Source organism: Rosa chinensis, chromosome 5 (assembly GCF_002994745.2).
Source record: "Rosa chinensis cultivar Old Blush chromosome 5, RchiOBHm-V2, whole genome shotgun sequence".
NCBI lineage: Eukaryota > Viridiplantae > Streptophyta > Magnoliopsida > Rosales > Rosaceae > Rosa > Rosa chinensis.
The window spans coordinates 83,383,637-83,455,725 of NC_037092.1; the positions used below are offsets into that span (position 1 = coordinate 83,383,637).

General features: G+C 39.0%; 6 protein-coding genes across 7 annotated transcripts; all 6 read right to left on the reverse strand.

Annotated features, from left to right (window-relative positions):
- Nucleotides 1-11,133: 11,133 nt before the first annotated feature.
- Nucleotides 11,134-16,401, reverse strand: LOC112166815 (pentatricopeptide repeat-containing protein At1g63330). Of its 2 annotated transcripts, XM_040506477.1 has the most exons (3): nt 15,878-16,401; nt 14,450-15,769; nt 11,134-11,726 (listed from the first exon to the last, which is right to left on the reverse strand). In XM_040506477.1, the coding sequence occupies exons 1-2, from the start codon at nt 16,319-16,321 to the stop codon at nt 14,555-14,557; spliced, it is 1,659 nt and encodes a 552-aa protein (XP_040362411.1). In that variant the 5' UTR covers nt 16,322-16,401; the 3' UTR covers nt 11,134-11,726; nt 14,450-14,554. The 2 variants fall into 2 exon arrangements, with proteins under 2 accessions (XP_040362411.1, XP_024159488.1); XM_024303720.2 differs by having other exon boundaries at nt 11,135-11,726; nt 14,450-16,401.
- A 3,738-nt stretch (nt 16,402-20,139) lies between these two features.
- Nucleotides 20,140-21,303, reverse strand: LOC112164292 (pentatricopeptide repeat-containing protein At1g63130, mitochondrial). The gene has a single exon (XM_024300510.1). It carries the CDS (start codon nt 21,301-21,303, stop codon nt 20,140-20,142), a length of 1,164 nt encoding a protein of 387 aa, XP_024156278.1.
- A 9,848-nt stretch (nt 21,304-31,151) lies between these two features.
- On the reverse strand, nt 31,152-32,951 carry LOC112164293 (pentatricopeptide repeat-containing protein At1g63330). Its single transcript, XM_024300511.1, has one exon. The coding sequence runs from the start codon at nt 32,949-32,951 to the stop codon at nt 31,152-31,154; it is 1,800 nt and encodes a 599-aa protein (XP_024156279.1).
- Nucleotides 32,952-38,516: 5,565 nt separating this feature from the next.
- On the reverse strand, nt 38,517-39,020 carry LOC121049388 (G2/mitotic-specific cyclin S13-7-like). The gene is made up of 2 exons (XM_040506478.1): nt 38,847-39,020; nt 38,517-38,683 (listed from the first exon to the last, which is right to left on the reverse strand). The coding sequence occupies exons 1-2, from the start codon at nt 38,951-38,953 to the stop codon at nt 38,554-38,556; spliced, it is 237 nt and encodes a 78-aa protein (XP_040362412.1). The 5' UTR covers nt 38,954-39,020; the 3' UTR covers nt 38,517-38,553.
- Nucleotides 39,021-40,808: 1,788 nt separating this feature from the next.
- Nucleotides 40,809-42,652, reverse strand: LOC112164294 (putative pentatricopeptide repeat-containing protein At1g12700, mitochondrial). The gene has a single exon (XM_024300513.2). It carries the CDS (start codon nt 42,650-42,652, stop codon nt 41,333-41,335), a length of 1,320 nt encoding a protein of 439 aa, XP_024156281.1. The 3' UTR covers nt 40,809-41,332.
- Nucleotides 42,653-44,063: 1,411 nt separating this feature from the next.
- On the reverse strand, nt 44,064-46,904 carry LOC112166816 (G2/mitotic-specific cyclin S13-7). The gene is made up of 8 exons (XM_024303722.2): nt 46,727-46,904; nt 45,934-46,100; nt 45,616-45,828; nt 45,390-45,518; nt 45,050-45,298; nt 44,803-44,964; nt 44,516-44,697; nt 44,064-44,378 (listed from the first exon to the last, which is right to left on the reverse strand). Exons 1-8 carry the CDS (start codon nt 46,761-46,763, stop codon nt 44,249-44,251), a joined length of 1,269 nt encoding a protein of 422 aa, XP_024159490.1. The 5' UTR covers nt 46,764-46,904; the 3' UTR covers nt 44,064-44,248.
- Nucleotides 46,905-72,089: the final 25,185 nt, after the last annotated feature.

Here is a 72,089-nt window from a genome sequence, read left to right on the forward strand (position 1 = left end):
CACATTTGCAGCTGGTATATATGATCTCGTCACTTTTGCGATATCAGTAAACGTATCAGGCATCGAATCTGCTACGTTCTGAAGATCGACTATTCTTTTCACTTCACTTTCACTTTGTGAAGTGCGGGGATCAAAATGAAACAGAGTGGGGACAAACCACGACAATTCCTGTCGTTCCCTTGGAAAATCCTTTTTCCTATCTCCCCCTAACGACGGGAAGACTGTCTCATCAAAGTGACAATCCGCAAATCTAGCGGTAGAGAGATCGCCTGTCAAGGGTTCCAAATAGCAGATAATTGTTGGGTGTTCGTATCCAATGTAAATACTTAATTGTCTCTGAGGACCCAGTGTAGTGAGCTGTGGGGGCGCAATAGGCACATATACTGTGCAACCAGATATGCGTAAGTGTGAAATGTCAGGCTCATATCCAGTTACCAACTAGTACGCAGAAAATGGTTGGCTAACAGTGGGTCTGAAACGAATAAGTAAAGCTGCGTGCAATATTGCATAACCCTATGCAGATATAGGCAGGTTGGTGCGCATAACCAATGCCCTAGCCACCATCTGTAACCTTTTGATGGTGGCTTCTGTGAGACCATTTTGTGTATGCACATGGGGTACGGGATGCTCTACATCGATCCAAATAGATATGCAATAATCATCAAATGCTTTTGATGTAAACTCTCCAGCATTATCAAGCCTTATAGACTTGATAAGGTGATCAGGGTGGTGAGCCCTTAAACATATAATCTGTGCTAGGAGTATTGCAGCATTTCTTGTGGACTATAAAATGACATGTGACCATATTGTCGAAGCATCCACCAGAACCATAAAGTTCTTGAATGGTCCGCATTCTGGATGGATAAGTCCACAGAAATCTCTTTGTATCCTTTGTAAGAATGGAATGTTTTGTTTTGTATCTTTAGCATTGGAAGGTCTCGATCCTGTTTTTGCTAAAGAGCAGGCTTTGCAAAAAGAGTGATGTGCCTTTGAAATAGTCAATGAGGCATAATGGGAGGGAGGTAGTGCTTCTGGTACTTCAGAAAGCAATGACTGCATTTGAGCAATCCTAGAACCGACACCTTGCAGTGTGATGGATTTTTCTCCCATTTTTCACTCGAAAGAAGGGATGTCCGTGTGAGTTCTTGAAAAATACGGATCATCATGTCACGACCTCAGTGCCATAGGCGGTCATGCAAAAGCCTGTATGAGTCAGTGTCCCACATTTCATTGTTGGTGACAGTATAAGATTTAATGATCCGAATCGTAGTGAGGTACAATCCACTAAATTGACTCATAAGTTTCTCTAAGATGTGTTTCCTTCCACAGTCATTAGATGTAATATCAAGGTATTCAGTTCCATTCTCACGGTGTGTTTTTACATGATAACTATTGGCACAAATTGCTTTGAAACATTAACAAGGTTCGATTAGCTCTTGGTGCATACAGAGCGTTTTTGACTTTAAATATATCTCAGATTCTTTAGAGTAATTTTATTTAAGTAGAATGATAATCTTTTCATTCTAATAATAATTTTTTCTCTAGATGTATTGCTTTACATCTTTATATTGCAATTTCGAACCATGTAAATATGTGTATAGAAAATAAATTTGAATAAATTCAGTGCTTCAGAATAAAATTCAAAATTTATTAATAAGCCAACGATAAGCAAATCAAGGTCTTTGTTCAGAAATCTAATTCATCAAACCATTCTTTAAGACTAAATAATAGTCTAATTAAAAATGAGGCATTATGCCTTCACAACTATCTTTGGAAAATAAAATGAATAAAGCAGATCAGTCAAGATTGAGAGCATCCATTGACTTAGCAAGTTCCTCTTTGCCATTGAAGTCTGCAATTGTAAGGTTGACGTTTAGGTCATGACCTTCTTCTTCCATGTAGTGAGCCTCTTGTTCTTTAGACTCTCTATACCTCTTGTAATTGGCTGCTACTCTGTTGTTTGCTTGGCAGTTCTTATACTAATGCCCAATGAATCCACACCTATAGCATGGTTCATTATCAACTCTTTCCTTTTGCATCTTGTTTCCATGATCCCCATGTCCCTTTCCACGTGGTGCATGGTTGCCACGTGGGTAGGGATCAGCATGTCTAAACCCCTTACATTGGAGTTATTTCCACCTTTTATTTTTCCATAATTAGCCTCGGGAATTTTCTTTGTCCCAGTGGGCCTGGCATTGTTATTCAAGAGAATCTTATTTTGTCTCTCAGCCACTTGCAGTAGGCTTATCAACTTATTGAAGGTTGTGATTCTTTTGTTGTCATAATCCAACTGATACTGGTTCGCTAGTATAAAAGCTGAATTAGGAAAGGTGGTAAGAGTCTTGTAGATCATATCATCTTCTGTGATTTCCCTTCCACAAAAATTGAGACGTGCTTTTAAGCGCAACATGTCCTTGTTGAAGTCATTGACCTTTTTATAGTCAAGCAAACGGATTCCATTCCACTGAATAGCTAGTTCTGGGAGTAAAGTGTCATGAATGTTCCCAAAACGTCCTTTAAGGGCATCCCACAATTCTTTGGGTGTCTTCAACTGAAGGTACTCCCAGCACAGGCTAGGATCAATATGTCGGCTCAGAAACATTAAGGCATCTGCTTTCACCTTATTAGATAGTTCATCATCTTTGGGGTCAGTAATGGTGGCAGTGTAGTCTTTTGCCACAAAGACAGTTTCCATATCGGAAACCCAACGATGGCACTCAAGTCCTTCTGAGTCCAAAATGTCAAACTCAGGTCGAGTTAGATCAGCCATCTACATAAAACAAGAGGGAAGATATAAATTACGCAGTCATAAAGACATCCACGTGAATTATTTTCCAAAAATATGAATTATATTTCAAGACCAAGATTCGTAATGGTCACATTTTTTTCGATGCATGTGAAAATACTTTATCACAGTAAGTGTGTGTGTATAATGCGCATGAATTTTCATTATCATGGTAAAGCGCAATTTTTGTCTATTGCATTCTAAAAATAAGCATAGCACATTTAATCATAGCATATATAAGAAATAAAGTACATGGCATGCTCAAATTTCATAAATATACAACAAATTATATACTACACATAATCATAGCAAATTATATAATAATAGCAAGAATATATCATGCATAAAATAAAATGTAAACAATAGCATAATACAAAGCAGGCGTAGACATAATTTATATAAGTGTAAATAAAATAAAAACATGCTCAAAATTTCAGAATAAATCATAAACAATAAAATATAAAGCATGCTTAAACATAATTATAAATCATGCTTAAATATAATCATATAAAACATAAATGACAAAGCATGCTTAAAATGATTAATATAATCTAACTAAACATGCTCGAAAAATTTATAATAAAAGCATAAACAATAAAATATATAACATGCTCAAGAAAATAAATAATGAGAATCTACCATAGTATGAAATTAAAAAAATTAAAGAGAACATACTTGGTTTCGAGAAAAAAATAAAACAATCCTAGCGCACGCGCGTGTTGATGCAGGCGTGTGTAGCGATGTTTTTGGGCTTATGAAACTAGGCCGCTTCCTCTCCCTTTTCAGCAGTGGGCTTTGATTTTTTTTTTTCTGGGCCTGGACTTTTCTTTGGGCCTTCTCTTTTTTCTTTTCTTTTTCTGTTTTTTTTTCGTTTCTGGGCCTGCTGCTTTTTTTTTATTTGGGCCAGGTGTAAACTTGGGCCCTTCTCTTTCTTTTTTTTTTTCGGCCTGGGATTCCCCCCCCCCCCCTTTTTTTTTTTTTTGACCGGACCTTTTCTTTGGGCCGGTTGACTTTTTCTTTCTCTTTGTTTTTTTTTTTCTTTTTCTTTCCTTTCTTCTTTTTCTTTCTCTTTGTTTTTTTTGTTTTTTCTTTTTCTTTCCTCTCTTCTTTTTCTTTCTCTTCTCCCTCCTTCGCGTCTTCTTCTAGTTTGTAGATGGGTAGTTTGCAGAGGAGGCGTGCTGGGCAGCAGTAGGTGAGGAGGCGCGCTGGGTGCAGCAGCAGGTGAGCAGTGATCGGTGGGCTGCTGGGATAAGTGATCAGTGGCTGCTGGGATCGGTGATGGTGGGAGCAGATCGGGAGTGCTGTTGATCGACGCCGAGAAACGAGGCCGGTCTGGTAGATCATGCGCGCTGTTTGTGGGCAGGGAGGAAGGACATGCGTGCGGGCTGGATCTGCAGGCGCGAGGGAGGAAGGCAGGTGCTAGGCCAGGCGAGGAGGGTTGCTGCAAGGCGTGTGTGCTGGCAGCGTGTTGTAGGTGGCTTGGTTGCAGGGGCCGGTTTGATGCACGCAGAGGCGCGTGGTGGGGCAGAGTTGGGGGGCGACTAAGCACGTGTGGGCTAGCGCTGGGCTGCAGATCTGCTGGTGATCTGTTGCGACTGGGCGGGGTGAGGCCTGACATTGCAGGCAGCAAGGCGAAGGCCGGGACGAAATTTTTTTTTTTTTTTTAAGGTGGCGGCAGAAAAAGAAGAAAATATTTTTTCCTTTTAGGGTTTTTATTTTTTTTTCAATAGAAAGAAACTAGAAAATTATGATTTTTTTCTTGGCTATTGGCTCTGAGCGTGCTGATAACGTGTAAAAGTAAAAAAATGGATTGGAATTGGTTTACTCATTTCATTCATAACCCCTTTATATAGGGATAGGATTACAACGGAAATATCAATTACATTGATGATACTAAATGCTGATTGAGCTGTGATTTGTAATTGCTTGATTCCCTCTTCGTCTGTTTCTTTGACGAAGGCACATAATGTGCTTTTCCTTTAACAGACCCTATGTTTTTTATATATGTGGTTTTCATTTTAAATTAAAATAGAGGATTAGACAGTATTAGCTCATCGTTGGTAGTTTTAACGAGAAGCATCTACCTTGGTTTGCTTAAATGAGCACATAGGCCTTGGAGGAACTTTATCTCATCATTCTCATCCACTCTTGAGCATTGAAGGTTCATCATCAAATGATAAGTAATTTGTATGGGGTGTGATTTTTAGTGGTAGTTAGGGTCATATCCACAGGAAGATTAGAGGTCCTTTATTTGTCACACCATTAGTCTGTGGTCCAATTGAACATTGTATAGGATTTACGGGTGTTGTCTTAGGGATATGCTTCATTTAGGGTATCCTGAGATTGGAGAAACACTCCATACTTCCATTTGTTTTTTTTGAAACGGGGTTTGGAACCCAGTCATGCTGGGAGGCTCAACCCCACGCTCATATTATTATATAAGTTAGTTTGCTGCATCGGGAGGGACGTAATACCTGAACCCCGAGCAAGCATAGTTGCATTACAAACCCTCCATAACTACTGAATATGGCATGAATGTATGGGCACGAGGAAGCCATGGGTCATACCAAATTGAAATAGAAGAACCCATACCAACTTGATAACGAACTCCCTTGCCCAGGAGTTCCTTTCCCTTCATCAGACTTCTCCAAGTGTAAGAGTCATCGGTTTGTACATAGGTATTCAAGAAATCGCTATTGGGGTAGTATATTTTGCCTTCAAGGTCCTACTAATAAGAGAGTTCGGATGCCTCATCAATCTCTAACCTTGTTTGGCCAGGAGGGCCCGATTAAAAAGCTCCATGTTAGGAAAACCCAGGCCACCCTCTTCTTTCGGAGAGCACATTTTATCCCATGCTAGCCAATGTATTTTCCTGCCCTTGTCTGAGTCACCCCACCAAAACTCCACCATGTAACAATGCATTTCGTGACAAATACGTTTCAGTAACTCAAAGCAGCTCATCACAAATGTTGGCGCAAGAACTGTCTTTTCTGTATACTTTCCCCGGTTCCGTTGCTACCGCAGGCTTTACGCAATTGGACCACAGCTTTGATCATGACCTCTTTCCCTGTCACATTAAGAGTCTTTTCTTCCCAATTCTTCATCTTGTTTTGGGTCTTCTCCATGATGTATTGAAAAGCCTCAGTTTTGGAGTAACTGACCTCAGTAGGAAGGCCAAGATATTTGTCATGCTTGTCAACTCTATTGACGCCGAACACTGAAGCCAATTCCTCCTGAAAATTGTTAAACCTAAATTTACATAGACATGCATTCCTCTAAATATTGAATTTAACTTGTTTTGAGTCTATTTTAACTTTTAGTGAATCATTTTCTTATTTATCCAGAAATATTGCAAGAGTGAAGAAACATCAATTTTGGGCTTTGAAGTGGAGAATTGAAGCTAGGAAGAATGACGGTCAAATGTGGAGCAAAATGTTAAATTCCAAATTCCGGTGAACCATCACAAATGGCGCACACCACCACTCACGGTGGTGCCGTATATTTTCCGGCCATATTCATGGAGGAGCAAAGAGGATGAGTATCATAGCATCTATTCCATTACATCCATTCACCATCATTCTATCTTAACCAAATTCCAAACATTTTGGTTCCAATTCAACCGAACACTCCCTATTACCAAAAGTCCACCATCATCATCACTTTAATATCTATCTATCTATCATGTTTGAGGCTTAATCACTATCCCTCACTCATCATTTTCTACTCTAATATACACCATCACTCCTATACTTTTTTCTCTTGTTTTGGGATCTATTACCACGTACTCTCATACTCCACCTCTTTGCTTAATTCAAAAACTTAGCAGCTATCTTAACTTCTCAACACCATTTTCACATCCCTCCATCGATTTAAGCACCCATTCTTCACAAGAAAGAGACATCACCCACGCCACCCCATTACATCTTCTCTATCTCAATCTCCTACACAATCCTCCATCTCCACCTCCCAAAATCCAATAACTCATAATATCCATACTCAGCCTCCATCACCACCACCATTACTCCATCACAACCACTCAAAGTTGGCCAAAGGAGCATCATATCTTCATCACCATTTAATTCATCATCACCATCAAGAAGCTTATCATCCATCCATTCCACCATCAAGGAGCATTGAAGGAGAAGCTACCCATTGATTTGTCAAGCTTCAACTAGTTCATTCTTTCCTCAACTCTTTAATTTACCTTGATGAACTTTATAGATTTGATGTTCATTTGTATGATTATGAGTGATTACTTTGTTGGGGCTAGGGTTGAAAGCTCTAGCCAAACTTGTATGAATTGATGTTTTAATTGACATTTGATGTTATTTGTGATTTTCATCTTCATATGCTAATTCAAGAAGTGAATGCATTCATTCAAACTTAACTACTTTGAATGTGTTGTTTGTCATCTCATGAAAAAATGTTAAGGGAGTAGTTAACCTTGAGCATTGATAGCATGATATCATCCTCTATGTGCATATGAAGGTTGTGAGTTAAAATCACCTAGATCTAGGATTGGTTTGCTTGCATGATTAACTAAACTCAAAGCTTTATGCATTTAGGAACAATGAATTGAGACTTAACCGGTAATATGATTTGTTCTCAGGTAGTTAATTCTAAACTTATCCAGTTGGAATTGATAACACTAAAGGAGTTTAAGCCTTTGTAGTCTTATCCGGATGCAAAGAAGGTGATTGGGAAATTAGAATAGCATAACTTGTATTTGAACTTCAATACTTGCAAGGGAGGTTAGTGTTAGACAATCCAACCTCTAACTTCATCCATTATATTAATAGTTTAGTATAGAGTAGTTTATGTTACATTTGAGCATTTATTTTAATTTGGTTCACCTCTCTATCCAACAAACAATCTCACTACCACCACAATGCACATACTCACCATGAGCCTAGATTTCTTGTGAATTTAGGTTTGTGATTGTACATTTGCACATTCTAGCTCTCCTTATGTTAACACCCTAGCTAGTGAAAGGAATCCAATCCTCATGGGTTCGACAACCTTTCCTAAATCCCTATATTATTACATGTACCCCTTATACTTGAGGTTGGATATTTGGCTAACAAAAATCTAGGTCAACATTCTTAGAGAAAGAAATACAACTTGTTTGGAAATTTACCTGTTGACCCAAAGCTTCTTCATAAGACCTTAAAATTTCTGTCAATCTACGACATTCTTCCATTTCTACCTACATAAAAATGAAAGAATAGTCCGCAAAAAACAAGTGATTGATTGATGGAGCCCCTGCAGCAATAGAAATCCCATGCACCTGTTGGTCTGCTTTCGCAGGTGCTAACATTCTCGACAACCCTTCCGCACATAGCAAGTCAAGATAGGGTGAAATTGAATCTTCTTGTCGCAAACCCCTTGAAGGAACAATGCGACCCCTTGGTTCACCATTCAGTAAGAAAGAGTAAGTTACTGTTTTCACACACCCCATCACCTACTTGATCCAAGTCTGATGGAAACCCATACTGCTCATGATAGATTCAATAAACTCCCACTTCACTTTGTCGTAAGTCTTGCTCATGTCCAGCTTCAAAGCACCAAAACCTTGGGATCCTCCATACTGCCTCTTCATAAAATGTGATATCTCAAATGCAAGCAAAGAATTATCTGAAATATGTCTTCCAGGAACAAACGCTCATTGATTGGGTGCAATGATATTTTGTAGGATAGGCTTTCACCTGTTTGCTAGGACCTTGGAACCCAATTTGTAGATGACGTTGCAGAGGCTTATTGGCAGGAGTTGTTGCATATGTTCAAGCTCCTTTACTTTTGGAATTAAAGTGACGTTGGTGCCATGTACATGTCGAAGCAAATCTTAAGAGTGTCTATTTTGAGGCTTTAATATTACAAAGCGTCGTATACTACTGTCACTACAAAGCTACTGCTATCAAAATGATATGCCAAACTTTTTTCTACCTATCAACTTAATGTATGCCCCAACATCTTCCTTTCATACATTTATCAGTTTTGATAATTTATGTGTTGTGATTCAAGCAATGCTAGAAACAATTAAAGATGTATGTTTTTCCAATGTCGTGGGAACCAGCCCCAATTTTTCTTAAACTAAAAAAAAAAATGTCCGAGACCATGATGGTCTGCTCAAAATTATGGATTATAGCATACAATTTTTTGGCCAAAATTGTATATTATTATTTCATCAATAAAATATTATCATTGGTAAATCATGATTTTTAAGCAATTTTAGAATTGACGGAATTCAAAAATCTCAATCTGATTTTTTAAAATAATTTTTCAAAGTCAAAATACCAGAAAATTGTGTAAAAAAAAAAAAAAAAAAAAAAAAAAGAAAAGAAAAAAAGAAGAAGAAGAAGAAGAAAGGGTCTAGATTGTTGACATCCTTTGAATGGAGCACATTATAAAAATTATAATTCATTGATGGTGAGATAATGTCATTGGAAAATTTCAAGAAATAGGGCCTAGATAGGTTTGACATTATGGAGATGTCACGACCAAGGTTTTAAATATCGGTATTTTCATATCTATCGGTACTTTGAAAAAGGGAGATATCGGATATATCGGGGATACAGTGTACGAAAATATCGTTTTTGAAAAAAGTCAATTTATTAGAAATTTAGAACTACATATAAATACATATGAATGTAAACTTCATCTACATCTAAAAAGAGACTCTAGGCGGTTGAAAAGCCGCTCGCTGGTCTACAAAAATGCAATAATCAGACCAAGACATATGACCCATATAGTGCGAATTGTAGTGATGAACATGATAGTTATAGATCTCTTTAGAGCTGCCGACTGTTTTCCCTATAAGGGGATAATAAAGATGAACCCAACTAGATGACTGATCATATACTTCTCCATATTGATTATATCCATAAGCATCATAACCAAATTGATTGTTGCCTTCATGAGATTCATTTGAGATCCCACTGCGCTCTGTGCCTAAACTGATAGAGTCAAAACTTAAGGCAATTGAAGAAACATCAGATGGGGTACTTTGATCATCAGTTGCACCTCTAGTCCTCCTCCCATATCGGGTCTTCTCTTGAGCACCATGACCAGCTGTTCTCACTCCGTGGTCTTTATCTTGGGTGGCATGATCAAAATTATCTTCACAGGTAAATTGGAATCCTTCATCCACAGAAAATTGTCCATATTCATATCTTTCACCTCCACCACCTGTTCCGCTTCCACCCTCTCCACCATCATCAGAACTATCTGGAGTTGCTGTACCACCCCACGCATCATCACTATCTGAATTATCTTCTGGGTTTTTAACAACTTCTTCAGATAAGACTCTCTCTACGTTGATTCCAGCATTAGTTGCAGTTTCTACAACTTGTGGAAGAGGTCTTCCAGCTTCATCATCGAGGTGTGCAGGCATAATCCAATCATGAAGTGGATCAATGCCATTCTCAAGCGGCTCGCTTGCAACATGAAGTAGATCTATATAGTTGTTTTCATTGACCACATTATTCTTTGCCTGTTTATCTCGCAGCGGTAGCTTCATGTTGTAGTAGCAGTATACAAGCTTTTCCAACTTCTGATATGCCAAACGGTTCCTTTGCTTGGTATGAATAATAGCAAATGTACTCCAATTTCTCTCACACGCAGAAGAAGAAGCCGTTTGTGCCAAAATACGCATTGCAATTTTCTGCATGTTTGGTGCAGAATACCCAAATTGTGTCCACCAATCAGCTGTAAAGCTACTACAATGAGTTACTACTATAATAGATCAACATTTTCTATTAAAGAAGTTATATGTGTGTGTATGTGTGTGTTTTAATGTATACATATACAGATATACCACAAACTTGTATTTTTGGTTTCTCTTGTTTTTCTTGCTATGGTTGACCCAAATGATTCCTTTGCATCTCTAGAGCATACAATCTGCATTAACCATTTGAAAAGAGAAGAAAAGGGAAGAAAAGGTGGGGAGCGCCGGAGGGGACGATAGAAAAGAGGAGAAAATGAGAGAAAAATAGAGAATTGTCGGTTGCAGTTTGTTATATACTTATATATATTATATATGTTTGATTTTTTTTAGAAGTACTATAACGTAGTCTATATATATAATCATTATTTTTTATTTTTATAACGTAGAGAATTACTGAGTTTTTTTTTTTTTTACCTCAAATTTTACAGATATTTCTTCACTTTATCGGGATATATCGCAAATATCTAATATATCGGGGATATTTGTCGATGTCGGAGAAATTTCGCAGAAACGGTGACAGATAAGATATTTACCCCCATAAATATATCGGTCCATCGAAAAAAGGAGATATCGGGGGATATATCGGATATATCGCAGAGATTTTGAACCTTGGTCTCGACCACGAGGGAACTATTGGCATGTCAGAACACGGTTAACACGTTCGACCTCGTCAACACACTCCCTCCCAACAACCTAGTCAAAACATTTGAAGGCAACTACATAGTGAAGACCCAAAACTAATAATATCAATGATGTATGAGCAGACGAAATCTTAAAAACAAAACAAGTTTAAGTCTGTTAAATTCTACAAGTCATCAATATCACTCATGCTGATGGTACATAAGCATGCAACAGTGTGTAATGCCTTGTGTTCTTGTTCATTCAGCTGTGATTTTTGTTCTTATTCTACTCGGACACAAGGTCTCCGCACCGTCTCCTTGCCACACTGATATCCTTCTTCGTTTGACAGTTCCTTGATCTCTACGTCCTCAAACACTTCAGACGCAATGAATGACTGCAGTTAAGGAACACAACTTTATTGTTCACCTCCATGCAAATTCCACACTCCTCTTCTCTTTCCATGTCAATTTCAGAGAGCTTTCCTCTCTCCATCTCATCCTTTCTTCTGAATCTGACAGTACAAACCTCTTTTTGTTTCCTGTCCTCCATATCTGTGATGCCCTTTTTGAAGTACCAACAAAGAAGGAAATATCGCCCCTGTCCGTGAATGGAAAAACATGTGAGCACAACACATATCAAGGAATAACAAAGTTCTTCTCCTGCAGATGAACTTCTAAATTTACAATGTTAAGCATTTGTGCAAAAATTACTACACTATTAGTAAAGGTATCTACATTGAACCTGACTCACCATCGAAAAATCTAAAGCCCTGAAAAACCAGAAGCAAGCAAAGCATTTGATTAACAAACATTGACAAACTATCATTTCTATCCTATAAATCACGCGCAGTGAATAAAACCCAGGGCATCAATACACAGTAGAAATCAAGTTTTTGCACATTCTAAGTCTTTATATATCCCATGATGAATACTACCAGATATTTCAAATTTCTCAAATTACACTAGGAAACCAATATGATGACTAACACAGAAAATTATGTCGCTTGATTAAATGCATGTGATGGGGCCTGTGCAAATTGCAAAAAAGCAATGGAGCCATCTTTCTGCCAAATTCCTAATTTTCATACAACCTTTGCATATGAGTAGAGGTGGCAAACGGGCCACAAAGCACGAGCACGGCACGGGCCCGGCAAGCTTAAAAGCGGCCCGGCACGGCCCAAGCCCGTTAGTGGCCCGGCACGACCCGAGCACGATAGAATAACGGGTCGGGCTGGGCCTAAGAATATTGGCCCATTGGCCCGGCCCGGCCCGAGCACGACATATTGTGAGCCGGCCCGTTACAAACACAAAATTTCATTTTTTTTTTAATATTTAAAAACTATAATGATGAGATTTGAATATGAGACCTTTTTATTTAAAATCTCATGACAATTCCACCAATACTTTCTTTTATATTGTCAAAATAATGAAACAAAACATTATATCCTTGTTTTGACATAAATATTTTTTCTCATATTTATTAATAAAGACTAATCTCATAATAATACAACTATAGAATGAAGAAAAGAATAATAGATACTAAATCTTCATTATATTAATAAAGATTAATCTCACAATAATATACTAAAAACAATATATTTTGAGTTTTTTTTTCTTCTTTCTTTCTTATAGTGAAATATAAAAAATTATTAGAAATCTAATCTTAAAAAGCTAAGATTAAGAAAAACGTTGTAGAACTTAATTTATTTTAATTTTCTAAATAGTTAAATAAAATTAATTTCTATTTGTTCAAATTAAGATTTTAAAATCGTGCTTTATAGTGGGTAGGCACGAGCACGGCCCGTTATTGACCCGGCACGAGCACGGCCCGGTAAGATATGAGCTCGGGCCATGGGCCGGGCCGGGCTTAATGTTTAAGTAAATGGGTCGGCACGAGCCCGGCACGATAATAAATGGGCTGGCCCAAGCACGGCACGAAGCACGACTAGACCCGCTTAAAATGGGCCGGGCCGGACCGGGTCGGCCCGTTTGTCACCTCTACATATGAGTACTTAGAGTTTTTCTATTGGAACCTCCAAATTTACTCACTTGACCTCTATGCTTTTTACACCTCCTATCAAATTTTCAAATACTTCATTTGCTCATTAAACCTCACTAAAGTTCCTCAAATAACCTCACTCATATAATTAATTTACAAACAAACTAAGATCTTTATAATAAAAAACTTAGTCATTTCAATGATTTAATTACTCTATAAATCTTAATTACATCTCCATTTCTTAATTTGAAAACATAAATCTCTTATCCAATAAAAAAAAATAAAACACAAGGTATTGAGTTTTAAAAATTAATAAAAATAAAATAACTTGAACTATTATGTGATTTTTTTTATTTAATTTTTCTTTTTTAGCTGTTAAAAAAAATAAAGATTAATCATTTTTTCTTAATGTTTTTCTATTTTTTGTACCTCATGATTAATTATTTAAATATTTTTTATTTTTTTTATTTGCTAGCACTTTTTTTTTTCTTCTTCTTCTTCTTTTTACAAATATAATGGATAGATTTAGATTTATGGCATAGTACAATTTATTTTGTTCTCCGTGACCAATATGCGTTCAATATGCATATCATACATTTTTATCTTAATCATAGTTTTATTTCTTAATAAATATATATATATATATATATATATATATATATATGAATGCTTTAATGAGTATGTAGTGAAATTAGAAAATGAAAATAGATAGGGAAAATAATAAAGAATGCAATCTAATATTATTGAATTGGAAAATCTAGAGAAAATAAATATAACCATATTTTTGATATAATTATTGTCCCTAATAGTCATTTTATAGTAGGTTATATATGTCATTTAATAATTCATAATAGAGTGAGGTCAAGTGAGCAGATTTGGAGGTCCTAATAGAAACAGTACTTATCACCATCTTATTTCATACACGTGCACAAACAGAGGGATTCAACAGTTCTCAACTGAAGCTTATATCAAGAATCATACATTAACCACACTTTCAGTTCTTTTATTTTCCCAACAGAATCTATCTCCACAAACTAAATCATCCTTGACCCTTTTTTATTTCTTGGTTAGAACAAACTAGATGATCCTAATTACCCATAACTTCAGAACTTCAAAACTTCTTCAGATATTCATTGTCAGCAACCAACCAGTTGAATGAGAAATACTTCTTCAGATACACTCATTGCCAGCAACTAAATATTCAGTCTATCACGTATGTACACACACACACACACATAATGAAATACAAAACAAATGTGCCTCAAAATTGAAGTGAAACAAGGAATTGATATTGACATATTGTGTTTCAATGGTGGACTTACAGACAGGATTCACAGAACATCTGAGGTTGCTAAAGGTGCAGCACTGCAGCAGTTCCGAATTTCCTCGTGATATTGAAAAATATTTATTTCAAACATTCAAATACTTCAGACAGAATCTTTAAGCCAGGCTAATAATACAGGATCTACTGTATCCTTCGACAATAAATCAACAATCAAGTGCAGAGTTGATGCATCTGCAGAGAAACCCCTATCACGCATTTCTTGAATAAGTCCCGTAGCCCTTGATGTCTCATTGATATTGATAAAACCTCGGATAATTGTGTTATAGGTACAGCCATCTGGAGAACAGCCTTTCTCCTTCATTTCTGTAAACAATTCTTCAGCTTCACCTAATAGGCCTCCTTTACAAAATCCAAGAATCATTATATTATACGTCCTCCCATTAGGTTGAAGATGCTTTGATGACAAACCAGAGAAGAGATCTATTGCAGAATCCATTTTCCCAGCTTTGCACAAACCTTCAATGATAGTATTGTAAACTACAATATCTAGTTCCAACTTGTTGCCTTCCATTTCTCTAAGCAATTCTAGAGCTTTAGACAGTCGTTGGTTGTTACACAGGCCATCAACTAAAATATTATAAGTTCGAACATTTGGAGGTTGGCCACAACCTTGCATATCAGAAAACAACTTTTCTGCATCTTGTATTCTGCCTGCTTTGTAAAAACCATCAATAAGAGTGTTATAAGTAACGGTATCAGGAACAAGCTCCCAACAAGTCATTTCCTGAAAAACCTTATTGGCCTCATCGATCTTTTTCTGCTTACAGTATCCGTTTATCAATATGTTACAACTCTGAACATTAACCATGGAGCCCTTGCTAACCATTAGATCAAAAACCTTTTTTGCCTCGTCCATTTCTCCTCTCAAACAGTAACCGTCCATAAGTGAGTTGTAAGTAATGACATCAGGCTCGATATCTCTTTGAATCATCGTCTCAACCACAGTTTCGGCTTCCACAACCATCCCTTCCTTACAAAGTGTATCAACCAAGACATTGAAGGTGTGGATATCTGGAAAGATACCTTGACTCACCATTTCATTCAACAACGTTGTAGCTTGTTTCCACTGGCGTATATTGCAGACTCCTTGAATCAAAGAGGTGTAAGTAACAACATCCGGAGCAATACCTCTAGTAATCATTTCTGAGAAGAGGTTCATTGCTTCATCAATTAGTGTATCCTTGCAGAGACTGTGGATGATGGTGTTATAGGAAACTGTGTTAGGCTCGCATCCTCCTTCTTCCATCTTCCTGAGTAATTGAATTGCAGCTCTGTTGTTTCCTATCATGCAAAAGCCCTTTATTAGTGTGGTGAAAGTAAACACATTGGGCTTAGAATGACCTGCCTGCAGCATTTTGGTGAAAATTCGTGCAGCCTCAGGGACTTGATTGTTGAGAACAAAGCCGTTGATTAGAGTGGTGAAGGTGAAGACGTCTGGTTGAAGACCCAATTTGAAGAATTGCGCCAAGACAGATAAGCCAAACCCGATTTGATTCAAACGACAATAGCAATTAATGATAATATTTAGAGAACAAACATCAGGAGCAATTCCGATCAGACCCATCTGTCTATTCAAACAGATGACTGCTGAATAATGTTTCAATGTGACAAGTTGACCCAAGATCTGAGTGAAAGGGATAACACAAGGCAGAGGACGCGAGTGAAGCATATGATCGAACACCTTCAAGGCATCCTCAAGATTGGTGACTTTGGGCACTGAAGGTCGATTTCCTAGCTGGGTTTGTCTCGAATGAAACAAAGCCACGAAATTGTTGATGAGGGGAACAGCAACAAGATGAGTAGAGGGAAGACAAGAAGAAGAAGCACTTGTTCGAATCATCTTCAGCATCTCTGTTTTTCTTCGAATCTCGAATTCTTTTTGGATAGATGAATCTCAAATTCTGCTTGTAGGTGTTTTACCTGAAAAGAGGAAAGCAGGCCATAGTTGGTCGTTTTATTTTTTAGATTTAATGGTAGACCTGATAAAACACCGTGTCGTGCTGTGTTCGTGTCGTTTTAAATTCGTTTTATATATTTATCGTGGCATGCTAAAATCAAAACCAAACCATTAAGTTTCATGTTAATAGTGGTGTTCACCTGGTCAGTTGCTGACCAAAGAATTTATGCTCAACAACCCTTAGATTTACATCCAAGAGTGGAAAACAAAACATCTCAACTTAATACTAATTCTCTCTGCCCTTGGATTTACATCTAAAGGTGGTTGAGCATTATTTTCTTGCTCAATAACTGACCAGGTGAACATTTTCGTCATGTTAACTGTCTAAACTCATCACGACTAATTAAGAAAATAACTAAATGTTTGTTTATAACATTTTATAATCTTAGAGTAATATAAGAAGCACACATGAATCTTATACAATTCAGGTACATTTTTCTTTTGAAAGTTAAGAGTTGAGTTTGTTGTCATGAATATTGAGATATTGGTTAAAATGAATTTCAGAGATGCACTAGGGTTTCTAATGTATATTAGATAGAGAAACTCAAATTTTACAAAAATACCCTTATGTTAATTATTCTTATCATGTTAAAGAATTAACACTAGACCGAACCATTATAATTCATGATCTTATTGTGAAGATCTTATATGGAACCAATTCAATAAACCTCAAACTAAATCCTTATAATTTCATTCGTGTTCGTACGTATCATGTGCAATTTGTTAGGTCTAGTTTATGATCCTCAAAAACAAATGAAGCAGCACCATAGTTAGATATAACTTCACACCCTCTTTTTATGCAACCAACAATATTTTTGTAACTGATGCTGCTAGGACAAGAATATTGTGTAATTAATGCTGATAAAGTATTATGCTAAAGAAATGATATTTTGTAGCCACTGTAAATAAACATCTCCATGACTATGTATTGTATATGGAATTAGTGGAACATTTAAAGAAATTTATGGAATTTAAAAGTTTAGATGTATTCAATATAGACTTTTAGAAGTCTATGAAAGTCCTGAGGTATTTAATTAGGATTAAGGACTTCATGAATTCCACCAAAATCTAGGAGTATTCAATTAGGACTTTTAAAAATGAATAAAATTACAGAGGTATTCAAAATAGAATGGTGTCTCCTTGCCACATGCTATCCTTCTTCGTTTCACAGTTCCTTGTAGAGATAACATATATCGTCCTCTAACCAAACTAAAACTAATGATAATCACAGAATAGCAATGAAGAATTGGAGTTGAACAAAGATACTCAAGGCACTATTATGGCCAGTCAGAGAAACAAAGACAACAACAATGCTGGAGCAACTTTTCCTGGTATTATTACTGTGACTACTACTCTTCCGATCCTGTTCAGAAAAAGAATATCATCAACTCTATCCCCGAGACCAATCAATCTGCAGATGACCTGAACATGAAGGAAAAAACTAGTACGTAGTTTCTGAGACAGAGTACTATTGTTAGAAGTAAGGGGATAAATTGGTCAATGTTGGCTACACATCTACATGTTTTCCTTATAGGTATTGTGAGCTGTGCATATAGCTAGGCAGATTTCTTTGAGCTTCTCATTGCATCGTGAAAGCATTCACATTTGCATGAGTGAAGTTGCATAAGTCTTACCACTGACAAAACTTTAATGCTTAATATAATAGTAACGATGATGTGTTTCAATATGTAGAGTATCAAACTCGAGGTGGTAGAGGGCAAGGCCGTGGTAGTCAGTATTATGATAAATTAGAAGGAAATGTGCTTATTAGGGTAGATCAAAACGCCTTAAATCAGAAGCAATTAAAAGAACAGAGAATCAAGCAAAGAACAAGCAAGCCCAAGCAAAGGAAGGATCTAGCTAGTAGGTTTTTGGTTCTTCTAGAAGAATCAGAAAATTATGAAACATTCCGAAGAAAAAGACCTTCGCAGAAAATTAAAGGCTGATTTGTTAACATTTTTGTAAACAAACAATGAGAGGGGAGGAAGATGAATATTATAATGCAGAACAATTGATTTAATACAAAACCTCATTTTAGACTGGGATATTAAACACAGTCAACACAGTATTAGTTAACATCTCTCTTATCTCTTCAACTCTATCCTCTCTCTCATTGATTAAAGAAACAACAGAACACAACAAAATAAAAGAAGTGTTCAGATAATCTATAAAATTCAATTACATTAGAGACCATACCACATGTATAAGAATTCTCAGAAAGCCAAGGGCCCTAGCAAGCTGGCAATCCGTCCACTGAACAAGAAAGAGAAATAAATTCACAACCGGACTGTAAGATTGTCTCATCTGAAGTCGTGCTCCATCTTTCTGACTCAGATCTCTGCAAACTGCAAAAAAGCAATGGAGCCATTTTCTGCCAAATTCCTAATTTTCGTACCACCTTTGCATCTGAGTACTCAATCACCATTTTATTTGATATACATGCACAAACAGAGGGATTCAACAGTTCTCAACTGAGCTTATCAAGAATCATATTAACAACTACACTTTCAGTTATTTTGTTTTCCCAACAGAATCTATCTCCACAAACTAAATGATCCTTGACCCTTTTTCTTTTCTGGGTCATGACAAACTAGATGATCCTAAATACCCATCACTTCTAAAAATCAAAACTCCCGAATTTCTATGCAAAAAGTCTGCAATTGGGATAAGGATAAGGTTCTTGAATCAGATCTTCATTCTTATAACAAAGGATGGCAGACCTTACATAAGTAGGTGCCAACCTCAGGCAAAAGGATCCAAAATACCTAACCAGAAATGGAAAGTCAACTCCCAATTCCAATCCCTAATTTGGGCCTGCTAAGCTGCTAGAGAAATAAACCACATTATTGCTCAATGATGGTGAAAAGCAGTCAACTGAGCAAGTCTTTTCCTTTCTTGACAAGAAGTTCTAGATCAGACTGGTTACTTCTCATACTATAAGTTTAATCATACAATCGCCTAACATAATCAGCACGCTTAGCTCAACAGTTCCATTCTTTTCAACAAAAGGCATAAACCGGAGCAGAGTAGCAGACTACCTTGGAACACAAGTATTCTTGCTCTTGTTCACAATCTGTGTTCCAGGCTACAAACATGGTTGTGCAAACCATACTCCAGAAGCTCCATAATCAATTGAACATAAGCAGAGGCATTGATGGAGTAATATGTAGACATGCACCGGAAGATACCTAAACATCGCAAAAGGTAAGAGTTATCCATATCTCTCCTAGCTAAAATTAGCAATAAATCTGGGGATATCCCAAAATGCTCAAGTTAAAAATATATGCCTTTATTGAAACAGAGTTTCTGGATGTTCGTTTTGCAGACTGATGTAAAAGTCATAAGTATTGGGACATGCTTTACAATCAACCAAAAATGTGAAAGTCAATTGCCCTTTTAAGACATAGATATTAAACACAGATGAACTAAAAAAAGAGGAAAAACTGAAAAGTCAATTTTCGTTGTTGAATGAGAAATACTTCTTCAGATATACTTATTGCCAGCAACTAAATATTCTGCTATCACATGTGTACACACACATATAGTGAAATTGAAAACCACTGTGCTCAAATTTGGAGTGCAACAAGGAACCGATATCATGTTTCAATTGTGGACTTACAAACTGCATTCAAAGAAGTTCCAAGGATGCTAAAGGAGCAGCACTGCAGCAGTTTCGAATTTTGTAGTGATATTGATTCATTTCATATATTTCAGACTGAATCTTTAAGCCATGCTAATAATACAGGATCTACTGTATCCTTCGACGATAAACCAACAATCAAGTGCAGAGTTGATGTGTCTGCAGAGAAACCCCTCTCACGCATTTCTTGAATAAGTTCCATAGCCCTTGATGTCTCACTGTTATTCATAAAACCTCGGATAACTGTGTTATAGGTACAGCCATTTGGAGAACAGCCTTTCTCCTTCATTTCTGTAAACAATTTTTCAGCTTCACTTAATAGGCCTCCTTTACAAAATCCAAGAATCATTATCTTATGCGTCCACACATCAGGTTGAGGATGCTTTGACGACAAACCAGAGAAGAGATCTATTGCAGAATCCATTTTCCCAGCTTTGCACAAACCTTCAATGATAGTATTGTAAACTACAATATCTAGTTCCAACTTGTTGCCTTCCATATCTCTGAGCAATTCTAGTACTGTAGAAAGTTGTTGGTTGTTACACAGGCCATCAACTATAATATTATAAGTTTGAACAGCTGGAAGTTGGCCACAATCTTGCATCTCAGAGAACAACTTTTCTGCCTCTTGTATTCTCCCTGCTTTATAAAAACCATCAATAAGAGTGTTAAAAGTAATGGTGTCTGGAACAAGCTCCCAACAAGTCATTTCCTGAAAAATCTTACTGGCCTCATCGGTCTTTTTCTGCTTACAATATCCATTTATCAATATGTTACAACTACGAACATTAACCAAGGAGCCCTTACTAACCATTAGATGAAAAACATGTTTTGCCTCGTCCATTTCTCCTTGCAAACAGTAACCGTCCATAAGTGAGTTGTAAGTAATGACGTCAGGCTCGATATCTCTTTGAATCATCGTCTCAACCACAGTTTCGGCTTCCACAACCATCCCTTCCTTACACAGTGTATCAACCAAGACATTGAAGGTGTGGATATCTGGAAAGATACCTTGACTCACCATTTCATTCAACAACGCTGTAGCTTGTTTCCACTGGCGTATATTGCAAACTCCTTGAATCAAAGAGGTGTAAGTAACAACGGTTGGAGCAATACCTCTACTAATCATTTCTGAGAAGAGGTTGAATGCTTCATCAATTAGTGTATCCTTGCAGAGACTGTGGATGATGGTGTTATAGGAAACTGTGTTCGGTTCGCATCCTCCTTCTTCCATCTTCCTGAGTAATTGAATTGCAGCAATGTTGTTTCCTATCATGCAAAAGCCCTTTATTAGTGTGTTGAAAGTAAACACATTGGGCTTACAATGACCTGCCTGAAGCATTTTGGTGAAAAGTCGTGCACCCTCACTTGATTGTGGAGAACAAAGCCGTTGATTAGAGTGGAGAAGGTAATAACATCTGGTTGAAGATTCAATTTGAAGAACTGTCCTAAGACAGATAAGCTGAAGCCCATTTGATTCAAATGGCAATAGCAATTAATGATAATGTTAAGAGTGTAGTCATTGGGAACAATTCTACACTAAAGATATGACTGCAGAATAGTGTGTTGTGAGTCATAGATGTTTTAGGATTACTATTAGGAATAGACTTATACTGATTTGATTACTTTCCTTATTAGTCTAGCATTAGGGTTGAATAAGATTGTATAAATTGCCTCTGCACATGTAATTAAAAACACACAGTATTCATCATCAAAAGCTTCTCATTCTCTAAAGCTTCTTAGTTTCAACTTGGTATCAGAGCCAAGAATCCGGTCTCTGATTTTTTGGTCTTGGTTTTGTGTTCGTTGCTTCCGCAGTAGATTGTTGTAGTTCAAGTATCATGGGTGGAGAAAAAAGTTCCAAGCAGATTGTGACCTCTAATGTGCAGAAGGTGGAGGTATCTGTGAATCAAGAATCCTCAGGAGGGGGATTTGGGGGTGCCAAGCTGAATGGCACAAATTATCGTACATGGAGGAAGATGATGACTGCTCATCTTTGTGGTCTGGACAAGATGGGTTATGTGAATGGGTTGATTGAGACACCGGATGAAAAAGATGTGGGATATGCAATGTGGGAAACTCACAATGGTGCTGTGATGTCTGTACTCTACAAGGCCATGACGGATGAGGTAGTACAATTAATCATTGGGTGTGAAACTGCAGTAGAAGTTTGGAGCACTCTGAAGCAGTTGTATCTGAATGACTCAGATTTTGCTCAAATACATGAACTCCATACCAAGGCGTTCATGATGACTCAGGACGGGCGTCCTGTGGCAGTATACTTTGCTGTCCTCAAAGGATTATGGCTGGAAATTGATCAAAGGTGTCCCAACAAGATGAAGAATGCTAATGACATCAAGTTACACAATGAAGAGAAGGATCTTATGAGGCTGCATATCTTCCTTCATGGTCTCGATGACAAGCATGCCAATGCAAAGGGTGAGTTGCTTAGATGTGGAACTCCCCCTAGCCTTGAGGATGCCTTTGTATATATACGCACAAATGAGGCTCAACTTGATAGCACCAAAGTAATCCATTCAGAGTTATCAAGTCTCACTGTCCAAACTAAGCCTTCACAGTCAAAGTATGTACCACCACCCCAGCAACTTCAACTACAACCAAGTTATCAAGGAGGAACATGGCCATATTGTACTTTCTGCAAGAATTATGGTCATTGGAGGACTAAGTGTCATCGATTGAATGGGTATCCGAATCAACAAAACACTTGGAATAAGTAGGGACCTAACCAACAGGGGCGTACTACTGCTGCAAATTTAATTCAGAACCCAGACTACCAGGGTATGGAGGAAAAGGATCATAAGTTAGGTAATGCTTCAGTCTCTTTTGTCGGAAGAGGTAAGTTTGGTAAGGCTTTATTTGTCTCTGACTTTGTTGGGGTAGATACTTGGATCATTGATTCTGGTGCATCTGATCATATGACTTACAATAAATCATTCTTTACCTTTCTCTCAATCCCACCAGTATCCAAAGTTACTAATGCTAATGGAGAAGCCTTTCCTGTATTAGGAATAGGAAATGTTAGAGTCACACCAAACTTAGAACTTAGGAATGTGTTATATGTTCCTGATTTGTCACATCACTTAATATCTGTTCCTCAATTAAATACTGAATCTCAGTGCTCAGTGACCTTTTTTCCCATGTATGTGATTTTTCAGGATCTTCAGACAAGGGAGATAATTGGCCAAGGAGATTTGAGGGGGAGGTTGTTTCGTCTGGATCAGTTGTATGCGGGGATAACACCAGGGAAGAAGGCCCCAGTAGCATTGATTTCGAGTTCTGAGCAGAGATTAAATGAAGTCTGGTTTTGGCATCGTCGTCTTGGTCATCCTTCCTTTAGTAATATGAGAAAGTCTATGCCCTCTTTGTTTTTGGGTATTTCAGAGTCATCTTTTAAGTGTGAAACTTGTGTTCTGGCTAAAAGTCATCGAGTTAGCTACCCTTTGAGTATTTCAAATAAAAGTCTTATACCTTTTGAATTGATTCATTCTGATTTATGGGGACCCTCACGGGATCCTACTCCTTCTGGTATGCTTTATTTTGTGTCTTTTATTGACGATTGTATTCGTGTTTCTTGGATTGCTTTGCTGAAGTCCAAGGATGCTGTGTTCCCAACTTTTAAAATTTTCAAAATATGATTCATACATAGTACAATGGTCAGATCAAACTCTTTCGGTCTGACAATGGGGGGAATATATGAGCAATGAGTTCCAGGAGTATCTTTGTACACAAGGTATCATACATCAAACCACATGTCCTCAAACCCCTGAACAGAATGGAGTTTCTGAGCGTAAGAATCGTCACCTTCTTGAAGTTGATCGTTCAATTCTCTTTAGTGCAAATATGCCCAAGTATTTATGGGGGGAAGCAGTTCTCACTGCTTCTCATCTTATCAATATGATGTCGTCTAGTGTTCTCCAAAATCAGATTCCCCTTAAGGTACTCTCGTCCCATGTCTCTCTTCCTGCTTTCCATAATCTTCCAGCTCGAGTCTTTGGGTGCATTGCCTTTGTTCATATTCCTAAGAACCAACGCTCGAAGCTAGAACCTCGTGCCTTGAAATGTGTTTTTGTTGGGTTTGGGACCCATCAGAAGGGGTATAAGTGTTTTCATCCTCCTACCCGAAAATTCTATGTAACGATGGATGTCACTTTTTTCGAGGACTTCTGCTATTTTTCTCCCACTCACCCTTCTCTTCGGGGGGAGCAATATGGTTATTTTGAAGAGATGGTCAGTGGTAGTGTCGGCAATACAGAGGACAACGATGACACAGAGATAGAAGAGACGGAAAGAGCTGTGACAGAAAGAGAAGAAAAAGAAAAAGGAAAAGAAAACGAAAAAACAAAAGAAAAAGAAAGGAGCGCATCTGGGGAAATAGAAGAGAGAGATCGAGAAGAAAAAGAAAAAGAAAACGCAGAAGAAAGAGAAAAGAACGCAGCTGACGGAAAAGGAAGAGAAGAAAAAGGAACCGGTGGAGGCGTTGATGCCGGCGGCGGTATTGATCTGGGTGGTTCTGCCCTATCCGGTCGGCCCATTGACGGAGAACCAAGGAACCTGACTATCTCGGGTCGGAGTGGGCGACCGGGAATGGAGAGAAGAACGTCGGAACTCGATGGCTGCGGTGATCTGACGACGGGGAAGGAGAACGGCCACGAAGTCGTTCCTGGCTGTGACGTCGTTCCTTGCTGTGATGATCTGGAGACGGGGAAGGAGAACGACAATGATGTCGTTCCTTCTCATAGGCAAAACGACGCCGTTTTGGAGGAAGGGCAAAATGGGCAGCACGACGTCGTTTTTGAATAAAGGACAGAACGCCAATGTTTGTGACAACACCAGTGAATACGATTTAGAAAATAGAACCTCTCCCTCTTCTTCATCTCCCTCCTCAAGCCAAACTCTCCAAGGTTCTGAAGGTCAACATGAGGTAATACCCGCACCTAATTTGTCTGTTTTACCTTCTCGGTCAACTCGTGGTAAACCACTAAAGAAATATGAACCTAGTCTTAAAGCTAAGTCTAGGTACCTAGTTGCCAATTATGTATCTACACATAGGTTGTCCAAGTCATATTAGTCGTTTGTGCATCAGATTTCTCTGTATCTATTCCTAACAAAGTGCAGGATGCTATAAGAGACCCAAAGTGGTCAAAAGCGATGGAAGCTCTACAAAAGAATAACACTTGGGACTTAGTGGCGTTACCTAAAAGGAAAAGACCAGTTGGATGTAAATGGGTCTACACAATTAAACATGATTCTGATGGCTCAGTTAGTAGATATAATGCGAGATTGGTAGCAAAAGGGTTTACACAGACATATGGTGTAGACTATGATGAGACGTTTGCACCCGTTGCCAAGATCAATATTATCAGAGTACTTCTCTCTTTGGCAACTAATCTGGATTGGCCTCTCAAACAACTTGATGTTAAAAATGCATTTCTACATTGGGATTTGGTTGAAGAAGTGTATATGTGTCTACCTCCTGGATATGAGACTGCTGATAAGACGAATGTTGTGTGTAGGTTGAAGAAGTCACTCTATGGTTTGAAACAGTCCCCTCGTGCATGATTTGGACGCTTTACTCAGGCAATGAAGCGGTTTGGTTACAAACAAAGCAACTCGGATCATACCCTTTTCCTTAAGCATCAGAAGGGTAAAGTAACGGCACCGATCATCTATGTTGATGATATGGTGATCACAGGTGATGATCGAGAGGAAATTAGGAGGTTGCAGCAGCAGTTAGCTTCAGAGTTTGAAATGAAAGACCTTGGTGACTTGAGATACTTCCTTGGGATAGAGGTAGCCAAGGGGAGTAACAGCATCTTCTTGTGCCAAAGGAAATATGTTCTAGACTTACTATCAGAAACGGGCATGTTAGATTGCAGGCCTGCTGATATACCAATTGAACAAAATCACCGGTTAGCTGAGTACCCTGATCAAATCCCGACTGATAGGGCTAGGTATCAAAGGTTAGTTGGGAGATTAATCTATTTGGCTCACACTAGACCTGATTTGGCGTATGCAGTGAGTGTGGTGAGCCAGTTCATGCATAATCCGAGTGAAGACCATATGGATGCAGTCGTGCGAATCCTACGATATCTAAAGAGAGCTCCTAGGAAGGGCCTTATGTTCTCAAAACATCATTGCCTGGAGGTGAGTGGTTATACTGATGCTGATTGGGCTGGTTGTATTACTGATAGGAGATCGACCTCAGGTTACTTTACATTTGTAGGAGGGAACCTTGTCACTTGGAAGAGTAAAAAGCAAAAGGTGGTGGCGAGGTCGAGTGCAGAAGCCGAATATAGAGGTATGGCACATGGAGTATGTGAGTTGTTATGGTTACGTAATTTATTGCGTGATTTGGGGTTCAAGGAAAAAAGAGCTATGGAGTTGTTTTGTGATAACAAAGCAGCTATTGAAATTTCACATAACCCAGTGCAGCATGATTGTACGAAGCATGTGGAAGTTGACCGACACTTTATCAAGGAGAAGTTGGATGCAAACCTGATTGCCTTCCCATTCGTACCGACTGCGGAGCAGTTAGCAGATGTTCTGACTACGGGTGTATCAGTCAAAGCATTTCATGACTCACTTGACAAGTTGGGCATTCGAGATGTCTATGCTGTAACTTGAGGGGGAGTGTTGTGAGTCATAGATGTTTTAGGATTACTATTAGGAATAGAATTATACTGATTTGATTACTTTCCTTATTAGTCTAGCATTAGGGTTGTATAAGATTGTATAAATTGCCTCTGCACATGTAATTAAAAACACACAGTATTCATCATCAAAAGCTTCTTATTCTCTAAAGCTTCTTAGTTTCAACTTAGTGTTTCAATTTGACAAGTCGACCCAAGATTTGATTGAAAGGGACAACAGAGGACGGGAGTGAAGCATTTCATGGAACAACATGGAGGCATCCTCAACATTACTCACAATATTGGGTTGATATCCTGGATGGGTTTGTCTCAAATGAAACAAAGCCATGAAATTGTTGACGGGAACATCAAGATGAGTAGTGGGAATACAAGAAAGCATACCTCTTGTGGTGCTGCTGCAATGAGTTGTTGTTCAAATCATCTTCAGCATCTCTGAGTTTTTCTTTGTTTGAGAGAGAGAGAGAGAGAGAGAGAGAGAGAGAGAGAGAGAGAGAGAGAGAGTCACAGTTCAAAGATTTTTGGGATAAAAATCTCAAATTCTGCTGATTTGAGTGTTTTACGGTTTTACCTAAACAGAGGACAAATGACATTCATGAGTAATTTTTTTTATTGAGAAATTGGTTAAAATGAATTAAAGAGATGCACCAGGGTTTCTAATGTATAGCAAACAGAGAAACTCAAAATTTTTACTCTTATTTTAATGGTTCTTATCAGTCAACAGTCAACGGATTAACACTAAATTGTAGGGCTGGGCACGGGCCGGGCCCGTATATCATTTTGCTAGGCCCGGGCCCGAACCCGAAACTTTCGGGCCGGGCCCAAAACGTGTTATTCTTAGGCTGGGACCGAACTGGGCCCGGACCGCAATTTTTCGGGCCGGGTTTCTGGGCTTTCTAGCCCAAACAGATTTAAAAAAAAAAAAAAAAAAAAAACCACCGCTGAGAAATCACAGCCGCCTGAACTTGTTCATACCCTTCCCCGAAGAGAACAACCATCTGTCAACAAAAGCATATTCCAAATTTTAAATCCACAGATCTATGATATGGGGCTAGATTTCTCAAGGTTAGGGAAGAAGCCCTTGTCTTTGAATCAACATAAATCTCAGGTCAGAGAAAAGATGTCATCTTCGCCGGGAAAGCCGAAAGGCTAACGAACTGGGCTAGCGGGAAATTGGGTTCGGAGGAGATGGAGAGCTCGAAGTCTTTGTAGTTCCAGACGATCAATAAGAGGCGGATTCGAAGGATGGGTTTTCTTCTAGGTTTGGGTGACAATGAGGTTTGCAGAAGAAAGGAAGGAAAAGGGAAAACAAAATTGGGTCTGAAGATAGGATTGAAGGAGAAAAAGAAGAGAAAAAATAGGTTGCAGAAGAAAGGAAGGAAAAGGGAAAACAAAATTGGGTCTGAAGAAAGGATTGAAGGAGAAAAAGAAGAGAAAAAATAGGTTGCAGAAGAAAGAGAGGAGGAAGAGGAAGAAAGAAAGGGAAAAAAAATGGGTCTGGGTCCGTCTGAACTATTAAGAAGAAAAGAAGTTTTACTTTTTAGAAGAAGAATAGAAATCTGAGGAGGAGTAGAAGTCTTGGGTGCTGTGGAAGGGATTATTGGATGGAGTGGAGTGCACTGAATAATAATGGACTTGATTTTTAAACCAATTAAATAGAGACACATGTCATTTGTGATATATTCGGGCCTGACGGGCTTTTCTTTTCTGAAATTACTAGACCCGGGCCCGAACCGTTTCGCACAAAAAAAATTTGGGCCCGGACCGTACGGGCCGGTTCCTGACGGGTCGGATCGGGCTTTCGGGCTAAAATGCCCAGCCCTACTAAATTGAATCATTAAAATTCGTGTTCTTATCATGGTGATCCTATATGGAACCAATCTAATAACCTTCAACCAAATCCTTATAATTTCATTCGTGTTCGTGTCGTGTTATCGTATCATGTGCAATTTCGAAAGTCTAGTTAATGGTCCTCAAAACAAATGAAGCAGCACAATAGTTAGATATAGCTTATGGACACCCTCTTTTAAGTAGAATCGATTGACTATAAACCCTGCACTCACATTATTTCTAGTATTATCCTAGAGACTCAAAAGTAGAATCAGAAGCAAACTCAAAATACAAAAGATACAAAAAGGAGTTATTCAGTCACATGAAAAGCAATCAATGAATTCAATCAAAATAGATTGGAAAATTCAATACAAAAACCAGACCCTAAATGGTTATTAATTTAATTTAATATATATATATATATATATATATCCCTTTCATCTCTCACCGAAGGAGACCAGACCCTAACAGAGCCGCACCACCTCAAAACAGAGGCAGCCCCTTTGGGCTGCTCTCTCTCCTCCTTCTCCTCCATTTTTCCATATTTTCTTTAGTTTTATTTTAGGGATTTGAAGGATTTACTCACCCAAAGCTTCAAGGATCCATCAAGGAGACTTCTCCTCTACAAGATTCAATATTTGGGTATTTTGTAGGGGTTGTAATTCAAGACTAGTCATGCTAGCTTTTTAGCTATTTGTGACTATACTTGTTTTCTCCCACACTTCTCTACTCTTTTCCCTTTGAATTTTGTTTCTTTGATGTTCACAATTATGGATTGTGAGTAATTTCCTTGTTGGGGGTTAGGGTTGTGTCCCTAACCCAAATTTTGTGTAAAAGATGTTTAATTTAATATAATGATGCAATTTTCATATGATGGATGCTTATATCTATTTTTGTTGGGTTAAAATGCATGTCTAGGAGCCTAGTCAACTCTAGAGTGTGTATTTTGAGCATGTCTAGGATGAAGTTAGAGGCTTGACCCCCTCTAATTCCTAAGCTAGAAACCTTCAATTTCGTATTCGAGGGGTTATAAGCATGGTGATTTACACCCGTTGCGTGATTGCACGGGCGGGTCGCTTAGTAGTCTAATTCCTCGATCTCTACGCCTCTTGATGTGAATTAGTGACCCTTGAACCGGCTCTAATTCATGCCAAGTGAGTTCCTACGGCCCTTGAACCGGAGTAGGAATACCATGAAAGGGAATTTAGGTCCTTGAGCCTTGAACCGCCTTGGATACGACTACCGCCAAAATTGGAAATATGCATCTACATTAGATTAGCTTCCGACACATGAAATTTGGTAAAGGAACCTCCCTAACACCCGACATTCCCATTTATTTGGTTACACTTTTATTAATTTATTTTCATTTTTATTAACTGCTTTACATTTCATTACATTTTGTTAATATAAGATCATCTCTCAAAATATTGAATTTCGACTCATTATAGATAATCATCACTAGGCTCTTAGTTTTGATTAGACTTTGGTGAAAATCAAAGCCAAGCATTGCTAAGGCTTGGTGCCTTAGATTAACATTTTTATTTATTTTCTTTGTTTGCTAAGTGTCTTTATTTCCGATTACCCAAGGATTGTGGATTAGCCACTAATCCCCGTGGTATGATAAACTTTGGGCATAATATTTCCCTATCTTGACAATGATATGTACGCTTGCGTAAATGTGTATCCAAGTAAAAAATCAAGCACATAAGAAGCAAGCCCAAGCAAAGAACGGATCTAGCTAGTAGGTTTTCGGTTCTCCTAGAAGAATCAGAAAATTATGAGGAGCAAAACACAGAGGCCAATAACATAAGTATGCTTAGCTTAACAGTTCCATTCTTTTCAACAAAAGGCATAAATCAGAGCAGAGTAGCAGACTACCTTGGAACATAAGTATTCTTGCTCTTGTTCACAAATCTGCAATTCAGCCTACAAACATAGTTGTGCAAACCATACTTTAGAAGCTCCATAATCGATTGAACATAAGCAAAGGCATTGATCGAATAATATACAGACATGCACTGGATGATAATAAAACAACCTGAAGCAATCATCAAGGAACCTAAACATGGCAAAAGGTAAGCGTTATCCATATCTTTCTTAGCTAAGATTAGGAATAAATCGGGGGATATCCCAAAATGTTCAAGTTAAAATATAGGCCTTTATTAAAAAAAGAATTTTTGGATGTTCGTTTTGCAAACTGATGTAAAAGTCATAGGTTCTGGGACATACTTTACAATCAAACAAAAATGGGATAGTCAATTGCCTTTTAGGACATAGATATTAAACACACGAGCAAAAAAAGAGGAATAATTGCAATGTCAATTTTTGTTGTTGAATGAGAAATAGTTCTTCAGAGTTCAGATATACTTACTGCCAGCAACTAAATATTCAGTCCATCACGTGTGTACACACACACATAATGAAATAGAAAACAAATGTGCTGAAAATTGGAGTGCAACAAGGAATTGATATTGTGTTTCAACGGTGGACTTACAAACAGGATTCACAGAACATCATAGGTTGCTAAACGAGCAAGATTGCAGTAGTTTTGAATTTCCTAGTTAATTCAAATATTCAAATAACTTCAGACTGAATCTTTAAGCCATGCTAATAATACAGGATCTACTGTATCCCTGGACAATAAATCCACAATCAAGTCCACAGTTGATGCATTTGCTGAGAAACCCCTCTCACGCATTTCATGAATAAGTTCCATAGCCCTTGATGTCTCACTGTTATTCATAAAAGCTTGGATAATTGTGTTATAGGTACAGCCATCTGGAGAACAGCCTTTCTCCTTCATTTCTGTAAACAATTTTTCAGCTTCACTTAATAGGCCTCCTTTACAAAATCCAAGAATCATTATATTATACGTCCACACATCAGGTTGAAGATGCTTTGATGACAAACCAGAGAAGACATCTATTGCAGAATCCATTTCCCCTGCTTTGCAGAAACCTTCAATGATAGTATTGTAAACTACAATATCTAGTTCCAACTTGTTGCCTTCTATCTCTCTAAGCAATTCTAGTGCTGTAGAAAGTTGTTGGTTATTACACCGGCCATCAACTAAAATATTATAAGTTTGAACATTTGGAAGTTGACCACAACCTTGCATATCAGAGAACAACTTTTCCGCCTCTTGTATTCTCCCTGCTTTGTAAAAACCATCAATACGAGTGTTATAAGTAATGGTATCAGGAACAAGCTCCCAACCAGTCATTTCCTGAAAAACCTTATTGGCCTCATCGATCATTTTACCCTTGCAATATCCGTTAATCAATATGTTACAACTCTGAACATCAACCAAGGAGCCCTTGCTAAGCATAAGATCAAAAACTTGTTTCGCCTCGTCCATTTCTCCTCGCAAACAGTAACCGTCCATAAGTGAGTTGTAAGTAATGATATCAGGCTCAATATGTCTTTGAATCATCATGTCAACCACAATTTCGGCTTCCACAACCATCCCTTCCTTACAGAATGTATCAACCAAGACATTGAAGGTGACGGCATTGGGAAAGATACCTTGACTCACCATTTCATTCAACAACCTTGTAGCTTGTTTCCACTGGCGTATATTGCAAACTCCTTGAATCAAAGAGGTGTAAGTAACAACGGTTGGAGCAATACCTCTACTAATCATTTCTGAGAAGAGGTTCAATGCTTCATCAATTTGTCTATCCTTGCAAAGGCAGTCAATGATGGTGTTATAGGAAACTATGTTAGGCTCGCATCCTCCTTCTTCCATCTTCCCAAGTAATTGAACAGCCGCAGTGTTGTTTCCGATCTTGCAAAAGCCCTTTATTAGTGTGGAGAAAGTAACCACATTCGGCTTACAACGACCTGCCTCCATCATTTTGGTGAAAATTCGTGCAGCCTCAGGCACTTGATTGTGGAGAACAAAGCCGTTGATTAGAGTATTGAAGGTGAAGGCGTCTGGTTGAAGACCCAATTTGAAGAATTGACCCAAGACAGATAAGCCAAAGCCCATACGATTCAGACGGCAATAGCAGTTGATGATAATGTTAAGAGTGTAGTCATCAGGAACAATTCGACAGAGAAGCATTTGCCTATTCAAAGTGATGACCGTTGAGTAATGTTTGAGTTTGGAAAGTTGAGTCAAGATTTGATTGAAAGGGATAACAGAAGAAGGCAGGGGACGCGAGTGAAGCATTTCATCGAACACCTTCAAGGCATCCTCAACATTGAGTCCTAGATGGGTTTCTCCGGATTTGGTTGGGTTTGAGGATCGAGAATGAAAGAAAGCCAAGTAGTTGTTGACAACGAAGAGAACAGAAGGACTAGAGTGAAGAAATGGCATACCTCTTGTGGTGCTGGTGCAATGAGAATAAGAAGCAGCTGTTGTTCGAATCATCTTCAGCATCTCTGGTTTTCTTAATTTCAGAGACAGAAAGAGTCACAGTTGTCGTAAAGATTTTAGGGTTAATTTCTGGAAGAGAGAGAGTTGCTGATGGGTGTTTTACCTAGGAAGAAAAGGAACTTTCAAGCAGGCCATGGTTGGTCATTTTTGGTTAAATTCAAAACCAGAAATTTCATTTTCTTTTATTTTTGAAGATGAACTACTCATTGCATTCGGCTAAAAAGCATGGATACGGATACCTATAGATACAGATGCGTGAATACAGTACAATGCGATATATGAATGCAATAAATCTTACATGTTTTAAGATACATGTGCAAGAAGGATATGAAAATATATATATATATATATATATATATATATATATTTTTGAAAGAAGTACGACAAACTATATTAAGTGAAAGGGAAAATTTTATGAATTGTACCCGAACTAAGGTCCACTCTAAATTTTAGTACATTAATTTTCAAAACATAAACTTTGGTACATCAAATATGAAGTTTGACCCAATATACGTACATGACGTTAATGACTCCGTCAGTCTGCATGCCATTACACACATAATAAAGGGCATAATTGGTTTTTCATTTGTCAATTCCTGTCTCTCACTCCCTCTGACTCTCGCTCTCTCCCTGTCTCTCTCTCTCTCAACCGCTGCTGACGACGAGAACTACGAGTTCACGAGGCCGGAGACCACGCGGCACCATCACCGTTATCGTCCTCCTCCCACAATAGCATCGTCCTCATCCCAGGTCAATTCTGAAATCCAACTCCAGAAATTCATTTCTGAAATCCAATTCTAGAAATCCAAAGAAACCCAATTGAAATCCGAACCCAATTCTGGAGAATTTGGACAGCGAGGGCTCGATGACGGGGTACTGCTGCGGCGTGACTTGGATCCTGTCCGGGGACGCGGAGGCCATGGCCATGGCGGGTCGAGTCGGGAGGATCCGAAAGCGAGACAAGCAGAGGAGAGAGGAATTGGGGATTGAATCTATCAGAGCACAACTCGCGTTCCTTCTTGCAGAGAATTTGAGGGTCCAAAAGTAGATACCCGGCCACTTGCAGAAATTTAGGTTCTAAAACGATTATTATACCGGCACAACTCGGGTGCCTACTTGCAGAGACTTTTAGGGTTTAAAAATGTTATCTACTTCCCACTTGCAGAAATTTGTAGTGAGTTGATAATGCCCAGACTGTCACGGAAGACTAACTTGTTTGATTATTCACTCATCTTGAGAGTTCTTGCGATCTGATCTCTATTGCATCCTTCTCACAAATTATGGAGGAGAAGCAACTAAAGAACGAGGCTGTGAAGGTGTGGCTGGATGATCTCAGAGACTTGATTTATGATGTGGATGATGTCTTGGACAAGGAAGGAAGGAGCGTCGGTTAGAGTTTGGTGGTGAGTGAGGGAAGCTTCTGGAGCCAAGAACCCTCCTTTGTAGCCGAGTAGTGGTCTGCAGCCAATGGCAGCATTGGATCCCGGAACCTGCTTCCGATTTCCAATTGAGGGAGGGGGAAGAGAGAGAGAGAGAGAGAGAGAGAGAGAGAGAGAGAGAGAGAGAGAGAGAGAGAGAGAGAGAGAGCTGGGTGCCCAGAACAAAAGAAGAGAGATAGCTGGGTGCTCAAAGTAAAAAATGTGAAGAGACTGTTTTACCCTTTGAAATACAACAAACTAACGGCGTCATTGACGTCGTGTATATATACTAGGTCGGTTTTGAAACCTCATGTACCAAAGTTTATATTTTGGAACTTGATGTACTGAAATGCATAGTGGGCCTTACTTTGGGTACCATTCATGAAATTTTCCCTAAGTGCAATTGAGAAGCATATGGAGCGATATATAAAACATCGAAAGAAAGCAATAAAACATAACGAGATGCACAGACGCATCTATCATAAAGTAAAAGTAACTCATAACTAGATGCACAATTGCATCAAGATGAAAGGTAACCAGGTAACCATGTGACTTGATGCTATAAGGCATCGCTGCACTGCATATGTCATTAAAGCAGTGTAAAGAGAAGAGTAACTGTAACTGTAGCCGATGATATGACCACCTAGGAGAGGTGATTCGCTCACCAAGAGATCGAAAGCAACCGAGGGTGTCAAAAACTCGGATGTTGCTAGACGATGTCAAAAACCATAACCATAACCAGTACCAGAACAATATGAGTCGCTGTTTCGGATCCAAGATCCGAAATAGGGTATGACCCGGGTCCCAAATGCGGGTCCATATCCGACCCGAAGTCAAAATTGAAGCTGATGCAGCAAAAAGGGCCCAAGCCCAAGAAGTGTTGCTCTGTGCACCCAGGCAACTGGGCACCTAAGAGGATGATGTAGAACAGATGGCAGTCCAATTTGAAGAACAATTGGATCGTGCTAAAGGTGGAAAACGAAAAGTGACTAGTAGACGTGAAATGGGCTTCCGGAGTCCGATTGGGATGCACCTTACCTTTCCGGAAAGGGAATCGCGCCAGAAATCAAACTCGTCGCTATGCCACGACCTGTGACCTTTTTCGGGCTTTCGGGGTCGTTTAGTGCTTCAAAACTACATTTTTCTATTTTTCGAAGTTTTGGTTTTTCTAGTTATTTTCGGGTTGTTTTCGTTTTTACCCATGGGCTTTAGGGTTCCATTGTTAGTCGCCCTAGGGTTTATTTTCTTATAAATAAGCTGCCTTAAGGCTGCAGAATGCATCTTTTCATCTTTTATCAATAAAATTAAGATTATTCTCTTTTATCTCTGGTGGACTCCAAAATCCTTTGCTTAGGTTTATTGCTGGTAAACCTAGTTATCAATCCGTCTGCGTCAGAGGAATAAGCCCACTTCAAAATACTCAGGCCACCCAACCATCACCGATCTGAGCAGCAACACGGTCGTCCCCTCTCGAAACAACTTGTTGCTCTGCCGATGCTGATTGAAGAGAGCAATATTTGGAAAGAGCAGTCGAGCGAATGACCTGGAAAAGCACATCTCCAAGTCGATCCGCAGATGATGCCAGAATCGCAATGCCTCCAACCCTAGCCTGAGAGGACTCAGTCGCCGTGTCGCCATCTCGCTCCATATTGGTGCACCCTCGCCTCGCCCTTTACCACCTCGGTGATGTAGCGGCCTAACACCGCCTTTAGTCGCCCACGTTTGGGTCGTAATCAACCCACCTCAAACATGGATGTGACCTGAAACTCCGCCTGGCAAAGAGCAATAGGAAAAGATCTCCCACCGAAAAAAGATTGGAGTGGCAAAACCAATGTCGCGATACAAGACCTCTCCTGTTGCGGTTGCTCCGAGAAACTCAGAGGATGATGAGAGACAACCACAGCCATACTCGATTGATATGACATCGAAGGTGATGCTGACATAGCCTGCCATTGAGAATGGAGGAAGGTGCAGAGTCACCAAGCCTGGGGGCGGCGCTCTCTTAGCCCTAGCAGAGCTCTGCTAGGGTTCATCCCAGAAAAAGATTCTACTAGCAAAGAAGTTATGGACAAACATATAGACAGTATGGAAGCACATTTTAAAACATATATATATATATATATATATACACACACACACACACATACAGGGCCCTTCTAGTAAGGGATCCCTTTTTTTGGTCTTTTATAGGGATAGGCATTAGACCAACTTTTAGATCATATTTTCACATCTTAACCGTTCAGTTTTTAGGTCCTAATGTATAGATCACTTGTGCAAATTTTCAGCCAATTTGATGATCGTTAAGGCATCTAAAACTGCAATTTACCATTATAAACACGAACGGTTCCGGTTCTACAGATTCGGTCCGTTCGTGTAAATTGCAGTTTTGAATGCCTTAACGATCACCACTTTGGCTGAAAATTTGCAGAAGTGATCTATACATTATGACCTAAAAACTGAACGGTTAAGATGTGAAAATATGATCTAAAAGTTGGTCTAATGCCTATCCCTATAAAAGACCAAAAAAAGGGATCCCTTAGTGGAAGCCCTATATATATAAATATATATATATATTTATATATAATCTTAAATGTTTTTTTTTAAAAAAAAAAAAATTAAAATAGAGAATTAGGTGCTATTACTCATATTAGTCCCTCGTTAGTAATTTTTGCGAGAGGCGCCTGCCCCTCCTTTCAAAGAGGAGATGACTGCTACACTCGGGAACTCACTCTTTGGCCAGCCCTAATAAAGTGACAAGGTTTGTGCCTGAAGACTAAAGTCATTATTTAGACACAGACCATCTACTCGTGATCGGCTAAATTTTCGATAATTCTTTTTATTTACTTCTAAAAATCATAGCTATTCTCATCATGATACTGACTGAAGATGTCATAGAAGTGGGACTGATGGCTAAAGTTGGTCGTCAGTTGGAGTTCTTTCTTTGAAAATGGTATCACTGGTATGCTTTATTATTTTACGTAGCTGCTTCTGCATGTGAGCTGAAGCCACTTTGGCAGCTGTTCATCATTTTCGAATCATGTTTTCCTTGATTGCTCCTTTTGTTGTAAATTGTTGCTACATTGGTGGAATGTGATTGAACCGAGCTTTCCATTGACCATTAGCATCCCTTCATTGTCTGAGATGGTTTTCAGTGGGGGTGTAGGAACACAACTAGAAACAAGACAGCATCAGTCTCATAATCTATGCTGAGCATTAGCAGGATCACTTTACTAAATTTCACTTATGTATATACAAAGACCTTTTGCACAACCAAAGTGACATCAAAATTTCAAATCTCTCCCATCCTAATCCTAGTAACAGAAATGTTTTATATAAAGAAAATAGTATTTGAGATGAATTCACTCCCAAGTAACTTATATTCAGACTCAGTCCACTCAGGATAAAACTAACAAGAAATAAAAAAATAAAATAAAAAATTACTTCCACGTATGAAAGCGTAGAGAAACATGAGGCAGTTTGTTTGCTTGGTTTTCGAAGTTACACAGGGGACCTAAAGATCATCAAGTTACACAGGCCAGGTGACCGAAAAATCTTTAAGTTACATATAACCTGCTCGATCAAAGTAGGTTTGAATTCATTTGGTTCTCTGTATTTATATGGAATGAGCATCTTGTGGTGCTACGAGGTACTTGGCACTTTCACGTTTTTCTCTACATTTTGGATCTTGTTGAAACAATGGAAGGATCAAAACAGGAGCTTGTGGTGCTACAATGTACTTGTGTGCTTTCATGTTTTTCTCTACATTTTGGATCTTGTTGAAACAATGAAAAACTATTTAAGGAGCAAAACAGGAGCATAGATTGAAATCATCTATATACCAATCTACATTACTCAAGTGATTCAAGCTGGACAGACTAACCAGTATAAAACATAGGGTTGTGACAATCTTCTTGATACCCAATCTCTATTACAGAAAAACCACCACTAGCATAACAGTGCCCACTCACAGTTTCCACAGGAGCATAGATTGAAACCACCTATATACCAATCTACATTACTCAATGATTCAAGATGGACAGACTAACCAGTATAAAACATAGGGTCGTGACAATCTTCTTGATACCCAGTCTCTATTACAGAAAAACCACCACTAGCATATTCAGGTGGGTGTTGTATTGTCTACAAAAAGTAAACCAATACTCAAAAGGACATCTTCATGAAGACGACTAACAAATTTTAGCTGGACTGCAACGAGCAACAGCACCATATTCTGGTTTTGTGTATTTCTTGAGAAGAGCTTTAAGATCACTTTCTCCAGCCTTCAAGTGAAAGCCAACTAAAACCTTGGCACATTCCCTGTTGTATGATAAAGAACACAATCAGTCAAATAATCAAGTATGATACAAGTCAAATCATCAAGTATATCTGGCAGCTAACTCAATTATCTAACATTGCCTCCCTAAGAAACCCCTTATCTAACACACTCCATGCATAGCTGTAACTGAGCACTAGTACGTACCTTAGCTGTTCTTCAGAGTAACCAGTATGGTGCTTCAAAGTGTCAGTCCAGAAAGGCATCTTGTTGAGAGTACAATGGGCAGCATAGACGGCTGCAGCAGCTATCATGGATGGGGAGAGCTTTCCACTCTCCACCTCACCCTTTCTTCTCAATCTGACAGTACAAACCTCTATTTGTTTCCTGTCCTCCAAATCTGTGATACCCTTTTGAAGTTGCAACAAAGAAGGAGATATCACCCGTCCGTGAAAGGAAAAACATGTGAGCACAACACATACCAAGGAATAACACAGTTCATCTACTGCAGATGAACTTCCAAATTTACAATGTAAAGCATTTGTGTAAAAATTACCACATTAGTAAAGTTATCTACATTGAACATGACTCACCATATATAAAATTCGTCCTCCTTTAGTAAATTGACATGGTGGTCTTTTCCATCCCGATAAGTCTGCCAATCCACCACATTGCCACAGCCAAATCAGATGTGTAACAAAATTAATACCTTTAAGAAGGAGATGGAATGTAAAAATATACACAGATGAAAAATTAAAAATTGGACTTCAAGATTATGAAACATGCCCAAGAAAAAGACCTTTGCAGAAAATTAAGTGCTCATTTGTTAACATTTTTGTGAAGAAAGAATAGAGGGGTGGAAGATGAGAATAATAATAGAGATAAAATTGATTTAATATAAAAACTCATTTTAGATTTGGATATTAAGCACATTCTATCACTAGTTAACATCTCTCTCATCTCTTCAACTCTATCCTCTCTCTCATTAATTAGAAACAACAGAAAACAAAAGAAGTGCTTAGACAATTAATAACCAAAAAAAAAAAAAGTGCTTCAATTAGATAAGAGACCATACCACATGTATAAGAATTCTAAGAAAGCCAAGGGCCCTAGCAAGCTGGCAATCCGTCCACTGAACAAGAAAGAGAAATAAATTCACAACCGGACTGTAGGATAGTCTCATCTGAAGTCGTGCTCCATCTTTCTGACTTGGACAATCTAAAGCCCTGAAAAACCAGAAGCAAGCAAAGCATATGCTGAATATGATGACTGACACAGAAAATTATGTCACTTGATTAAAAGCATGTGATGGGGCCTCTGCAAACTGCAAAAAAGCAATGGGGCCATTTTCTGCCAAATTCCTAATTTTCGTACCACCTTTGCATATGAGTACTCAATCACCATTTTATTTGATATACATGCACAAACAGAGGGATTCAACAGTTCTCAACTGAGCTTATCAAGAATCATAGATTAACCACACTTTCAGTTATTTTGTTTTCCCAACAGAATCTATCCCCACAAATTAAATTATCCTTGCCTTTTTCTTTTCTGGGTCATACAAACCAGATGATCCTAAATACCCATAACTTCTAAACATCAAAACTCCCAAATTTCTATGCAAAAAGTCTGCAATTGGGATAAGTATAAGGCTCTTGAATCAGATCTTCATTCTTATAACCAAGGATGGCAGACCTTACATAAGTAGGTGCCAACCTCAGGCAAAAGGATCCAAAATACCTAACCAGAAATGGAAAGTCAACTCCCAATTCCAATCCCTAATTTGGGCCTGCTAGGCTGCTAGAGAATAAAACCACATTATTGCTCAATGATGGTGAAAAGCAGTCAACTGAGCAAGTCTTTTCCTTTCTTGACAAGAAGTTCTAGATCAGACTGGTTACTTCTCATACTATAAGTTTAATCATACAATTGCCTAACATAATCAGCACGCTTAGCTCAACAGTTCCATTCTTTTCAACAAAAGGCATAAACCAGAGCAGAGTAGCAGACTACCTTGGAACAGAAGTATTCTTGCTCTTGTTCACAATCTGCGTTCCAGGCTACAAACATGGTTGTGCAAACCATACTCCAGAATCTCCATAATCGATTGAACATAAGCAAAGCCATTGATGGAGTAACATGTAGACATGCACTGGAAGATACCTAAACATCACAAAAGGTAAGAGTTATCCACATCTCTCCTAGCTAAAATTAGCAATAAATCTGGGGATATCCCAAAATGCTCAAGTTAAAAATATAGGCCTTTATTGAAACAGAGTTTCTGGATGTTCGTTTTGCAAACTGATGTAAAAGTCATAGGTATTGGGACATGCTTTACAATCAAACAAAAATGTGAAAGTCAATTGCCCTTTAAGACAAAGATCTTAAACACAGATGAACTAAAAAAAAGAGGAATAACTGAAAAGTCAATTTTGTTTGTTGAATGAGAAATACTTCTTCAGTTATACTTATTGCCAGCAACTAAATATTCAGCTATCACATGTGTACACAGACATATAGTGAAATAGAAAACCAATGTGCTCTAATTTGGAGTGCAACAAGGAACCGATATTGTGTTTCAATGGTGGACTTACAAATTGCATTCACAGAAGTTCCAAGGTTGCTAAAGGAGCAGCACTGCAGCAGTTTCGAATTTCGTAGTGATGTTGATTCAGATAATATATTCATATATTTTAGACTGAATCTTTAAGCCATGCTGCCAATAGAGGATCTACAGTGTCCTTCGACAATAAATCAAAAATCAAGTGCACAGTTGATGCATCTGCAGAGAAACCCCTCTCACGCATTTCTTGAATAAGTCCCATAGCCCTTGATGTCTCATTGTTATTCATAAAACCTCGGATAATTGTGTTATAGGTACAACCATCTGGAGAACAGCCTATCTCCTTCATTTCTGTGAACAATTTTTCAGCTTCGCTTAATAGGCCTCCTTTACAAAATCCAAGAATCATTATATTATACGTCTGCACATTAGGTTGAAGATGCTTTGATGACAAACCAGGGAAGACATCTATTGCAGAATCCATTTTCCCAGCTTTGCAGAAACCTTCAATGATAGTATTGTAAACTACAATATCTAGTTCCAACTTGTTGCCTTCCATCTCTCTAAGCAATTCTAGTGCAGTAGAAAGGTGTTGGTTGTTACACAGGCCATTAACTATAATATTATAAGTTTGAACATTTGGAAGTTGGCCACAACCTTGCATCTCAGAGAACAACTTTTCTGCATCTTGTATTTTCCCTGCTTTGTAAAAACCATCAATAGGAGTGTTAAAAGTAATGGTATTTGGAACAAGCTCCATACAAATCATTTCCTGAAAAACCTTATTGGCCTCATCGATCTTTTTCTCCTTACAGTATCCGTTTATCAATATGTTACAACTACGAACATCAAACAAGGAGCCCTTACTAACCATTAGATCAAAAACTTTTATCGCCTCGTCCATTTCTCCTCGCAAACAGTAACCGTCCATCAGTGAGTTGTAAGTAATGATATCAGGCTCAATATCTCTTTGAATCATCGTCTCAACCACAGTTTCGGCTTCCACGACCATCCCTTCCTTACAGAGTGTATCAACCAAGACATTGAAGGTGACGACATTTGGAAAGATACCTTTACTCAACATTTCATTCAACAGCTCTGTAGCTTGTTTCCACTGGCCTGTATTACAAACTCCTTGAATCAAAGAGTTATAAGCAACAACGTTTGGAGCAATACCTCTAGTAATCATTTCTGAGAAGAGGTTCAATGCTTCATCAATTAGTGTATCCTTGCAGAGACTGTCAATGATGGTGCTATAGGAAACTATGTTAGGCTCGCATCCTCTTTCTTCCATCTTCCCATGTAATTGCATAGCCGCATTGTTGTTTCCCATCAAGCAAAAACCCTTTATTAGTGTGTTGAAAGTAACCACATTGGGCTTACAATGACCTGCCCCCACATTGGGCAGAGGACGCGAGCGAAGCATTTCATCGAACAGCATCCTCAACATTGAGCCGATTTCCGAGATGGCTTTCTCTGGGTTTGGTTGGGTTTGAAGATTGAGAATGAAACAAAGCCAAGTAGTTGTTGACAACGAAGAGAACCAGTGGAGTCAAGCGAAGAAATGGCATACCTCTTGTGGTGCTGGTGCTGCAATGAGAATAAGAACTTCCAGTTGTTCGAATCATCTCTGAGTTGTTGTAAATTTGATTTTTGGGATAAGAATCTCAAATTCTACACTTTTTAGAAACAATCTTTTATTAAGCAGGCCATGGTCATTTTTGGTTAAATCTAAAACCAGACATTTTTTTTTTCTTCATGTTTTTCTTTTGTTTTAAATTAAAATAGATTATTAGGCTATATATTAAACCCACGTTAGTAGTCTTTGTGAGAGGCGCCTAACCTTCCCACAAAGGCGAGAGGACAACTACACTTGGGAACTCACCCTTGGGCTAGCCCTGATAAAGTCACAAGTTCCGTGCCTGAAGACTGAAGTCATTATTTAGATACAGACCATTTACTAGTGATAGACTAGATTTTTGATAATTCTTTTTATTTACTTCTGAAAATCATAGCTATTCTCAGCATGATATTGACTGAAGATAAACCTCATAAAAGTGGGACTGATGGCTAAAGTTGGTCATCAGTTGGAGTTCTTTCTTTGACAATGGTATCATTGGTAATTTGATATGCTCTTTAATTTTACCTAGCTAGCTGCTTTCTATATGTGAGCAGAAGCCACTTTGGCAGCTATATACATAATGTTTTCCTTGATTTCTCCTTTTGTTGTAAATTGTTACTACACTGGCTGAATGTGATTGAACAGAGCTTTCAGATGACCATTGACATTCCTTCATTTCTGAGATGGTTTTCAGGGAGGGGATAGGAACACAACTGGAAACAAGACAGTGTCAGTCTCATAATATATGCTACTGAAGAACATTAGCAGGATCGCTTTACTCAATTTCGCATATGACAGAGACCTTTTGCACAAATAAAGTGACATCAAAATTTCAAATCCCTCCTCATATCCTAATCATCCTAAGTAATGGAACATTTTCATATAAAGCAAATAGTATTTGAGATGAATTCACTCCCAAGTAACTGATATTCAGACTCAGTCCACTTGGGATAAAACTAGCAAGAAATATTAAAAAAATTACTTCCGCTTACGAAAGGGTAGAGAAACATGAGGCAATTTGTTTGCTTGGTTTTCCAAGTTACACAGGTGACCGAAAAATCTGGAAGTTACATATAATCTGCTTGATGAAATTCATTTGGTTTTCTGTATTTAAATGGAAGCATGAGCATCTGTGGTGCTACAACGTACTTGTGTGCTTTCATGTTTTTCACTTGTTGAAACAATGAAAAACTATATAAGGAGCAAAACAGTGCCCACTCTCAGTTTCCACAGGAGCATAGATTAAAACCACCTATATACCAATCTACATTACTCAATGATTCAAGATGAACAGACTAACCAGTATAAAACATAGGTTGCGACAATCTTCTTGATACCCAATCTCTATTACAGAAAAACCACCACTAGCATATATTCAGGTGGGTGTTGTATTGTCTACAGAAAGTAAACCAATACTCAAAAGGACTAACAAATTTTAGCTGGAGTGCGACGAGCAACAGCACTGTATTCAGGTTTTGTGTATTTCTTGAAAAGAGCTTTAAGATCACTTTCTCCAGCCTTCGAGTGAAAGCCAACCAAAACCTTGGCACATTCCCTGTTGTATGATAAAGAAAAAAACGTCAAATCATCAAGTATATCTGGTGGCAGCTAATTCAATTATCTAACATTGCTTCCCTATGGAAACCACTTATCTAACACACTCTATGCATATCTGTAACTGAGCATTATTACCTTAGCTGTTCTTCAGAGTAACCAGTATGGTGCTTCAAAGTTTCAGTCCAGAAAGGCATCTTGTTGAGAGTACAATGGGCAGCATAGACAGCTGCAGCAGCTATCATGGATGGGGAGTGCCGAATAGTTGTTTGATAATCCAAGACTCCAAGTTCGGCTAGAAAATAAACCATATTCTTCATCTGCATTACAAGGTGTAAGAAAAGCAAATTAATATTCATTTCTTCACCAAAATAAACAATTTAAAGTACGTTATACTTTATCAAAAACCAGAGCACATCAAGTACCTCATCATCAGGTGAAATGGAAGCTTTGATGTATCTAGCAAGAAAGACGTAAGGTGTTGGAACTGTCAAATACCACTCCAGCTTCTGCAGGATTGCTTTCTCCATTACACGAATTTGATTGCCCGTATATGCATAGTCTGATAAGCACACAAAATCATTGACCTGCGTATTTAAATCCCAGTTTAGATAAATGGTATTTGAAATCAGAATGAATAATGCCCGAATTAAAACAAGGGCAGAACACTACCTGTGGAGCCCAAACTTCCTCATACTTTGATGCTATCACCATGGAACTGATGCCAACTAGCTGAAGTTCTCTCCTAGTTACCATCGTCCTTGAAAGGAATCGGTCAATTATATTCACAGTAAGGTAGAATGTTTCAGGCATCAGTTCAAATTTCCTGTGGACATCTATCAACCAGTCTATGAGGATAGACCTCATCTTTGAATTGATATCTGGCTGTGTATCCATGTAATCTCCAACTCGGCAGTCATCCTGCAAAAGTAATTTTCATGTGTAAGAAAAGGTATGATAGGAGAAGCCTAAAAGGGAAAATGTGGGTGGAGGAAAAAGGATAAGGGATTACCTCTTCAAGTTTGTAGAACTTGTACAATTCATCGACATATTCAACAACTGCTAGTTCATCATTGACATCAGCTGCGTCAAAATCCACAATCTGCTCTTTTAGTTTGTTAGTGTCTCCACAAGCCATAGCCTGCAGTAAAGAAAAGTTAAATACGCAATAGAAAAACAGAAGCAATACTGTGAAAAGATATGTTTACAATTCATTAAAAATCAACTTCTAAGCTCACCTTGCTTCGAGCTGTTAGAATGGAAGTGAGAGTCTTGACTTCCTTCCTTGAACATTGTACCGGCTTGCCTCTATTGACCGGCTTCTTCTTTTCTTCATCAGAACTAACCACAATCACATCTTCATCAGCTGCTTTCTTGGTAACCTTCTTTGCAGGGGCATCATTTCTATTCTTAGCTGCCTTGTCTACAACACCTGGCACTAGTACTGGGTTCTGCAAATTTACAAACCCATATGCAATATAATGTTACAATCAACTCCTAGTTTCAAAAACCAGCATTCATTGCAAATTTAAAAAGTGTTGCCAAAGGGTTATTACCCCATTGTTCTTCTGTGCATTTGCCAACAGCTGGGCATGAAAACTCCTTGTAATGCGGCGAGTAATCTTCCCTTCGATTTCGACCTGACCTGCCTCAAAGTTGGTCCTGTCTTCAAGAGCTACTCGCTGGTTCCTTCTTGGTGCTTCTCCGTGGACTTTACCATTCCCTTCAAGTAAAACAAGCATGAGCAAATACATTAAAATTCGATTTTCCGTAAGAACCAAATACATGAAAATGTAAAGAAATCAAGATATATAACAGTACCAAGGGAAAACCCAGTTGGCAGTAAACCCACAAAGAATCACAGAAGTAAACATAATAATCCGAAAAGGGGTTTTTAGTCTTGAAATCTAAAACCCAGAATCCCAAACATCTAGACTAACAGAAACAAAAAGGCAGATCAAAACGAATAAAAAGTTCAGATCATGAAAACAATCTAAAGAAACGTTCTTGTGCTGATCTACATGAAAACCCCTAACCAACCCATAATCAGGGGAAGAAGAGATTACCCAATTCAAGTTAAAATCAAAGGTGATAAAAAGTACTAACACCCATTAATTTAAACAATCTTGTGTTCTATTCATACAAAACCCATCAAGAAGTATATAACATCATCCTAAACCCCTATTAGTCCAAACATGATACAAACGACAATTACTTCAAGAAATTCACACAAGACCCAAAATTGAACAACTTTTACTGCGCATCTAAACCAAAAACACAAAACCCACAAAGAATTACAGAACAGAAAAGAGAAACAAGTGCTGGGATGAGATTAAAATCGATGAATACCTCTGGGTTGTGGAGGAACAACTGCGCGGGTGTCCATGACCAAATCTTGATGAATAGGAATGAGATCTCCTTCTGGGTTTTGCCTTCAAGACCTGGAGCGTCCAAAGTTTCTTGCTTTTCCCTCTGTTCTTGCTCTCTTTGATTTCTCGGTGATTGAGAAAAATGATGAGTGATGAGAGCAAAGAGGGTGTGGGAATATTTGAAGCTCGGGAACCGACGTAGCCACAACGGTCAAATTTTTAGCATTTGAAATTTGGACCGTTGGATTCGGGCAGCGGCTGTGGTTTAAAGTTGTGGGGTAATAAGATTTCCTATTTGGGATTTACCAATTGCACGCCGATACAACTCACTCTGATCTTAACATACATGCCACATCATCAAAAAGGTCACAAAAGAAAAAAGGAAGTTCAAATTTTAATTTACCAGAAATTCTGGTTATGTGATCACACTTTGTAACATAATTCTCTATAAATTTTTATTCAGAAAGAGAATATGTAAAAATTGAAATGTAAACCAATACAACTCACGCTGTTCTTAACATACATAAAATGGTATTAAAAGAAAATAGAGTGTTCAAATTTTAATTTACCCAAGTATGAAAGAATTTCTGGTTATACAAATACAGTTTCGTACGTGAATAAGTCAAAAATTCTCCATAATTTTGTCTTCAAACAAAGAGCATGTAAAAATAATAAAGTTACAAATTTGACCCTATCAGGCGGAAAAAGTTGGTCCAAATCATTATAAAACTGAAGCATGTCTGATGGGTTAAAATGCCAAACACAATTTTGTCTCCAAAATTGGCACCATCAGAGTAGAACCACTCAGAATACGTACCTCGCAGCCACCGGCACAATTATTATTCACCAACTTCTCAAGCCATTACACTACATAGTACATACCGCAAAACTACTAGCAAAATGATGTTGGAACTTGGAACAATGGCACCTCTTCCGATCAGGGCGCTTGGGAGCCATTTTGTGCTTTGGCCAGGGTTATGTTCACTCTGGGTCGTACGTCATACCAGAGTAGAGCTTGATTTGAAGTGCCATGCAGGCATGTGTTGGCGTGAGTCATACTTACTTTATTTATGTAGATATTCTGTAATATTCTGTGATCTGTAATATTATGTAATATCTGTATTATTATTAGGTTTACTACTTACTTTGGAGTAGTACTTGTCTTATTAGACACAATTGTAATTTGTATATAATTCCTTCTTGTAAGGTGAATGTGATATATGAGTTATTCAGTCAAAATTATCTCTTAGTTTTTCGTTATTTTTGACTTGGTATCAAAGCAGAGATCCGATCCTGGACTCTGACTCATTGTTCTTTGATCCTTGACTCTTGTTCTTTGTGCTTGGATTTGTTCCTTGTCCTTTGATCCTTTCATCACCGTGTTGCCTTCTTATATTTCCAAGTACTTTGTTGTTTTTCCTTCCGCTGCGTATTCACCATGGTGAAAGATCAAGACGTTTCGACCGTGATCAAGCAAGATGGAGATGGTGAGACTTCTCATTGTTCCAACCAAATTTCTGTCTCCGTTAAAGATGATTCAACAGGAAGTTATGGAGGTGTCAAGCTCAATGGCTCTAATTACCGAACCTGGAAGAAGATGATGGAGGCTTACCTTTGTGGAATCGATAAGGTGGGCTATGTTGATGGTTCAATTACTGAACCACCAATTGCAGCCAACAATTATTCAAAATGGAAGATTGCAAATGGCTCGGTAACCTCTATTCTTTACAAATCCATGACTGAAGATGTTTCACAGATGATTATGGGGTGCAATACAGCTGAAGAAATCTGGGAAAGCCTTAAGGAGATCTACTTTAACGGAACAGATTTTTCCGAGGTTTATGAGTTGAGCACTCAAGCCTCCCGTATGACACAAGATGGAAAACTAGTTGCCATGTATTTTACAAAACTAAAGGGGATTTGGCAAGAAATTGAAAGATGCGTCCATGTCGCATGAAGTGCCCGGATGATGTCAAGATTTATATGGAGGAGCAGGATCTCATGAGAGTTCATGTTTTTTTGGCTGGCGTAGATCCAATATTTGAGAATGCAAGAAGCAAATTGCTTCGCCGGACTACCACACCAACCTTGCAGCAAGCCTTTCCTTATATTCGCAAAGATGATACCTCAAGGGCTGGAACTAGAGTAGTTACTTCAGAAATTGCAGGCCTTGCAATACAATCAAAGCCATCCAATCCCTTAAGTAATCGGTCGCTCTCAGGCAGTCGGCCTCCTTCTTCTCTGCGTCCCTCTCCTCAAGGTCCTCCTCCAGGGTTTTCCTCAAATCTAACTTGTAATTACTGCAAGAATCCAGGCCACCTCAAAGAAAATTGTTACAGGTTAGTCGGTTTTCCAGCAGGCTACTTTGACAGGCCTCGACCTCAGGACAACAAACCCAAGGGAAAGGCTGTTGTTCATCTTGTTCAAGACCAAGATTACTATGCTGTGACAGAACCAAATTACACCAACTTTGCTGGTAAGGATACCGCATCTGTAAGTCGCAGTGGTAATGGTAAGATTGGAGTTGCTTTAAAAATTTCTAGCTTTACTGGTGGCAATACTTGGGTAATTGATTATGGAGCATCTGACCATATGACCTATGATCGTAGTTTCTTTCTTTTTCTCAATCCACCCTATATTTCCTCTGTTGTCAATGCCAATGGTGATTCTTTTCCTGTTTTAGGAATAGGGTCTGTTCGTCTCACCCCTTCTTTGACACTACATGATGTTCTTTATGTCTCTGTGCCTCAGTTTAATATTCAATCTCGGTGTTCTGTAACATTTTTTCCGCTGTATGTGATTTTTTAGGAGCTCTTCACCAGGGAAATAATCGGTAGGGGTTATCTGAGGGGTCGACTATTTCATCTAGATTACATGTTCGCCGGAATGAAGCCGGAGAAGGCAGTCCAAGCAGCGTTGATTTCGACTGGGTTTACTAATCAAGTTGAAGAATTATGGCTATGGCATCGGAGATTGGGACATCCTTCCTTTAGTGTCATGAAGAACTCTATGCCATCCTTGTTTCTGGGCATTGATGAGTCTAAGTTGCACTGTGAGCCATGTGTCTTAGCTAAAAATCATCGTACTAGTTATCCTTTTAGTACTACTAGGAGTTCTTTTCCTTTTGAGCTTATTCATTCTGATGTATGAGGACCTTCCTGTGAGTCAACCTTGTCTGGCAAACATTAGTTTGTTTTGTTTATTGATGATTACACTCGTCTTACTTGAGTCTCTTTATTGAAACACAAATATGAAGTCTTCTCTGCTTTCCAAGAATTTTTTGCTCTTGTTCAAAATCAATTTGGAGCCAATATTAAAGTCTTTTGTTCTGATAATGGGAGGGAGTTTGTCAATTCTTAGTTTCATCAATTCTTTCATTCTCATGGGATTATTCATCAAACTACTTGCCCTCAAACCCCTGAACAAAATGGGGTGTCAGAAAGAAAGAATCGTCATGTTCTTGACATAGCCCCGTCTCTTTTATTTAGTGCTCATATGCCTAAGTATCTTTGGGGAGATGCAATTCTCACTGCTTGTCATCTCATCAATAGGCTACCTTCCTCTGCTCTCAATGGTCAAACCCCCTCTGCTGCCCTTTCAAATCATGCTTTTATCCCTTCATTTTCTAATCTCCCTGCTTGTGTCTTTGGGTGTGTTGTGTTCGTCCATGTTCCTAAGAATCAACGATCCAAACTCGATGCCAGGGCATTAAAGTGTGTTTTTGTGGGCTATGGTGTTAATCAGAAGGGCTACAAGTGTTTTCATCCTCCTATACAGAAAGTTTTTGTTACCATGGATGTCACCTTTTATGAGGATGCATGTTACTTTTCTCCCATCAATCCTTCACTTCAGGGGGAGAAACACACTTTTTTGGAAGAGAAGTCTTGTGGGATTAAAATTCAGCCCATTGAAGCCAACGACACTTCTGCAGAAACAGAAAAGGCAATTACCGAACAGAGCATTGCGAGTTCCGAAATAGAAACGACAATTGCTGAATCGTCTACCCTTCGCCATGCAATTGCAGAACAGAGCATTGCGAGTTCCAAAATAGAAAAGACAATTGTCGAATCATCTACCCTTCACCATGTAACTGCCGAACAGAGCATTGCGAGTTCCGAAACAGAAACGGCAATTGCTGAATCGTCTACCCTTCGCCATGCAACTGCCGAACAGAGCATTGCGAGTTCCGAAACAGAAAAGACAATTGCCGAATCATCTACCCTCCAAGAATGCCAAGCTCCTCCACCCCTCTTAGATACAGATAACCCTTGTCAACCAATCCCTGAGGAGTGTCCCAATCTTGAGGTTAGTGGTGTTTCTTCTAACTCTGATATTGGTGATAGTGTGTATATTTTGCCTCCTAGGTCCACCCATGGTAAACCACCTTGTCAATATGAACCAAATTTAGATGTTAAGTCTAAGTATGCCATAGCTAACTTTGTATCCACCCACCGGTTATCCAAATCCCATGCTTCTTTTGTGAATCAAATATCCTCTGTGTGTGTTCCCAGTAAAGTGCAGGATGCTCTCAAGGATCCCAAATGGTCTCAAGCGATAAATGAAGAGATGGAGGCATTGGAGAAGAATAATACTTGGGAGTTAGTGCCACCTTCACAAGGAAAGAGAGTTGTTGGATGTAGATGGGTGTACACTATCAAACACAATGCAGATGGTTCAGTGAACAGGTATAAAGCAAGACTTGTTGCAAAGGGATATACTCAAACATATGGTGTGGATTATGAGGAGACCTTTGCTCCAGTAGCAAAGATTAATAATGTTCGAGTGCTGATATCTCTAGCAGCTAATTTAGATTGGCCCTTGCAACAGTTTGATGTGAAGAATGCCTTTTTACATGGAGAGCTATCTGAAGAAGTCTATATGGATCTACCACCAGGATATGAGGCAAGCACAAGAGGTAGATTTGTGTGCAAGTTAAATAAGTCCTTGTATGGACTTAAACAATCACCACGAGTTTGGTTTGGAAGATTCTCTCAAGCTATGCGTCGTTTTGGGTACAAGCAGAGCAACTCTGACCATACATTGTTTTTGAAAAGCTGTGAAGGTAAATTAACTGCCTTGATTATTTATGTTGATGATATGATAATTACTGGTGATAATTCAGAGGAGGTTGAAAGATTAAAAGATCTGCTTGCATCAGAGTTTGAGATGAAAGATCTTGGTTCTCTTAAATATTTTTTGGGGATTGAGGTCGCCAGGGGGAGTTTAGAAATTTTCTTGTGCCAGAGAAAATATGTGCTTGATTTGTTGACAGAGACAGGAATGCTAGGGTGTAGACCTGCTGATACTCCTATTGAGCAAAATCATAAACTAGCTGAGTACCCTAATCAAACTCTTACAGAGAAGGCTCGCTATCAGAGGTTAGTTGGCATATTAATCTATCTCTCACATACTCGGCCAGACATTGCATATGCAGTTAGTGTTGTGAGTCAATTCATGCATAATCCAAGTGAAACTCATATGGAAGCTGTGATCCGTATTCTGAGGTATTTAAAGTCTACACCTGGAAAAGGCTTGATGTTTTCAAAGCATAATCATCTGGATATTAGTGGTTATACAGATGTAGACTGGGCAGGTTGTGTTACGGATAGAAAATCCACTTTTGGTTACTTCACTTTTGTAGGTGGTAATCTTGTTACTTGAAGAAGTAAAAACAAAAGGTTGTGGCCAGGTCAAGTGCAGAAGCAGAGTATAGAGGTATGGCTCATGGAGTTTGTGAATTACTTTGGTTGAGAAATTTACTTCGTGATTTGGGATTTAAACCCAAACGAGCCATGGATTTGTATTGTGATAATAAGGCAGCGGTGGATATTGCTCACAACCCAGTTCAACATGACAGAACTAAGCATGTTGAGGTTGACAGACATTTCATTAAAGAGAAGCTCGATGCTAAGCTTATCTCTTTTCCTTTTGTTTACTCAGAAGAACAGTTAGTTGATGTTCTCACAAAGGCAATATTGAGCAAGGCATTTCATGACTCACTTGACAAGTTGGGCATTCGTGATCTGTATGCGCCAACTTGAGGGGAGTGTTGGCGTGAGTTATACTTACCTTATTTATATAGATATTCTGTAATATTCCGTGATCTGTAATATTATGTAATATCTGTATTATTATTAGGTTTACTACTTACTTTGGAGTAGTACTTGTCTTATTAGGCGCAATTGTAATTAGTATATAATTCCTTCTTGTAAGGTGAATGTGATATCTGAGTTATTCAGTCAAAATTATCTCTTAGTTTTTCGTTATTTTTGACCTACCTTGATTTAGCCGTGCACCTGCTTTCATACAGACAGAATAATGAAGCTTACAAATTACAGTAATGGTAGGTTGGTGACCACACAGAGAATGGCAGATCTCGTTTCTCTCTTGTACCATTTTCAATTTAGGTCGATCATGAATTATCTGACAGTGCGTACTAGCTAGCCAGTAAGATGTCAGTTGCTTATTCTATTCTATTGTCCAGGAATAGAAGGCTAGGGTAAAGATTGAAAGAGACCAGAGCCCACAGTATTTCCAAGCTAGCATATATGGCTAGCTAGAGAATGGGGTCCCTGCTCGATCCTCCCTTCAATTTTGACCAACTCTCTAGCTTTGCTTGTGGAGGTGATAGTATTGCGTACTGCTCTAAACTTCAAGATCTGGTCATACACACAGACACATATAGATCCGGCCATTTGGATTTTACTTTCAAGTAGCAAGCTAGCTAGTCTTATATTGAAAGTCAAGATCGATCTTCAACTTCAGATCGCGCATAGACAAACTTGGGAGTTCAGCAGAAAAGACTTAGAAAAGTTTCCTGCAGAAATGATCCAATTTTTCAGTTTATATTCGGTAATAAACTTTGATCACAGCCCAGTATATATATGGTCAGAAAATGATTTTGCAAAGTTAAAATCTTCAAATTAACCCAAGCTAGGTTCATATATAAGTGTGACTCACCAGATAAGAGTTGGTGTTTAATTGTCATATGGTGAGCTAGCTAGGTTTGGCTCATTCATTGATGTTGCTTAACCATGTACCAGGCCACCTATAGTGTTATAATGTAACTGTGAACCAGAAGCCACCACCTAAATAAAGACAACTGACGATGGATAATGATCATCATCTGAGATCAGAGAGGTGCATCCAATTGCTTAATACTTCCATTGCATGTAATCAAAACAAGGGAGTACATCCATATGCTTCAGAGAATTAATCTCAGAGTACTCATATCTCTGTTGTACTTGTACACTCATTGATCGCAATCGCCCTATATATTAGCTACTAGGTACAATTCCTATGATCGGCCTTAATTTACTTCCCCCATCAAGTGGCTTAGTTTTATGCTGTGCTTCTGAAGATGGTAGTATGTAGCTACTACGTACTCCTGCTGCTTAACCACATGTATTTCATCATAAATTAACTTCAATGGGTTTCTGACCTTCTGATCGAAGTTCTAAAACTCCTTGGTGGAAGGCTGGTTTTGGTCATGGGAAATTGAGAGAAGAGAAACTTTTTTAAAACAGTATCTGAACTTAGACCGACTCCTAACTTTAGTACCTGACTATGCAAAATTATCACTTTGGTACCCAAGTTTAAAGCCCGACCCAAAAACGGTACACGCCGTTAATGACGGCGTTAAGAGCCCAGCCACGTGGCATATTTTGAGGGGTAATTCGGTCCAATTTTTTTTTTTTACTTAATTAAAAAAATTACGAGATTAATTTTTTTGTTTCTTTCTCCCTTCTGTTCTTCTCTTCAAGGATAAAAACTGTCTCTCTCTCTCTCTCTCCCCCTCCCCTCTGTTCTTCTTTGTTCTTTACTTCTCTCTCTCTCTCTCTCTCTCCACCTCCCCTCTATTCTTCTTTGTTCTTTACTTCACTCTCTCTCTCTCTCCCCCCCCCCCCTCTTCTGTTCTTCGTTGTTCCTTACTTCACTTTCTTCTCGTTGAGAGAGAAAGGGAATGAAAAGAGAAAAGGGGATCTGCAAAAGATAAGGGAAGAAGAAGAAGAATCTGCAAAATAAAGTTTGGGTAACGAAATGACCCAAATACCCATCCAAATTTAGTATGTGGATTGTTTAACACTGTCATGGACGACATGTATGAATGTTGGGTCCCCCATTAAACTTGGGGTACCAAAGTGATAGCTTTACATAGTCGGGTACTGAAGTTAGGAGTCGGCCTAAGTTCGGGTACTGTTTGAAAAATTTTCTCTTGAGAGAATAAAGATCTTGTTGAAGAAAGTTGACATTTAGTGTCTCTTGTCAAACTAGGATTAGTTCTAGAGAGAGGATCCTCTCCTAAGTAATAACATTGCCTAACCTACCTAAGCTTTTGACCAGATGATGACACGTGGAAATAATGAATCCAATGGTTTACAATAAGCTTTAGCTTGTCTTTTTCTATTTTTCTTCTCTTCCTTCACGCCCCTCTCTCTCTCTCCCTCTCTTCTCCTCCTTTCCACGCCTCTCTCTCCCTCGCACCCCTGTTCTCTTTTACTAGTCTGTCTAAGACTTAACAAGAAGAGAAAAATAGCTTGATCTATTGGGTATTTGCAGACTATTATGCTGGGTATTGATGAGTTTCAGTTTACAAGATGAAAATAGCTATCATTCATGGACTCTTTCTCTTCTTCTTCTTGTATTTCACTCAACACCAATGCATATAACAACTAGTCAAGTGGGTTTCAATGAAATTCGACACGGAACGAATTTGATTTCCTGAAAATAAAAGAGAGAAACCAAATTAATGGGTGTGGTTGATTCCCGCAGTGCTTGAAGAGAGAAAATCAGGTTGATGGCCAACCCATAATTCAGGTATTGATGAAATTTTACGGGGAACACCCAGCCCCAAAAATCGAACCCATCAAATTTGGTGTTGATGCATTGATTTCGCCCTACATATTTGGTCTTGATGCAAATCAGATTTGGCAGCCAAGAGATTCTAAACTCAAGAGCTCCAATGGTTCTCAGACTTTCTAGTATTCTCATGGGTAAACTACACTTATTTACGCTCTCTCTCTTTCTCAATTTCTTAGTCTCTCCCTTCTTCTAATTACCTGAACTTGATCCTATAACCTCTATTTTCAGGTGGAGTCGTCATCGTCTACGAATGAAAAGTGAAGCTTTGATACCGTTCCCCTTCTTCTCTTTCCTTGGTTTTGGACTTCACTTTGGTTGGAAATTTTGTCAATCACAACGTGGTACTATCGTAGACCGTTAGATTTGTTTTTACATGTGTCATTCCACAGTTGAAAGCTTACAAAGCTTAGGCAGATTTATTGCTTAGGAGAGGATCCTCTCCCTTAGTTCTATGATTGTAATAGGAGAGAAGGTTCTAGAATTCCTAGTCCTATTGGGAATAGTTTTTCTTGTATCATTAGAATATGTACTTTGTAATCCCTATCTATAGGGCTTCTATTATCAATAGTGATATACACAATTCTCTTATCAAATTCTCTCAAATCTCTTATTCTAAAACACGTTATCAGCATGAGCTCTAACCCTGAAATAAAAAACAAAAAACCACAAACAAAAATCCCTTGCATCTAGCCCACGCTAGCTACACCACCACCACTATCACGCCCCCGATTTTTAATACAAATAAAAATTGATATACAATCTCATAATTATACATGCGTGATCGTTCAGTTATAAATACAAAATACCTAGAACATCTTCCCTTCAAATCAAGTACATATTGATGCCTTGAATCCCACAATTCCAATATTGATCCGCTTCACAGAGTCATATATTATATAAGCTCACGAATTAAATTGTCATCACAAAATAAAATGTAAATGCTCCTCAAAGCTTCCTACATAGCGGAAGTCATACAATGGTAAAGCCAACAAAATTTGCTTTCTACCCATTCTACTGCCAACAAGCTACCTCAGCTTCAGCCACGATTACTCTGACCTGCAAGATTAACCCCTGCACCATTGAATAGTGAACCGGGTTGCCACATAACAAACCCGGTAAGCTTATGAAAGCTCGTATGAGTAACTCATGAAAATCAATCAACAACTCACAAAATCAACTTATGAAAACAATGAAACCATGATTCCTTCTAACATTTCATATCCTTTCCACCGAAGGGACAACTTAAGTCACCACTGTGACAATGTTCTATTTGCTAACTTAACCATCAAGAAGCAATTCAAGTCTCATCTAGACAATAAAAGAAGAATACTCTCGGAACTCTCCTTTAAACTACATACTTATGAGTCTCCAGTAACCTCGACCGTTACCCCAATAAGCTATAATGACAGACAGACTAGAGCTCTAATAGAAGTCGTAACCACTCGTCCGGCCAAAGACTTGATTACTGATTTTCTGCCTTGGTCACCATCTGCGACCTTTCACCATCTGTGACATGTGATTTTCAGACCCCATCTGGTCTTAGAATCAACGCAAAGGTCACCATCTGCGACCTATCACCATCTGTGACATATGATCTTCAGACCCCGTCTGGTCTTAAAATCAAAAGTTAAGTAAGTCGCACTCGACCTAAAACGTTACAAACATCTAATTTCGGCTTTCCCCATCCCCGCTCACCATCTGTGGCTTTTGGTACAAGGACCAATACATTTAAGATAAGTTACGTCTGACTCAAAAATGAAATATCAAACTCAATACTTTTCAAAACAATAGAAAACATCTTTTTCCACAATATTGTTTCCTGAACAGTCGCCTTCAACAATAATATGAACACCATCATGCATATTATTCCATCACACATCATTCACAAGAATATATATATATTTCACGTAAATATATATATACGTAGTCATTCGCTCAGGAATGCCTACTAATACCAACTATAGTTTGCAGTTAAATAATTAACGCCAAAACAATAATGGTAACTCCGTTCATAAATGAACGTTGTGAGATTACTCACCTCGAATCTCCCGCTGCGTCTTCAATATAGAACAAAGCAGCCAATCCACAAAATAATCGTCTAAAAATACTTCGTCAAGTACCTAATCACATACGGTTTCAACTTAGTAACAATTCACAAACTATTTAAGTCCGAAACCCATGTTTTGAACTAAAATCCCTAAAGTGGCACCAATCGAGGGCGAAACCACATCCGAGACCTCCCAAAGACTCCGGAATACTTCCACAATCGATATGTCCAAACCACAATTCGATTGGACGCTCGAATCCTCACGTATCGGATAAATCGACCGGTATGAAACCGTAAATATCATAACAATTTCATACGAACTCCAAAATTTGTGTGTTATATATTGAAACTCTCGTATCGACGAGTAGAAGATATATAATACCAGAAACAGTCCCCTACAAGGCTGGAACGCCGCCAGAACGCCACCACAGGCGGTGGTGCACCGCTGCTTGCTAAAACTCAATATTTCACAAAACTTCCAACATTAAAGATATTCATCTCAGCATGCTTAACCATTTTCACAACTAGCACGAAGTCAGAAACTAAGCATAAAGGGTCGAAAACTACCTCGCAAGCAGTGAATTACTGTTCAATCCGAATTGAACCAAGTTTCACGTGAATCGATCCAAACAACCACCACAGATCAATCCAGGAGGTTGCTGCGAGCTCCCCAAGCTTGGTTTGAAGCCTCACTGACGTCGGAGATCGGAGAACCGATCGGGTCCGATTTCCTCAAACTTCGCTGCCTTCTAGCGCCGCCACCACCGAGAATCGCCGCTAGAGGATGCAAGAGGGACGACCAGAGCAAGGACGCCGGAGACCACCGGAAAAGCAGGGTCGGGTCGGCCGGGTCCGGGTGATCGAGAAACTTTGATACTGAAGGTGCAACCGAGAGAGAAAAGAGAGAGAAGAAATGCTTTCCGGAAAAGGAAATGAAATTATGAAGAAAATTTCGGATTTTCCCATTTGTACTAAAACGGAAACTTTTTTATGAAAGCCATAACTTCCTCATACGAACTCCGATTGACGCGTTCCGCATGTCCACGAACTTGTATCGATGCGCTCTACTACTTTCGTGAAGAAAGTTTTTCGAGAATCCCAATGTATAAAAAGTCAAACTTCGCATGACCCCCTAAACTGTGAAATTCGAATAATTATACGTACGAAAACCATTTCACTTCACATACAACTTACGAATAAAGCACAATAACAGTTATTCGTACAATTGGTCCATTATTAATTACCAAAATTAAATAACGAAAATCCAGGTAATCACAGTCTACCCTCCTTAAAGGAATTTCGTCCTGAAATTCACGCTTGCTGATCAGCAGACAACTGTGGGTACTTCGCTCTCATATTGGTGTTCCATTGGAGTGGTCTGTGGGAATAGATGGTGGTTTGTACTTTGTAATCCCTATTTGGAATAGTTTTTCTTGTATCATTAGAATATGTACTTTGTAATCCCTATTTGTTGGGCTTCTATTATCAATAGTGATATACATGTTTAAGTAAAAGAGATTTGAGAGAGAATTGATGAGAGAATTGTATATCATATTATTGAGAACGGGAGCCCTATATATAGGGATTACAAAGTACATATTCTAATGTTACAAGGAATACTAATCCATCTATGATTAAGAAATCTAGAACCTTCTCTCCTATTGCTACTCCTAGTTTGATAAGGCATACTAAGTCGATTTTCCTTCAACACTCCCCCTTGTGCAGCTCAAACTTGGTGGTGACACTTCATCCGTTGCCTCGTTAAAAACCTTGCCAAGTAACAAAAACCCTGTGGGATAAAAATAACGCTGGTCGAAGGATAAAAAGAGCACAACACGTCCTTCACTCTTCAAGATCGAATATGTAGACATCATAACTCCCCTGATGTCGATATCTCCCCTGATTGCTACAATCGTGAGAGTTCGGATAATTTTCTCAATCCGATGCTCTTCACATGTTTGTCGAAGGTGGATTTAGATAACGACTTAGTGAATAAGTCCGCTACATTATACTCTGATCGGATTTGATTCACTTCAATCTTTAGAAGTGATTGTTGTTGCTGATTATAAAAGAACTTAGGCGATATATGCTTGGTGTTGTCGCCCTTGACGAAACCTAAATTCATTTGTTCAATACAAGCTGCATTATCCTCATAAATGCATGTAGGTTCATCCGTGGTAGACTTCAAACCACAACTTCCTTGAATATGTCTAATTATAGACCTTAGCCATATACATTCACGCACGGCTTCATGTAGAGCAATAATCTCTGCATGATTTTAGGAAGTAGCAACAAGGGTCTGTTTTGTTGATCTCCAAGATATCGTAGTGCTTCCTATGGTAAAGACATAACCCATTTGGGAGTGACCTTTGTGAGGGTCAGAGAGGTACCCTGCATCAGCAAAACCCATCAAAACATCATTGTCGTTTTGATGGAGGGGGATAGGGTGAGGCCGGCCACCCTGGACGGCGGCGGTGCCGGCGGCAATCCTTTGGATGGTGGCCCTTTGCCTCTTGGGGTCCGATCCCAAATTTCCGTCATATCTTTTCTCTCTGAAGGGATAGAATAGGCCCATATCAATCGTACCTCGTAGGTATCGAAAGATTGTCTTTACACCAATCCAATGGTGGCATGTTGGCGCAGAGCTATGTCTAGCTAACAAGTTCACTGCGAAGGAGATGTCTGGTCTTGTGCATTGAGCTAAGTACAATAATGCGCCCATTGCACTTAGATAGGGCACTTTGACCTCTAATGCTTCCTCGTCCTTATCCTTTGGACGAAACGGGTCTCTTCCGGGCTCAAGACTACTACCAATCATGGGAGTACTCACATGCTTTGCTTTATATTCATGAAAGCGCCTTAGAATTTTCTGAGTATATGCAGACTGATGGATCAAAATCCCATCACTACGGTGCTCGAGTTCTAAATTGAGACAAAACAGTGTTTTCCCAAGATCTTTCATCTCAAATTCGGATTTCAAGTATTTAGCAGTTTCCTTTAACTCATCTAGAGTTCCAATTAGGTTCATGTCATCGACATAAACTGCTACGATTGCAAATCCGGAACTTGTTCTCTTAATGAACACGCATGGGCATATTTTATTGTTAATATATCCCTTTCCAATCAAGTAGTCACTTAGACGGTTATACCACATCCGTCCGGATTGTTTTAATCCATATAATGAGCGTTTTAATCGTATTGAAAACGCGCTCTGTGGTTTAGAGCCACTTGATTTGGGTAATTGAAGTCCATCTGGAACCTTCATATATATCTTTGAATCTAGATTCCCATAGAGATATGCTGTAGCCAAATCCATGAGCTGATGTCAAGTTTTTCGAAAACTACCAAACTGACAAGGTAGCGGAACGTTATAACGTCCATTACGGGAGAATACGTCTCCTCGTAGTCGATTCTAGGGCGTTGTGAGAAACCTTGCGCCATAAGGCGGGCTTTATTTCTTACTACCTCATTTTTCTCATTACGATTTCTAACAAAGACCCATTTATGGCCAACAGGCTTTACATTTGGAGGTGTCTGCGTTACAGGCCCAAATACCTATCTCTTTGTTAGTGAATCCAATTCAACCTGGATCGCATCTTTCCATTTAGGCCAATCTGCTCTTCGTTGACATTCTTCAATAGAGCGAGGTTCGATATCATCATATTCTATAATTCCTTTTGCAACATGATATGCAAATGCATCATCAATAGCCATAGAATTTCTACCCATTATCTCATGTACACTAGTGTAATTCATGGAGATCTCTTTATTCTCTGGAGTTGGTTCTGACATTGGAGCGTCCCCCAATGATGTCTCTTGGACATAACCATAATCCGGAATATTCTCATGAGATGGATTATTTACATCGATGATTAATGGATTATTCTGTGCCAAACTCGCTTTCTTTCTTGGGCGAGAATCCATCGAACCTATGGGCCTCCCGCACTTCCTGGCAGGAGCCGTAGGCCTAGCCACAACGTCACCAAGGGTGGGGACGTTGGCGTCATACTCATGTACTCTTGAGGTGGCGTCATGTCCTCTAATTTTAGGGACATCAATCCTTGCAAGCACGTTTGCAGCAGGTATGTGTGATCTCGTCACTTTTGCGATATCAGAAAATGCATCAGGCATTGATTCTGCTATGTTCTGAAGATCGAGAATTCTCCGCACTTCAATTTCGGACTGTGCGGTTCGGGGATCAAGATGAGACAGAGTGGGGACAGACCACGACAATTCTTGTCGTTCCTATTGAACATTGATGTTCTTATCTCCCCCTAACGACGGGAAGACTGTCTCATCGAAGTGACAATCTGCAAATCTAGCGGTAAACAGATCGCCTGTCAAGGTTTCTATGTAGCGGATAATTGTTGGAGAATCATATCCAACATAAATGCCTAATCGTCGTTTGAGGACCCATTTTGGTGCGCTGTGGCTGCGCAATAAGCACATAAACTGCACACCCAAATATGCGTAAGTGTGAGACATTAGGCTCATACCCAGTCACCATCTGGGACGCAGAAAAAGGTTGAGTGGCAGTGGGCCTCAGACGAATAAGTACAGCTGCATGCAATATTGCATAGCCCCAAGCAAAAATAGGGAGATTGGTGCGCATTACCAATGCCCTAGCGATCATTTGTAGTCGTTTAATGGCGGATTCTGTGAGACCATTTTGGATGTGAACATGAGGAACTGGATGTTCAACTTCTATCCCAATGGACATGCAATAATCATCAAAAGTGTTTGATGTAACTCCCCAGCATTGTCTAATCTTATAAACTTAATAGGATGATCAGGGTGGTGAGCCCTTAACTTAATTATTTGTTGTAGGAGTTTAGCAAATGCAGCGTTCCTTGTGGACAATAGCATGACATGTGACCAGCGTGTCGATGCATCAACCAACACCATAAAATATCTAAATGGTCCGCATGGTGGTTGAATAGGTCCACAAATATCACCTTGGATTCTTTGCAAGAATGGTATATTTTCTTTAGTGTCCTTTGCATAGGATGGTCTCTATCCTAATTTTGCTAAAGAGAAGGCTTTGCAGAACAAATGATGGGCTTTAGAAACAACCAATGTGGATTTTGGTTGAGGCATGAAGTCACAATTGACTTGAGAAGTAGAAATTTGAGTAAGGGGAGCAGAGGTGGCATCAAAGCCACCCTTGGGCCGCAGGGGGATGGCGGCGCTGGCTTGTGGTGGCCGGACTTGAAGGGGGAAGGCACCGTGAGGCGCAGGTCCTCCTCCTTGATCCAAATTTCGAGTTTTACTTCCTTTCGTTTTGAAAAAGGGATGTCTATGTGAAGTCTTTAATATACGGATCATCATGTCACGACCTGGGTGTCCCAAACGGTCGTGTCAAAGCCTATATGTGTCGGAATCCCATAAATCATCTCTCATGACATGGTTGGATTCAATGACTCGAATAGTGGTTGCATACAACCCACTACTAGAGCAACACATAAGTTTCTCTAAGACTCGTTTATGTCCGTAGTCATTAGAAGTGATGCAAAGGAACTCTTGTCCATTCTCACAAAGTGTTTCCACATGAAAACCATTGGCTCTTATATCTTTGAAGCTCAAAAGGGTTCTTTCAGCCCTAGGAGCGTAGAGAGCTTCAGTGACATTAATGATTGTGCCATGTGGCAACAAGAATTGAGCTGGTCCTAGACCATGAATCAATTTAGATGACCCTGCCATCATAGTCACTGAAGATTGAGTAGGCGTCATCTCAAGAAATAACTGCCTATTTCGAAATATGGTGTGCATAGTAGCACTATCCACGAGGCATTCTAGCTCTCCGGGAAACATACTTGAATGAATAAAGTTCGAATCAAAATTGACACTTTATTTCAATGAAAGCCAATGACTACGTCAAAGTTTCTAAATTTAATCCAAAAAGGATAATCAAGCATAGACAAGTAGTAGTGACTCAATCTGTTTGGTAATTCCAATTAGGTTCAGTTTTGTTCGGCTTCAGTGCGGTTTTTTTCGGTTTTCGGTTTCACGAGCCCACCCCTATTCAAGAGCCAATAGAAAATTTTCTTCTAAACATGCTAACCCTAATGTTTTTAGAATTTAGATTTCCTCCACAACAGGAAAGATGAAGGCAACATTTAAGCACATAAAGTGATCCAATGCATCATCTCTCTCTGGCGCGCAGCCTTTGCTGCGACTTCCTCTTTCCGTTCTTCTTGTTTTTACTTATTATAATAACTAAGTTTTTCATTGGTTAGAGACCTAGGGGCTGTGGGAAGTGCTAAACATGATTTCCATAGGACGATTACTTTATTTTTCTAAATACTTATAACCCAGCTCTGTTTGTGTGAACCAAGCACCTAATGACCTAATAGCTAACACCATGTGCTAGGCTTTTTGCTATTGACTCAAAGGCTTTTAGAACTTCATCATTTTAGTTAATAAGGCTTTAGATAACACCCTTTTAGGTCAATTAATTGGGAATAGAGCTATGATTAATAACACCTTCCCTTCACATAGCAAGGCAATAAGTAAGAAAAAGTAATACAATTTGACCTTAACACCCTAGCTAGGCTTCTCGCGAGCGTAGTCATCCAATTGTTTGCATTTATATTAAAGTCAATTATCCATGGGATGATTGTCTAGTGCTGGAAGCAATCCTATACCTAGTTCTCTTCATTGTTTTCTCTCAATCATAGCATATACTTTTTGTTTTTAACTTCTGATGTCGTTTTTGTTTATTTTGTTTCCATATCAAATCAACTCCAAAAATCCCCACAATTTGTGTGCTAGTCCGACCCTATGTGCGTCTAATATATTTCTGTAATTTTTTCAAAATTTCTGAATAGTTTAGATTAGGTAATTACACTAGTAGTAATATTGATGCCTGGGATGGTGGTGCTAGAGATCGGTTTGCCAATCCAGGATTTTCGGGTGATGGTTCTTGGGATGTGTGAACTGGAGGGACTTGGACTTTTGTGGCAGGGAGGCTGCCGACGCAAGGCTTGGCGGTGGGGCTCCCTTTCTCTTCCTTGATGGCTTCTGGAGGAGGCAGATCTATAGATTTCGAGGATGGAGTTGCAGGCCTGATTCTCGGGCGGACGGCGGCAGAGGTTGGCATCCAAATTGGTGGTGGTGGCGACGAATGCTGTGAAAAAACTGTCAGGATTGCGGAAGGCAATAGCGATGACAGCGGGTCAATGGCAGTGGCGGACTTGTGGAAAGTGCCCACTGTGCTCCTTGGGTTTACTTTGGGGGCTCTTGTTGATTATGGGCTATTTTGGACTTGGGCCAGGTTTGATATGGTTTCACTGGATTGGACTTTTGCTTATATTTGGAGCTTTTGTGCTCGACTTTAGACTGATGATGATTGGAGCTTCTCAATTTGGGCGCTTCTGACGAATGACAATAGAGTGGATGATGACACATCATCCTGTACTCCAATTGTTGCTTGATTTTTGATCTTGGTCGCAAAGACCAGTAGCTTTGAGGGTCATTTTATTTTTCTACTTCAGAATTACTAGGTTTTTGTTAGGAATAATGGTGCTTGGACTTTCTAAAAGGGTGGTGTACTTACTGGGGGTGTCTAGGTCTTATTTTTATTGTCAGGATAGGTTTTAGGGTTATCCAAGAAACGATTCTTTATGTCAACCCCTCAATGGTGTTTCATTTTTTTATGGCTTGCTGAATCTTATTAATAGGATGACCTCTTTCGATAAAAAAAAAAAAAAAAAATTGGCTATTAATTTAGCTATCAAATTTACCTTTCATTCTAAACTTTGACATGTAACTTCCTTTTTGGCCTTTTTGTTTTTTGTTTTTTTTCCTCCCATCCTCACCTCCAATCCACACCACATTTTAGAATGAAAATGAACCCAATTAATGTAAGTAAGGAGAAAGCTAGGAATCCCCTCGAGCTTGATGTAAGTAAGGAGGAAGCTCTTCGAGAAAGATTCGAGTGAGAGGAAACTTCCTCAAGAAAAATCCTGGTGAGGTGCAACCTCTTCTAGGCTGATCCAGGTAAAAAGGAAAAATCTCTTCCAAAACACATTTTCTTACCGACAGATTGTAAATAGATGCTACCAAGCCACACAATTCTCAAGAACTCCTAACTTGTATGAGTATAAACTACAAAGCACAAAAGATTTACTCGGGGAGAAATGAGTCAAGGCTAAAAGGTTGTCAAGCCTCGCACGCGCAAAGCTATTTCACGCACACGCTTGAGGGGGCAACTGTTGAAATGGAAAAAATACAGACCCAATTGCAATGAATTTGTTCATTGAAAGAAATATGAGTGCTTTAATTTAAATAAAATTAAAAGCATTTTATTTCGAGAAAAATAGGGGACGAGTTTGATAGCTAGTGAAACTCTAAACAAAAGAAATAATTAAGCTGCTTATATTGGGTTTGCGAAGCATCTGACTTCTAGCTTGTTTGAAACTCTAGACAAGCAATTGAAAAAGAAGTTGCAGTCTTCACGTCGAAAGAGAAAGGAGATAAAATATCCAACGAGTTCACTTCAAGTTGAACTCTAAAGCTTTCAATGTTGTACACAAGCCAAACTCATCTATAGTTCACTATATAAGTGCTACGTGAAAAGAAAAACGGGAGGACGGAGGACAACAACGTCAGGAGCACAGCAGCGTGGACAAGCAGCGAAGGCAACAAAACAGCTTGGAAGACGAAGCTCAGAGAGATATCCAAGACACCACAAAGGTTGAGATTACCTCCCTTCCATGCACCACCTTCTCTTTCAACGTTTACAAGCCTCACCTCCTCTTTGGATGTTCACAAGCCTTTCAACGAGGCCATACCAAAGTAAAAACAAAAGAACAAAAATACCATGCCGGAGCAGCGCCTCCGATGACCATGCCGGGCAGCGTCCCGATGAAACATGCCGGGCAGCGTCCCGATGACCATGCCGGGCAGCGTCCCGATGAGCCATGCCGGAGCAGCGCCTCCGATGAGCCATGCCGGAGCAGCGCTTCCGACGAGCATATCGTAGTTAAGACTCTGACAACAGTCCTTTTTCTCTTAAAGCCCAGCAGTGATGACGGTGGTTTTTTAAGCCTTGAGGTTTCTTCGCAATATCAGCTTCTTTGCAATTCGAAAACGAAAGGAGCTCCACTTCGGTATAAACACAGATAACTTTAACAGACAATAAAACCAAAAGATTGTGTTAACCTTTAAGCAAAACTAAATTACAAAAGCTTGAGTTTTGTTTAATGTCGAAGCTACCAGGGACTTAGAAAGGAACGCAAAAACAAATAGCTAAATGAAGCTTTTTCTCTTCCTTTACTTTGGAGCGGTGGTGTTGCAGAGGAGCCTTATTTAATATGGCTTTCTTTTATGCATGAGCCAAACCATTGTTTGGTTGTCAAAAGTGTGCTGGAGCTTTGCTTTATACATGGTGAATTTAAATACAAAATATGATGATACGTGGGTCTCTCCCAATCTCACTTGCAAGCATATAAAAGATAAAACTTTTCTTCCTTGTGGTGGTGGTGCTGCAGACATTGATTAGACCTATGCATGAGCCAAGCTGATAATTAATGGTTTGTTATCAGGAGGTCACGAACTCTTGAAGTATGATGCAGCAATTAAAGAAAAAATATAAAGCTGGGTTACACCGTGGCTTCTAGCATGAAGAAATTACACCACAGCTTTGCTACTGTGGAATAAAGAAGACAAAGTTAAAGATGAGATGGCACCGTTCTGGCTTTCATAAGCTTCACAAGTTAAAAAAATGTGAAGTCAAATTTGTCGCTGGCCTGGGGAAAAAAAAAACAAATAACAAGTCAAGAAGAAGTGGTCTTCTCTTGCCAAGAACGAAGGCAAATTCACATCTCCCAATTGCTTTGAAGAGGCTTCTGCCCATCTTCAACTCCATCTCTAATTTCGTCCTCAAGTCCCCGTTGACCAAGAGGAATTGCAGAAGCTCGTGTGTCCAGTTTAGTTTTGAATAAGGCGTGGAAAATAAAAATAAAAGACAGAACAGCTGAATAGGAAAAGGATAAAGAAGAAATAAGAGAAGGATGAAAATAAAAGCACGTGAGAAGAAAATAAAAATAGCAACTGGGTGCCCTTATTAAATTTGGGTCTCTGATGAACTTCTCCCGGGTGTCCATAATAAGTTTGGTGCCTGAAGAGAAAAAGACTTCATAGGTGACTCCAGGTTCAAGATGAAAACTGCAAAAATGAGGCTCAGTGTCCACTCAGCATTACGGGTGCCCATATCAAATTTGGGCCCCAAAAGCCTTGATCGGTGTAGACCAAGCAATATAACTCTCAAGCACAGCCCACGCTCAAATTTGGGCCCAATTAAAGAGCTAGGTTTGACGTCATCGGTGTCTGACAGAAAAGCTTGATGGTGCCTCCAATCATCAGAGGAAAATTTAAAAAGTGCGACTCGGAGTTTACTCGATGCTACGAGTGCCCATATCAAAAAATACCCGAGCTTTGGTTTCGTTAAAATACTTCGAAACCTAAAAAATATCCTTTTGGTACAAAACCAAGAAAGCTCAAAGCCACAAAATATATGAACTACAATGGTTTGATCCCTTCACAGGGTATGTAGGCAATCTAGCGACCCACTAGATGCAACCACAAATTCAAATCGAATCCCTGACTCCACCAGTCAAATTCACCCAAACACCAGAAAAATCAAATCATTCCCAAATTACCCAAATGCAAATTCAAGGGCTCTAAACCCTCAAAAATATCTCAAACACAAATCCAAAAATAAATGGGTCATCTACCCATTTAAATCCCAAAGGCTGGAACTACATGTGGTTTGATCCCGCAAGGGTATGTAGGCAATCTGGAATCAAATAATCTAGATGCAACCGCTTCCTAAACACTATTCCTATTCCAAAAATCCAAGCCTTCCAATGGGTCATTCACTCATTGGAACTCTTGAACTACGAGTGGCTTGATCCCTTCCCGGGTACGTAGGCAACCCGTTCCAAAATTCGGGTGCAGCCGCAAACACAAACAACCACACACTGGTTTCTTTATAAATGGAATCAAAGGGTGTTCCCTTGTAACAAGGGATTGTAATTAAGAGACACATTCTGTCTTGAATGGGTCGAACCCGAAATAATTAAAACTCTGTTATGTTAATGAATACGAGTAACAGAATAGAGTGAAATTACGTTGGGTGACATTTTCACTTTGTGCAATTTTTAACCTAACATAATTTTTGGCACGCCCAGTGGGACCCATTTTCCCCTTCATCTCCATTTATTAAGAGATTAATCGATTTTGTTACTTGTTTGTCTCAGGAAACAAAATGGCACCACAAGTAACAATCTACTTCCATGAGCTCAAGGGTACTCAATCAAAGGATGGACGTGCAAGACAAGCTGGTCATCGCAAATCATTCATCATTGATCAAGCTTCAATTTCATGCAATTTGTCAAAGTCCAACCATGAGGTCAAAGTGAACAAGACTTCTTTGACGATTGACAAGACCCATTTGAAGAAAGCACCTTCAAAGAATGCCCTTAGAAATGCAAGGAGGAGGGTTGCAAGAGGTCTAAGGAGAAACGCCACTAAGGCTCAATCAAGGGAAGCTACTCAAGAAGTCAACTCAGAAGTAACTGCTCAAAATACATCAACAACTTTGAAAGTCATCCAGGCTTCAATAGTTGAGACATATCATGCCCCTGTCATCTCTCAAATTATGATTGGCTCAATTCCAATCAATTTGATCACTACACCATCAATACACGTGGATACTCAAACCGGTATATTTTCCACAAAAAATGTAACAGTGACATCCACCAAGGAAGAAGATGAGGTTCTAACAAGGCCCGAAGCCCAGACCCTCAAGTCCTCACAACAAGCATCAACAGTCAATACAACTTCCAAACGATCTCAAACTATTAAGTTCATTTCAACCTCTGACAGTTCGTCCAAGGAAGAGAAAAGTGTTGCAATGCCACAGGGGGCATTCCAAGCCCGAAAAATGGTGGGGGCATTTCAAGCTGATATATCACGAGGGGCATTTCCCGAGTTTCAAGTCAAGATAAGACCTCATACTCGGTCAACAGAAACCTCTAAATGGTCCAAGAAAAATACAGACATAAAGTCTGAGACTGTGTCAGTTATGATGACTAATACATCAACACTTGAGGAGCAAATGCAACAACTGCAAGCAAGACTGACTCAAGCTGAAGCGGAAGTAGCTCAAAGGCAAGCTGACAAAGAATTGGAAGCCAAGAAGCGTGCGGATGTGGAGGCCGAAGTAGTTAGACAGCTAGCCGCTAAAGATGCTGAAATTGCTGACCTAGTGGCAAAGTGTGCTCTCCTTATGAATGAAAAGGACAAAAAGAAAAAGAACGACGAGAAGTCTGGTCATTCTGATTCAAATGCGTTCACGCTACAAGATGTCAAGACTATGATAGCTGAAGGGATCAGAGAATTCCAGTTGTCTCTAAATCCCCCAGTTTCTGGATATTTGAAACCATATCCTGCCCATTATGATGCATTACCATTTCCCAAAGGGTATCAGAGGCCAACTTTCGACAAGTTTGACGGAGTAAATAGTTCTCCTCATGAACATTTGGCTCACTTCTACTCAGCTTGTGGGGAAACATCACAGGTTGATGCATTATTAATCAGACAATTTGTCCAATCTCTTAAAGGAGCAGCTTTTACCTGGTACACTCAACTACAACCCGGTTCTATAGTCACATGGGAAGACATGCAAAAAACCTTCCTAGCACAGTTTGTCTCCTCAAGGAAGAAAGTCTCAATAACTGATTTAGTTGATACTAAACAAAAGCTCGATGAAGGCGTCAATGCGTTCATTTCTAGATGGAGGAGCTTAAATCTCCAATGCTCAGAGAAAATGACAGAACAATCTGCAGTGCAAATATGCTCAAACAATCTCCTTCCAGAAATAGCAACTTTTGTTAGCACCGCAGAGCCTCAAACATTCGATGCGCTTGTCTCAAAGGCTAGTAATGTCGAAAGACAGATTGCTCGTAAGAAAACCTCGACACAAGGGATGATCTTCAAAAGCAAGAAAATTGACAGTACAGGAGACTCACTAGCTACCTTTGTCAAAACTGACGAAAAGTCAAATGCATGTAAAGGAAAAGAAAGGTCAAGAAAACTCACTCTCAGAGAAAGAAAAGAAGTCAAGTACTCTTTTGATGATGATGACGTCGAACAAATTTTCAGTGAGCTCTGTAAAGCAAAAGCAATTGAGCTTCCTGAACCAAAACTACCGAGTGATGTCAACAAGACCAAGAATCGCGAATTTTGTCGATACCATCGTATTGTCAGTCATCCAACAAGCGATTGTTTCATTTTGAAGAACATAATTCAGGAAATGATCAACAACAAGGAAATAGAGGTGGAGACATCGTCACCAAAGTGAAGCCCAAATTGTGGGCGATGAACTCAAACGGTGCTATACAAAAAAAAAAACAAAAAAAAAAAGAGCTCGTTGGATTGAAAACCTGAAAAGGCGATCCAAGCAAAATTTAGAGCCACAAAAAAAAAATGAAAATGATGAATGAAAAATGAAAAAGCCTGTTGAACGAAAAACTCACAAAGGGTAGTTCAAGCAAAAGTTAAGGCTAAAAAAAAAAAAAAAAAAAAAAAAAAAAAGTACCCTGAACTACGGCGGCTTGATCCCTCAAAAGGGGTACGTAGGCAATCTAGTGTTAAAACTAGATGCAGCCACCCAAAAAAATTTTCCTGAATCAATCAGGTGAACTACGTTTGGCTTGATTCCTTCACAGGATACGTAGGCAGTCTAGCAAATATACTAGATTCAGCCATATTTTCAAAACAATCTCTTTGTTTCCTAACATATTTTTCACATGAGATTAAACAGGGAAGCAGAGATTGGTTTATCAAGTTGCTGTTATATGAGCATCATCAGTTGATCGTTGAAATCTTCTTCAAAATATGAATCAAACTCCGACAACCAGCAGGAAGCATTTGGTTTATCAAAACATAAGAAGAATCATACAACTGGCAATCACAAGATGTTGAGAAAGAGACCCAAATCCAAGCACAATACAAATGCAAGATAGCTCAAGAGTTTCCCAAATCCATAATCATGAGGTTTGCTGAACATGTGAAGCTCCGGAAAGGAATACGGGTCAAAGAAACTCGTTGAAGAGAAATCCTCTCAAGGAAGATCTAAGTGAGAAGAAATGTTCTCCAAGTTGATTCAAGTGAGGAGAAATCTCCTCGAAACAGATCCAAGTGAGGGGAAATCTTCTCGAGGTTGATTTAAATGAGAAGGAATCTCCTCGATGAAGATCCTAGTGAGTAGAGATCTACTCGAGCATGATGTAAGTAAGGAGAAAGCTAGGAATCCCCTCGAGCTTGATGTAAGTAAGGAGGAAGCTCTTCGAGAAAGATTCGAGTGAGAGGAAACTTCCTCAAGAAAAATCCTGGTGAGGTGCAACCTCTTCTAGGCTGATCCAGGTAA

What these genes read in the sequence shown, in the direction of transcription:
- LOC112166815 (XM_024303720.2), bottom strand. Translation starts at nt 16,321, where the DNA reads ATGCTGAAGATGATTCGAACAAGTGCTTCTTCTTCTTGTCTTCCCTCT.
- LOC112166816 (XM_024303722.2), bottom strand. Translation starts at nt 46,763, where the DNA reads ATGGACACCCGCGCAGTTGTTCCTCCACAACCCAGAG. An exon ending in TGTTCCTCCACAACCCAGAG is followed by an intron (nt 46,101 to 46,726) that starts GTATTCATCGAT and finishes TTTTACTTGAAG; the next exon opens with GGAATGGTAAAGTCCACGGA. An exon ending in ATGCACAGAAGAACAATGGG is followed by an intron (nt 45,829 to 45,933) that starts GTAATAACCCTT and finishes GTAAATTTGCAG; the next exon opens with AACCCAGTACTAGTGCCAGG.
- LOC112164294 (XM_024300513.2), bottom strand. Translation starts at nt 42,652, where the DNA reads ATGTTGAGGATGCTGTTCGATGAAATGCTTCGCTCGCGTCCTCTGCCC.
- LOC112164293 (XM_024300511.1), bottom strand. Translation starts at nt 32,951, where the DNA reads ATGCTGAAGATGATTCGAACAACAGCTGCTTCTTATTCTCATTGCACC.
- LOC112164292 (XM_024300510.1), bottom strand. Translation starts at nt 21,303, where the DNA reads ATGGAAGAAGGAGGATGCGAACCGAACACAGTTTCCTATAACACCATC.
- LOC121049388 (XM_040506478.1), bottom strand. Translation starts at nt 38,953, where the DNA reads ATGATAGCTGCTGCAGCCGTCTATGCTGCCCATTGTACTCTCAACAAG. An exon ending in TACTCTGAAGAACAGCTAAG is followed by an intron (nt 38,684 to 38,846) that starts GTACGTACTAGT and finishes ATCATACAACAG; the next exon opens with GGAATGTGCCAAGGTTTTAG.